Consider the following 51,420-nt stretch of genomic DNA (forward strand, 5'->3'; position numbering starts at 1 on the left):
TATTATTTTGTCAGGGATACTGAGAGACCCACCATGCAGTGTGTAATAATTAACCAAGAATAAACATATGCCGGACCCAATGGCGTAACCAGAGCTACTGTCGCCCGAGGCAGAACAACATTTTGCTCCCTTCGTCCCCTCATGTACCACCCCCAGTCCCCATGCACCCTGTCCCTCTGGTTTAAGGCTAATTCAACACATGTGAAGACTATAGTATTTGTTGATAAAGTGCATTACATATTTTATGAATAAACACTTGTTAACGTATGTATGTATTTATTTATTTGTGTGTTGTGTTGGCATTTCAATGCAGTTGTATGTTTGTATGTACTGTTGCTATTTAAAAGCAACAGTGTACTTGTGTTTAGTGTTTGTGTTTGCATGTGTACATGTACAGCAGGTGCGTTCGCACATACACTCTGAACCACATGCAGATACACACACTGACACATGCACACACAGATACACACACATTCATGCTCAAGGTTTTTTTACATTATTTTCCCATGTGTTCCAATGGAATTTGTTACAGCAACTATACCTAAATAATGCAAATCACTGACTATTCCATCTATTAAGGAGGTTCTGTATCTGGTGTTAGATAATAAAAGATATGAAATGGCTCTGAAGTTATCCTCTATTTTGAACCAACTGTTGTATAATTCTATTGGTGCTCCCCTATACGTGACACACTCAGTGATGATTAAGGGTTGCACCATTAGGTTTCCAAGATAGATGTGCACAGAGAATTTTAATTTCAGTTCAGTTGAAAACATTCACTTTTTGGTTCATCCGAAATTCGTTAAAATATTTTCGGTCAACCTGAAATTTGTAAAAATGTTGACGTATACCAGAATAACCGTCTCTATGGAAATATAAGGTGGCAATCACAACAACAACCCGCTAAAGTGAGGGTATTCCAGTTTTGTCAGTTATTCTTTATGTCTTTGTGCTTGAAGCACAGGTTCTTTGTCAACACTTTCACTGGCTTCCTTTGTATAATTTTAAATTGAATTCCTTCTTAGTGCTCTTATAAACAGCTCTCTATGATACATTTTCTCAATAGTAATACATATCTTCATTGAAGATGATACTGTAGATTGGGAGAGGCAATCATAGTGTGCTCGGAACTTAGGAAATACTAAATGGAATTCAAATTAAATCACGTATAACCATGGCCGGCCTGTCCATTGGCAGCAGTGGGGCCACGGCTCCAGGCGGCACTTTTACAGGGGCGGCATATTATCAATAATTTGTGTGTCTGAAAGTGTATGTGTGAGTGTGTGTTTGTCTGTGAGTGTGTGTCTGTGTATGTGTTTGTCTGTGAGTGTCTCTGTATGTGTTTGTCTGTGTATGTGTTTGTCTGTAAGTGTGTGTGTCTGTGTATGTGTTTGTCTGTGAGTGTGTGTGTCTGTGTATGTGTTTGTCTGTGAGTGTGTGTGTGTATGTGTGAGTGTGTGTCTGTGTATGTGTCTGTGTGTGTATGTGTTTGTCTGTGAGTGTGTTTGTCTGTGAGTATGTGTCTGTGTATGTGTCTGTGAGTGTGTGTCTGTGTATGTGTTTGTCTGTGACTGTGTGTGCCTGTGTATGTGTTTGTCTGTGTATGTGTATGTGTCTGTGTGTATGTGTTTGTCTGTGAGTGTGTGCCTGTGTATGTGTTTGTCTGTGACTGTGTGTGTCTGTGTATGTGTTTGTCTGTGTATGTGTATGTGTCTGTGTGTGTATGTGTTTGTCTGTGAGTGTGTGTGTCTGTATGTGTTTGTCTGTGAGTGTGTTTGTCTGTGAGTATGTGTCTGTGTATGTGTCTGTGAGTGTGTGTCTGTGTATGTGTTTGTCTGTGACTGTGTGTGCCTGTGTATGTGTTTGTCTGTGTATGTGTATGTGTCTGTGTGTATGTGTTTGTCTGTGAGTGTGTGCCTGTGTATGTGTTTGTCTGTGACTGTGTGTGTCTGTGTATGTGTTTGTCTGTGTATGTGTATGTGTCTGTGTGTATGTATGTGTTTGTCTGTGAGTGTGTGTGTCTGTATGTGTTTGTCTGTGAGTGTGTTTGTCTGTGAGTATGTGTCTGTGTATGTGTCTGTGAGTGTGTGTCTGTGTATGTGTTTGTCTGTGACTGTGTGTGCCTGTGTATGTGTTTGTTTGTGTATGTGTATGTGTCTGTGTGTATGTGTTTGTCTGTGAGTGTGTGCCTGTGTATGTGTTTGTCTGTGACTGTGTGTGTCTGTGTATGTGTTTGTCTGTGTATGTGTATGTGTCTGTGTGTGTATGTGTTTGTCTGTGAGTGTGTGTGTCTGTATGTGTTTGTCTGTGAGTGTGTTTGTCTGTGAGTATGTGTCTGTGTATGTGTCTGTGAGTGTGTGTCTGTGTATGTGTTTGTCTGTGACTGTGTGTCTGTGTATGTGTTTGTCTGTGTATGTGTATGTGTCTGTGTGTGTATGTGTTTGTCTGTGAGTGTGTGTGTCTGTATGTGTTTGTCTGTGAGTGTGTTTGTCTGTGAGTATGTGTCTGTGTATGTGTCTGTGAGTGTGTGTCTGTGTATGTGTTTGTCTGTGACTGTGTGTCTGTGTATGTGTTTGTCTGTGTATGTGTATGTGTCTGTGTGTGTATGTGTTTGTCTGTGAGTGTGTCGGTATGTGTGTGTCTGTGACTGTGTGTGTCTGTGTATGTGTTTGTCTGTGTATGTGCATGTGTCTGTGTGTGTATGTGTTTGTATGTGAGTGTGTTTGTCTGTATGTGTTTGTCTGTGAGTGTGTTTGTCTGTGAGTGTGTGTGTGTATGTGTCTGTGTATGTGTCTGTGAGTGTGTGTATGTGTTTGTCTGTGAGTGTGTGTGTGTGTCTGAATGATTGTATGAATGTGTGTCTGTCAGTGTATGAGTGTGTTTTGTCAGTGTGAGTGTCTATCAGTGTGTGTTTGTGAGTGTCTGTCTAATCAGTGAGAGTATGTTTGTGATTGAGTGTGTGTCTGTCAATGAATGAGTGTGTGTCAGATCAGTGAGTCTGTGTCTGTCAGTGACGTCTGTGTGTTTGTCATTGAGTGTGTGTGGCTGTTAGTGTGTATACACCACTGAGTGTAGCGTGGCGGAGCGGAGCGCAGTACAGGAGCTTCTGTTTCCTGTACCCAGCCAGACTGACAGGAAGTGCTCACTGAGAGAGGACTTCCTGTCAGTCCAGCCAGGTACAGAAAACTGAAGCTCCTGTAGAGGATCTGCTCCGCAACACTACAAGACAGGTAGGAGGCACACCAGGAAGGGGAGTGTGACCGCTAAGAGGGTGGGGGGTGCACCAAGGGACAGAGAGGGGAGGGGAGAGAAACACCAAGGGACAGGGAAAAGAAGGGAGAGGGGAGAGGAACACTAAGGGACGGGGAATAGGGAGGGGCTAGTTAAGAGGCCCATAGGTGAAGATGTTAATTTTAGAGGGAGGGGGGGCGGAAAAATGCATCTTCGCCTATGTACCCAAAAATCCTTGCACCGGCCCTGAATATGACGTCATGTACATGTACAGAAATATATACACGCAGAGCATTTCCGTCTTTACCTGCGCAAGTACACCTTTTGCATGCTTGGAGAGTACCCCGAGGTTGATAATGTTGACATTTATCATTTCATTAAAGTACATTACTCAAATAAGCACCTTCCCAGTGTAAGTAGTCACACCATTTAAGAATGGTTTAAAAACTTACCTGGATCATGCTAGGCACACTCTAAGTTGGTGACAGGACACTTCTGACACCATACCCACTACAGTGTGATGTAGTGGTTATGGTATTTGGAGTGTTCCTTTAAGAGGAAGTTACAATAGTCAAACTAGACAAATTAGTTGGAACATGATGATGTTCTACAAGTGAAAGCCAGATAATGTGGATAATAAGGGCTAGCTTACCTTAAATACTTAAATTGGACAAATGAAATACTGACACAGAGTAAGCTAATACTTTTAAGCTTGGAGGTAGGAATACCTGAAGTCATAGCTATTAAGTTCTTGTAAGCTTTTGTCTGTTCTTAGAGATCTCAGATTTTTTTTAGTTCTTTTACAATAAAGTTCACAACAAAACAGATTTTCGTTTCCAAAAAGGCTGCTTTTATTTCAAATAACAATAACATACATTGTGCAATAACAAATTAATTATTGTATATTTTGAAATATTCCTCGGATGCCATGTCTGGTTTCATTATCAGAATATAACATTTAGGAAAAAAATAACCCAAAATAATGGCAAAGGAGCTAACCAAGGCGACGACCATTTGCAACAAAGGCTGGTTCCCATCTGTAAGTTTTGCGTAGGCAGGGACGAAGACAATCCAAATGAGCAGATACCCCAACATTGAGAACGTAATATCTCTGGCCAGATTATACTGACCTGGAGGTGCTTGGGCTACACAGTTTAACATGAATGACATGAGGACAAGAATTCCATTGTATCCGAACATTAAAGCAAAGCTTGGAACGTTGGAAATCTCACACTTTAGATATTTACGAAGGTAGGTGACTTTTTCATCTGGAGACAGAAATTGATTGCTCTTAATGTACCAGACACAAAATAAGCACTGAATCAGAATGCTAAGGAGCAATGAGGCCCATGTCCCTTTGGTTTTAAGCCATTGGATATACTTGGAGTCCACACCTTTAAAATCTGTTACCAATATCACTTGAAGGGCCTTGATTGAGAATGTAGAAAGACAGCAAGTGAAACCTATGGCTTGCAATGGCTGTTGAATCTTACATATATTCATAGTGGGCTGGCCAATAAAAAGAACTATGCTGGCGGTAATTGCTAGTAAAGAGGAGAGAGCCAAGAAACTCATGTAGCCCCCAGAGGCCCGGACAAGGGCAGTTTGTCTGTTCTTCACAAAGATAATGAATGTTCCAATGATAGTGCAGAAGAGGACAGATGTAAGCAGCAGAAGAAATATGACTGAGGTGTCACTCCACTGCAAGAAGAGGTAGGTGGGGTCAGAGCACACGGTACTTCTTACATTGGACCACTGACCGGCTGGGCAAATGTGACACTCAAAGTCATCTGCGAGAAACAATATTGAGAAATTCTTCAATCAAGAACTTTTAACAAACTCCTCAAATTCCAAAGACATAAAATATGAAAGGTTCCATGTAAATGAAAACCAAAATAAATCATTCAATTCATTTATCTAAATAAATAAAACATTTTAAGCAGGGGCATAGCTTATAATAAACGATGTGGAAATGTGCGTAGAATGTGAGTAAAAGTGGATGCTTGTCTACTGGCTCAGTGCCCAGCAGTCTTTATGGGGGGACAAATTATTTGCAATAGTTTAGAAACACTATTTATCTTTTTCTTTCACCCATTGCCTATGCATGAGTCAAAAATTTAAATAAAAAGCTGTCACCTTATTTTTTAAATAGGTTTCAGTTCGCCCATCCTTCCTAATTGGTGGCCGTGTAGAAAATCAACAAGACAGATTTGAAATATGTCCTGTTTCAGCAGATTTTGCACATGCCTAGTCTCCTTTACGTAGGAATTTTAGGAGCCCCCATTGAGTTGCCATTCGGGCAGCAGAGCCAGCTGCCATGAGTGGATGCATGGTATTGACCTCTCTTTTCAAGAACTATTATTGGCTCATAGTACCAGATGGTAGGGTTACAGCACCCACAGCAGAAAGAAGTAGGAAGCCATCTTGAAAACAGCAGAGAGTGAGATGTATTGAATCAATGCATCTTTATGGGGGAAGTTCAGCGGCGCCATGCAGAGCGCCTGAGCATTGGCTAATAGAGGTGTCCCAAGGGAGCAATGTAAACACTGCCTTTTCTCTGAAAAAGCCTGCAGGGACTGACTATACTTACCAGAGCAACTACATTAAGCTGTAGTTGTTCTGGTGTCTATAGTGTCCCTTTTCTTTTCTTTGTGGTAAATAAGTAAATAAACACTAGTTCAAATAGAGGTTTACATTTTGGAAATAAAATAAATTTCAATTTGGACAAAATAAAATTGCAAGTTTGACTTTGAAACATTTAAAAAAAACATCTTGTCACAGCTTACCATCAGCAGACTGAAACAATCCTTCTTGGCAGTCAATGCAGTCAAAGCAGCAAGAATGGGTTCCCTTCACTCGTTTAATCTGCCCTGGTAAGCAATCACCAGAACACTGGGACTCAGGAACCTAGTAAATAAACTAAATAAATGCTAGTACTGGTCTTTGAGAAGAATATGCCTACATATGGATATACATGTTTATTTAACCGTGTTGATAAATAGTAACAGTGGAGATATCTGACTTACGCTGGGGTAGGAAATCTTTGGCACTCCAGATGTTGTTGACTACATCTCCCATGATGCTTTGCCAGCACTATGGTTGTAAGAGCATTATGGGGAATGTGGTCCATAACATCTGTTAGTCTCCAACATCTGGAGTGTTAAAGGTTGCCTACCCTTGGTATAGAGCAGTGCTCCTCAACCCTCTCCTCAAAGCACACCTAACACCAGTCCAGGGTTTAGGAATTACCCAGGTGTGTCTAAGGTGTTAAAACAAAACAAAATAAAACTAAACCAGGCATAGGCAACCTTCGGCACTCCAGATGTTTTGGACTACACCTCTCATGATGCTTTGCCAGCATTATAGGTGTAAGAGCATTATGGGGAATGTGGTCCATAACATCTGGAGTGCCGAAGGTTGCCTATCCCTGAACTAGACTCTAAGGTGTGTTTTTTTCCTTTTCCAAACACCTTAGACACACCCAGGTAATCCCTAAATCCTGGACTGTTAGGTGTGCCTTGAGGAGAGGGCTGAGGAGCACTAGTATAGAGCATTTTAAAGGATAAAGTAATAAAAATATATTTTATAGCTACATATCCACACTCTTATCTTCTACTCACCTTATTGTTGGGTGTCCCCCAGTAAATAAGTGTACTATTTAAATCCATGACATTGTTGTATGATCCAATCTTAATAAACTCAGTATCAGTATCACTGAGATTGTAGATGACAATGTCAAATCCGGTTTTGGGGTTACCATTTACATCAAAGCCGAATGTGGTGTTAAAAACACTAAAATTTACTTTTCTCACTTCATTCAGTAACTGTCATAAAGAGAAAGGATTGTTTTAATTTTGTTGATTAGAAATGTATTTGTAAATTTAGCAATTTGCTGTATATGTGGTTATAGCAAATGTTCTGTCATGCTTCCTTAAAGGGAAACTATAGTGCCAGGAAAAAAACTCATTTTTATGACATTATAGCGTCCCCCTTTGTCAACCCCCCCTCCCCCTCTGTGGTGCAGAAGGGATTAATAACCCCTTCTGTCACTTACCTGGATCCAGCGCCAATGTCCCTTGGTGCTGGCTTAGCTCACATTAGGATCTCCTCATAGGAAAGCACTATTTAATTCTTTCCTATGGGCATTTTGGTGACGCTGGAAGTCTTAATGCATAGCGTGAGGACGTCCAGAGTCAAAAGTCGTCTAAGCACCCGGAAGTCCCTCTAGTGGCTGTCTGGTAGACAGGCACTAGACAAGGAGTAAACCTTAACAGGTAATTATAGCAGTTTATAAAAACTGCAATAATTACATGCTCAGGGTTAAGGGTGATGGGAGTTTGCACCCAGAACACTTCAGTGTCATACAGTGTCCCTTTAACAACATTACACCATATGACTACTCTTCTCACTTTAAAAAAAAATGTGGTATTGTTTTTGTTTTTATTGAGATTACTATGCTAAATGTATGATGGCGTGTCATGTCCTATGCAAGCTTAGCAATTTAGTAACTGCATAACACTTACAGGACCACTATAGTGCCAGGAAAACAAACTAGTTTTCCTGGCACTATACAGTCCTTAGGTCCCCCCCACCCTCGGGGACCCCCGCCCGCTGGGCTGAATGGGTTAAAAACCCTGCAGCCACTTACCTTAATCCAGCGCCAGGCTCCCTCTGCGTTGGTGACCTCTCCTCCCGAGTGGAGCGGAATACGCATGCACGGCTAGAGCCAAGCGCGCATTCAAACCACCCATAGGAAAGCATTACTCAATGCTTTCCTATGGAAATTCTGCGTGCTCAATGGGATTTTCCCATTGAGAGTCGCAGAAGCGCCTCTAGCGGCTGTCAGGGAGACAGCCACTGGAGGCTGGATTAACCCTGCAATGTAAACATAGCAGTTTCTCTAAAACTGTTATGTGTACAGCTGCAGGGTTAAAACCTGGGGGACCTGGCACCCAGACCACTTCATTGAGCTTAAGTGGTCTGGGTGACTATAGTGGTCCTTTAATAATGAAAGATTTGCAAAAATGAAATGTCGGGTATATTCTTAGTGCAGTATTCTATTCCCCAGCTCTGTATTCTATTCCCCAGTTATGTGTTCCGTTATCAAGTTCTGCATTCTATTCCCCAGCTCTTTATAATATTTCCCAGCTCTCATTTCTAATGTCTCATTGTCGCTAAGTGAGAGCGATTGTCAAGCCACTTCATCATATTGCAAAGAAAGAGTCAATGAAGTGGTCTGTGTGCAGTGTCCCTGTCCTCCTTAGCAATGCAATGTAAATCATCGCAGATTTTGAGAAACTGCAATTATTACATTGTAGGACTAAGACTGCCTCTAGTGGCTGTCAATCAAACGGACTTTAGGTCACCTGCTGCTGGACGTCTTCATGCTCTGCATGGTGACATCCAGCATCAGTAAAATCTCCATAGAAAAGCATTGAAGCAATAAGGCAAATAGCCCTCCCCGTTGGATGATGTTTGAGAAAGCAGAGCACTGACCCAGTAGCAAGGGTGATAGGCGCAGAAATCAGGCAAATGACTAAATAATTTTTTAACCCTTTATGAGCAAGGGGTGGCGAAAGGTAGAGGAGACCAGAAAGCACTATAGAGTCAGAAATACAGATTTTTATTCCTAACACTATAGAAACCCTTTAACATTTAAAGTGAATTGGCTGCAGGAGGGTAGATATTTGTATACTTGGTGATATTCAATGTTAGTCAGATTTGTTTTTTGTTTTTATTGTTAAAAAAGTTAAAGGCATCATATAGTGCCAGGAAAACAAACCCATTTTCCTGACACTATAGGTCCCTACAGTACCCCCTCCCTCGCGAACCTCTCCCGCGGGGCTGAAGAGGGTATTATTATAATTATTATATTTGTAAAGCGCCGACAAATTTCATAGCGCTTTACAATAGGTGGACTAACAAACATGTAATTGTAACCAGACAGGTTTGGCGCACAGAAACAGAGGGGTTGAGGGCCCTGCTCAATGAGCTTACATGCTAGAGGTGTGGGTTAAATTGGCACAAAAGGTAAGGGAAGTATTAGGGAAATAGATTGGTAGAATATTATTCAATGAAGACTTAGTGTGGTTTTTTTTTGGAGCCATTAACAGTTTAAGTGATATGCTTTTGTGAAAAGTGAGTTTTTAATGATTTCTTGAAGGAGTGGAGACGGGGTGAGCATCTGTAACGGATCACCTGGCACCCCGACTGGGTACCTCCGTTAAAGGATGCTCCTAGCGCTTCCTGAGGACTCCAAGCACTCTGGCAGACACCACAATCACCGAACCGATTCAGCATATGAATCTTCTCAAGCATAGGAATACTATTGACCGTTGAATCGGAACCATACGAATAGGCTTACACTCCTAGCAGTCAACTGGAACAGCATGCAATAAATCCTTCCCCCAATAATGAGACGACACTTCACTTTGAGGGTAAAACAGGAACTCTGGACTGGCTCATCCAGCCTGGCTTTTATTTCCATCTCACACATACAGGCCACACCCAGGGGGAGGCATAAAATAACCAATAGTAACACAGGTGCAACCCACACATCCCCTCCCCTTAGTGTGACACATAATCCCATTATGCATACAGTTTAAAATATACTTTTACACAACTTTCATAACTTTAAAACCATACATCACATTCCCCAAAAAAATTTCAGACTCAGCATACTTTAAACATAAACACTTCCAAAAATCAGGCAAATCCCTCCAGTGGATCAAAAGTTACACAGAAGTCCTTTTATGACCGACCGCCAGCACATTTTCTTGCCCAAAACAGTTCCATGGATTTGGGCTGTGCGGTCGGTCAATTTCTGGCATAAAAACGGCTAAGTCCCATTCGAAGTGTGCCTGTACTTCGACTTTAGTCGAAGTGTCGAAGTGGAGTTGATGTTAAGGGTCGGCAGTGTTCGAAGTTAAAATGGCCGCCGCCACGTGGTCCGATACCGGCCACTTCGACGACTTCGACAACTTCGGTAACTTCGACAGCTTCGACTGTGTCCGAAGTGCCATATACAAAAGTACCAATCTGTCCCCAAAGTATTTAAAGGGCTAGGGACAGTATTATACAATCCACATGCCCACAAGTAGTTCTTAAAGGGTCAGTACATTATGGTAGCAGTCCATAAGCCCCAATTCAGTCCCTTAAAGGGCAATACCTCCCAGGGACCATAATCACTGGGCAGGAGGCTAGCAACCAGGCTTCTCCAGTTCTCAGTGGCGAGGTTGGTTCCGCCACAGCATCTAACGGAGAAGGGAAGGGAGTTCCACAGGAACGGTGCAGCCTTAGAGAAATCTTGAAGGCGAGCATCATAAGTGGGAGTACGAACAGTGAATAGACGTAGGTCTTTGGCAGAGCGTAGGGGCCTAGATGGAACATATTTGTGTATAAGGGAGGATAGCTAGGTGGGAGCAGCATTATGCAGAGATTTGAAAGCAAGAACCAGAATTTTATATTGAGCCCTATATATTACAGGAAGCCAATGCAGGGACTGACAGAGGGGTGAAGCATGGGAGGTGCGGGCAGACAGGAAGATGAGCCTCGACGCTGCATTCATTATAGACTGCAGTGGGGCAAGTTGGGAGCACGTAAGACCACTGAGAAGCGGATTGCAGTAGTCAAGGCAAGAAAAGACATGTAACTGCATGTCCTTTCCAAGGCGAGAAAGGACATGTAACTGCATGTCCTGCATCTGGCGTTAAGTAGGGACCGATGCGCGCAATGTTTTTGAGATGGAAGCGGCAGGATTTGGTGATCAACTGGACACGAGGGGTGAAGGAGAGGTAGAAGTCAAAGAGAACACCTAGGAAATGAGCCTGCATGGTGGAGCTGATGGTAGCACCATTAACAGGGAGACAGAGAAGGGAGTAGCAACACTTGAGGGAGGAAAGACCAGAAGTTCTGTTTTGGACAAGTTAAGTTTAAGTAAGTGGGCAGCCATCCAGTTAGAAATAGCAGAGAGGCAGTCAGAGGCGCTAGTCAAGAGGGGCGGGGAGAGATCAGGGGAGGACAGATAGATTTGTGTGTCATCCGCATATAAGTGATATTGGAAGCCAAAGGAGCTGATGAGTTTACCAAGGGAGGCAGTATAGATGGAGAACAGTAGAGGACCAAGCACTGAGCCTTGAGGACAACAACAGAGAGAGGTTGGGAGGAAGAGGCAGAGGCAGAGCCAGAGAAAGAAACACTAAAAGAGAGGAGGAGCACCAGAAGAGAGCAATATCTCGTAGACCAAGGTTACGGCGGATGAGAAGAAGCTGTTGATGATCAACAGTATCAAAAGCAGCGTAAAGGTCAAGGACAATTAGGATTCAGCCACTTACCTAAATCTGACGCCGATGTCCCTCAGTGCTGGGACAGGCTCTGGCCATGCTTCTTGGCTGACGTTGGTGGGGGAGACCTAATGCACATGCCCGGCAACGGCCGTGTGCGCATTAGACCTCCCGATAGGAATGCATTATTCAATGCTTGCCTATGGGGAAAATCTGATGCTGGATCAGCGTCAGATAATGGACCAAAAGTCTGTTTGGATTCCGGAAGTGCCCCCAGTGGCCACTGAGGGCTGACTTAGAGCTGCAATGTAACATTGTAGTTCTCTGAACCTGCAATGTTTTACATTGCAGCACTAAGTGCAATAGGGACAGCACCCAGACTACTTCAATGAGCTGACGTGGTCTGGGTACCTACAGTGTCTCTTTAAGGCAATTTGGCTTAAATGGGTTAGGTCCAACTAAAGCACCATGAAATTGCACTGTTTATGGCATATATAGGATAGATATTTTATATAACACAAAGCTGATTATGCTGTTTATGGTTAAATAATTATATCACAGTAAAGAAAAGGATATAACTTACACTCCATGGGTAGATGGTAGCATTTTCCTTGTTGCATTTTACAGAATTACAGTTCAGAAGATTGTGAAGGGCATATGCAACGGCATATACTGCTGTGTATACACTCTGTGCATTCAATTCTGTCAGTGGATTTAGAATGATAGGGATCTGATCAACTTGAAAATGAAGGCCTTGGTAGTCGGCATTACTTCCCACGGTGTTTGTAGATGTGGATTGAGAAGATAATTGGTTTGCATATATTTTTGAGATTGTGTTCTTAACAAATATGTCAAATCCTGGAATAGTTTGCACCCTTGGAAAGAAGCCAATTACTGTTCCAATACGCTCAATGCCAGGCATAGATAGAATACTCTGTGAAAGGACCCAAGATGCACTTGCTATCCAAACTTGAGTCATGTTTCTCATGATGACCTCTTTGAAAAATGCTATAGATTGGGTTAAACTTGCAAAGACCAAGACTACATTGACATCAGCCTTCTCAATTTCATCCAGGATATTTTCAATCGCAGTAGTTGTGTCGGAGGTCGAGAGGTACATGGGGATGCGACCATCGTAGGAGATGCAGATTCCACTGGACATGGCCGAGGAAGAAAATTGCTGTAAAGCACTTTTACCATAGTCATCGTCACTGCCGACAACTGCAATCCAGTTCCATTTAAAATAGGAGATCAATGCTATCATGCCATCCACTTGCTTACTGTCGCTTGGCACTGTTCGATAAAAGGATGGATAGATATTTTTGTCACTAAATACATCCGAAGTTACAGCATAACTAACCTGAAAAAAAGTTTCAAAGAAAAAATCCAAATAAATAAATTAAAAAACACGCATTCCTTGATTTTATTGATATAGTAAAATTAAAAAATATAGGCAATGTTTTCCAACCTCCATGTCTCAAGATGCCGAATTATGCCATCAGCACAGATTGTTAAATAACTGTTTAAAATGAGTAAATCTATCGTTCAAATTAACCCCTTAAGGACCAAACTTCTGGAATAAAATGGAATTATGACGTGTCAGACATGTCATGTGTCCTTAAGGGGTTAAAGTAGATGGTTCAACTTTGAGATTTCCATAACAATGGTAGAAGCCTACCACACTTGGGTCACTGAGTATTTCTAGGCTAAACAAATGTTTCTGGAGATATTGCGTTATTTAATTAGTGCACATTTTCAAAATTTCATTGAGTGCCTTCTCTTCGCTTTTATTGCAAAAACATTAATTATCACTGGTCGACATGTCCAAAAATCATCTTAAACTATGTCATTCCTCTTTCAGAAGTGGTCAGTTTTAAATCATGGAATAAATTAATTGGGGAGAATAATCAAGCAACATAAACTCACTAGTAAGGTAAATATTTGGGAAGAAAACAGGGTAACTCTTACAGACCTGTAATAACCATTTCAACAAACCATGAATTACAAAAGTTCCATACTGGTTTGTTAAACTTTATTTACTGTTGTGCACATAACCCACTGGCTGTTGAAGCATGTTGGGATACGATGTCTAGACCAGCTAGAGTGCCAAAAGTTTGACCTGTAACATGAATCTTTTACTCTGGTGGAGAATACACAAGCGGCCTCTATATCTGTGAACACCTAGTTATGGTTTCATGAAGGCATGTTAGCCAGAAACCTACCTGCGGAATTAGCACAGTGCTTAGCATCTTCATGGAGGACGTTGCAACCTCAGTACTTGAAGGTCCAATCACAGCCATGACTCTGGTTTTATACTCTGTAAGATTGCATTGCATTTCTACATGATTTGTACCATTTTGAGCGAGAAACATGAGTACGGAATGGATAACTGCAATAGAACTCAGACAGGTGTCGTACATTTCATACCCAACACTTTCTCCAGGAAGGATGATGGTGCTGTTATTAATTTCCTCTATAGTGAACTGCATGGCCAAAGCCTGTAGAAAACCTGTAGGGTTAAAACTGAAATATTTTGTGTTAATAGAAAATATGAAATGATAAAGACTGTTACGAATTTCTTAAAAACTATTAATTATTTATAAAATGCGAACATATCTGACAAAACATTATGGACCATCTGATCCTTATGAAAGTTCTACAAGTCGTCATATACTTGAATTTGAAATGAAGCTTCCAATTAAGAGTATTATAAGAAGATTTATAAATTTTCATGTATTTGCCATAGAAAAACGTGTTATTTTGAGAATCAACTTAAAAAGGAAGTTAGCTGAATCCACCTTGTTATCTCTACATATTCAATATATACAAGAGCGTCAGGATTTGCCATTGCGTGAACACATTTTTTTCTGTGCTCATCACAAAAATGGGCTTAAACGCTGCTATAAGTATAAGTTTCCTAACTCAAACCATTGATCTTACAGCTTTCCTTCGTTGGGTCTCCAAATTACTGTCTGTGATTATCCAGCTCAGTTGCTGACTCCTGATTTGTCTTCTACTCCTAGAGTGTGATTCATAATACCTACATTCAACTTAGGACCACCTTCCCCTCTTGTTATCAAGCTTGATTTTACCCTAAATATATTTCCCCCTTCTGGTTCGTTTTGTTCCAACTCCATATCTTCATGAGATGCTGGCATATTGCAAGTAAGTGTGGCCCAGAACCAACAAGCTTCAGCAAATGCAACGTTACACTCACAGTGTTTTTTTCAAGTGATTGCGTTACTGTATTTTTGTAATAATTGCTGTTCGATATTTAGAGGGATTTTCATGATTTTAGTTTTCCTGCCTTGCAAACTACTCAAGATACACTCCCGCAATGCAATATTTAGTGCATATTGCCTTGGGTATACCTTATTCAATGAAAACATTTTAGATAAATTCAGAAACCGTTGAAGGTTAAGGTATTACTCACATCAATTATTTGTTCTCCATTTGTTTAATCTAATTTTTCTAATAAGGCTACTTCTCCATTAAAATTAGTTAAAATTATTTGCTTGGTTTTTCAGATTTTTCATTAAAATAATATTCTTTTTTATTTAGGTTTAAATTGTTTGTATTCTAAATAAATAGTTGCATCAAATTAACTTAATGTGTCCTTAATAATATTATGAGATAAAGACGGTCCACACATTGCTTAATGAATGGGACCACCAAGGTGTACTACGTTATCCCAGATTCATTACGCAGTCTAAAGACCACCAGGGAGCATAATAGAGAGGACTATGCTAAAGAGGAACAAACCTTGCCTAGCTTCCTCGCAAATAGGCACTAATATGCTATAAGACATTCAAATTCCAGGTAAAGTTAAGTCAAGTGAACCCACTGTTCACTTCTACAGGTTTTCATATGTACATTGAGCAAAATGTAAAAAGTTATCCCAAACAAAATAGTTGAAATAAAGTTTAGAAAAGTGTCACTAAAAATAGCAGTTGTCATTTTTTAGATGTCTTATCCAATGTAATTCCCCTAATGGCCCCAAGCATTTGACCAATATTATCACAAAACCCAAAACATCTATAGAGAGTGACCCAGTAATATAGACTTATTCAAACATTACCTTTCACATGTTATTGGCTCTGGTTTCCAGTAGTTGCCATAATTGTCCACTGTAGAATGATAGGGGAACAAGCCACCAATCATGAATTCTCCGGGTTTTCTAAAAATTTGGTAAGCTATGGGTTCCTGATCGTCAGCCTTCACGAGAATGAGTCCAAAAATGAATTCCCAAAATAAAATCCAACTGAATATCATTTCTCTGATAGGGAGACTGCCCAGAAGAAAACAAACAAACAAACACAAAAAAAACAAAAACAAAATACAAAACCAAAAATAAAATCAAACTGTGTTTTCGGTGTGATACCATACAGTATATAGAGATACTGAAAGGTTTTAGGAAGTAGAAAGAATTGTCTGTGTCATAACAGGATAAATCAGAAATTATTCAAAAATGCCCATCTGGCACTGTCCATAACATTTGATTAGATTAAATTCTTAGTATTTTAAACCTTCAGGATGTCTAGTCAAATAGTGAGGTTTCCGGGACTTTTACTTGCTGTATATCTTAAAAGAAAACATATATTATATAGGATACAAATTGCAATATATACACAGACACACAACATAAATAAAATCATAAAAAATAAAGAAAGAAAATAAAGAAAAATAAATATTTCAGAAACTTTCCAAATGATTTAATAATGTTAAAAAAAATGATTTATATAAAAAAGTCACCATTAAACACTAAGGGAATTTTTGTACAAAGATACGTTTTTCTAACAGTATTGATTTATTTAGAAAGCTTATTAAATCAAGGCCATGGTGTCAAACTGAGATTGTCTAAATGTTTGTATCTATATGATTTTGTATATATTACTATTCTGTTTTGCTATGAACCCTCTACCTATCTATCTAGAATAGAGTAAGTGAAAAATTGTCAAACTCGTTTAATTTTTCAATACTGCACTATTAGATGTCTTTCCTCTTTACATATTTCACTGTGACCCACTGGAGAGATCCTATCCACTAGTGGGGATTGTACCACTACAAGCCATCACTACCGGAGCTTGTATGATAACTCTAGTAAATGTGAGTCGACATTTCCGTAATTTATATTGTATGTTTTTCACTTTTTGTGTTACATACTACACTTTTGGGTTTTGTTTTTTCTACATATGTACCTTATGAGAATGGATTCCACCGCATATGATTTAAAATCTTCAGAAGAACATTTGTACTATTTATTTTGAGATTTTATCCTGGCATGTCTCTTCTTATTACATTTTATTCTGGTTGATCTGTAACTTTTTTGTTGATCTGTTCCTTATACTTTGTTGTTCTTCTGTATCGTTATATGCTATTTAATTTTGTTGGGACATAGAATGGTCCTTATACACAATGTGTGCTGCCTTTGGTTAATCGGTTTAAGTCCTTTTCATATTTGTATATCTTGCACCTATGAAGCCTATAATTTATTGTACACGGCACAGTCAGCCTTGCTAACTCCATCCTTGCTGCATCATATATTTTTTTTTGTACTTTTGTTGGGGTGTCCTTATCTGGTATAAGGCTTATGCTAGTTACTGCTACAATCATGTCAAGCCTGAGGTGCATTGAAGCAGTAAATGTTTTCAAATAGCATGGTCCACTAAGTACCAGCCATGTGGATCATTTCAAAGAACTATAATTACCCATCCATTTGTAAGCATTTGGCACCATCTAGTAATTTTTCAATTTCACTGCAAAAGCCATTCATTTCCTTCAGATGTGTGTATAACTGTTACTGAATGAGTACTTCTCAAAAATGTTGTATCAGAAAGCTGTCTATATAGCATTTAGAGCAAATCTGTTCTGCAAATTACATTTCCTTTTTGAAAACAGTAATTTAGAAACAAATATTAGAAATTTATCACAGGCGGGTATTTAGACGTGCAAGTGTGTGATATAGGATTAACAAAAAGGTAAGTATATATCACTTATCAATAAGAGTAACTACTAAAAGCAAGGGAAATTCTACAGTTGATAAAGTGTTACATTCGGAGTGAATGCTTACTGATGGCCAATTGAATTCCATTTCAGGATAAATCATCCGATTTAGGCAAAAACACTGGAAAAAAATGTTTACCTCCTTCATGACTTCTTTTTCTGCATATTTGTCATATTTGTATACTGAATGGTTTCGGATTTTCAGACAAAATTTAATATAAGACAAATCAAACACACAATTAAATTTTTAAATTTAATAAAAAAAAAAAAAAAACACAGTTGGGGGGGCAGATCCTAGCCATCAAGCATAGCAGACTTGTGTGTGTCCTGAACTCCTGCAAAGTGGGCTGAATTTAGGACTTTAACCCCGGTAAACCAGCTATTCTAACACACCGATGAGAACCACAATACTAAGGGGGTCCAGCAAAGCGACCTGAAGCCTAAGCAAAGTCTAATACCCGCTGGGGACCGGCAATCCAATACTTCGACCTGCTGTAACAGAGCGGAGGAGACGCAGCCAATCTCCCTGCTCACAAGCAACACAAACGTCTGGAATTACTCCTACCCCACCCCCTTGGACCGGCGGGGGTTATCCCGGTCCCCACTGGACTATCACGATGGGCCACCACGGCACTTACCTTATAATCCACACCGGGGCCCAGAAGCAACAGGCCTCACTGCTAACTCACTCGGAGCACAGCAACCTGAATCAAGATGGCGGCGGCGACTTACCCTCGAGATGATACCAGCGTGCAATCAGGACTGTCCCCTTGTTGCCCCGTGGAGCGACTCCTACAGCGAATTGATGAGCACTTTCGGCACTTCTGGAGAGCTCTGGGCACCGGGTAGCACAGCGGCAGCCCCAACCACGTGCGAAGGCACGGAGGGGTGCAAACCGGGGAGCGCAGGAGACCCCCTTGGGCCTAGTTGCTCCGGCCACTGGCCTACCTGGGCTGAGGGCCACCAAGGGCTCGACCCTAAGACATCGCCCACATCGACGGAGGGTCCACCGCCATAGACGTCGACACACCATCGGAACCCACCGCCCCTCCCCACCCGGGAGGGACCCGGCCCATCCGGACTGTGTTAACTTGGATTCTCTTTGTATAATATTACATTTTGAAATAAAACCATTCAATGTTACAGATAGGCATTTTTTATTTTATTTTAAGAATACTTAATCCCATTTACACCAGGAGCTCTACAGATTACTGCCTCTTTTTTCCTACATTTATCAATTTTAAGGAAATATTCCTTTTTTTAGTATTAGACATTTTCACAATCATAGGAAGGAGGCACAATTTTCATTGTTTGCTGACGAGTCACATCACCTTGATGATTAAATCATGATATTGCAAAGAGGAGTGGAAGGAATTTTTCCTGCTAGGTTCAGAATAAGTGGAGTATGAATACGATGTGGGTGGAGCCACTGAACTCCCAAGATATCAAGCATTTGGCTATGAAGTCATTTTCTAGGTGAAAAATTGACATACAATCTGAAATTCAGTTTAAAATTTGAGGCCAGAAAAGCTGAACTGAAAGCATAGCTAACTTAGATCATTTTTCCAGTCTGGCTAATTTGTCCTTAACCCCTTAAGGGCACATGACATGTGTGACATGTCATGATTCCCTTTTATTCCAGAAGTTTGGTCCTTAAGGGGTTAAAAGAACACTATAGGGTCAGGAGCACAAACGTTTATTCCTGACCCTATAGTGTTAAAACAACCATCTAACCCCCCTGCTCCACCCCCCATGCTTCACTAAATAGAGTAAAATCTTACTTGTATTCAAGTCTGTTGCTGCTGCCGCTTATCTAATCTGCCTGCTTTGCTGACATCATCAGAAGTGATTCTCTGAGCTAATCACAATGCTTTCCCATGGACAGTAGACAGTATTCTCTGCAAAAAACCTAAAGGGAATGTTTCTACTCACCAGAACAAATACAATAAGCTGTAGTTGTTCTGGTGACTATAGTGTCCCTTTAAGTGTGAAATGGAATTCTCAGATTACTAAATAACCATGTTAATGAATAACCCTGTAAATCTGTAAATACGTGTTCTGTATCTACAACAATATATTTGTTGTTTTCAATTTTACACCCACTAAGCTGAATATCTTGTTACATCCCTGATATGCAAATGACACTGGAAAACCTTATAAAAAACAAGACACATACCTGTTAATTTGGGTTTTAATGAAAATCAGCTTGCTGACTACGAGACATCCACGATAGCCGAAGGATTTCAATGCAAACATAAAATAATAAAAAAGCAGATACAGTTTCCTTAACTTATTTTGTGTACAATTGAATTTAACAAGCTTTGCAAAGTCAACATACATTTTAATAATGCAAAATTTTTACTTGAGCTTCCATCCAACTTTACATATTCCAGGCGTACACTACATGTTTGCATCTTGAATTTCCATATTCATTGCAAACCAGAAAACTGAGACGTTATTAATGATCCTTCTTTTACTAAGGGAATATTAATTGGAGGGTAGATAGGTGGCAACTGTCTCATTTATTATTCCCATTTGTTATCTAAAAAAAAAAAAATCCCAATTTGTTTTCTTAAATTTAATATAATTCTATTGCATGATTTATTATAGATTTTTGCATAGTCTCTTTTGATGAACACAATACCATAGAAAATATATATTTCTATTTTTTTCACAATTGAAAGGCCACAAACTGGTTACTTTTACAGAATTACGCTTTTCTCATATATCAGTTAGAATTAAATCATACGATCAGATAATCATATGTATGTAAGTAGTATAAATTCTACAAGCCATCTCCAAAGATTGAATGCCAAGCCATCATCCAATACTGCTTTTTCCAGATATCAATGAAATTACCCTAAGATTAGGTCATTTAGGAACGTTAAGAGGAGGTAGTAACGTCTGAAAAAGGTCTTAAGACAAAGAAAGAAAGAGGCTAAAAGAAAATATGGGGAGTGTGATGAATGGGTACCATGGTTATTGCTGGATGTTTTGAAACACACACAAATCCATTAAAATCTAAACCAGTGATGGTGATTTTTATTTTTTTTAACCAAGTGCCATATCTTCTGCAGAAATCAAGAAACAGAACTGTCCATAAAACTTTCCTTTGTTACTTTAGTGCCATGGTGTTTTCTTTCCCTAATTTCCTAAATGTTCTGTCTCCTTCTTGCCTGCCATTCCACATGGGTTATGTGTCTGTCGTATCACCCCCATGCTCCTACCCTAGACCCCCCCTCCTCCCCACCCCTACTCCAGGGAATTTAAGCATGATCCTGTGCAATGAGCAGTAGACACATATGGAATCATATGATAGAGACACATACTAACAGACAATGTTTGTCTCAAAGTGGATCCACTGTTTAATTTGTTCCATCTCAGAACTTTTGTTGGCTTCTGTGATTGACTGCTTAACATGAGACAGAATCGGTCGTGTACAATTTGTTTGTAACAGGGTTCTTCTACAGCAAATAACTCACTCATCACACTTTACAGAAACTGTAATCAAAACCTCAATTTTATTACATTGTACTACCAGTGGGGTTTTATATACAAGCTAGAAATGCATCTTTATGTGTAACCCACTGTATAGTTCGAGACATCAGAACTTTGTGCTCCCTGTACCCCTTTTTGTGTATGACTGGATGGTTGATTGGAAGTACTTGGTTGTGTTACGCTGGGGTCTTAGGAAAATGATATAGCATTTTGGCATGAAATACCCTCCTGTGATGCCCAGAAGACTGGCCAGAGCCAGACCTGCATTTATTGGATTGACATATTCCCCAACATCAATAAGTTGGGCAGTAAAGAAAAAAATGCATATTACAAAGTAAATCAGCATGGTAAATGTAATGCACTTGGCTTCATTGTAATTTTTGGGCACTTCCTTACCCATGTAAGCAAACGTAAAACACATGAGGCTGAGAAATGCATTGTAGCTGTACTGGAGGATATTGTATGTGGAGGTAAACTGGCTGCAAGACACTAAAACCGTATCAGAGGTCAAGTCCTTGGTGGATTCCGTAGGAGGGTTGACGCTTACCCAGACACAAGAGATAAGAACCTGGGTACTGCAAAGTATGATGAAGAAAACATATTGTCCATTTCGTTTCACCCAATAATCGTAGGTGGCTGGTAGTTTGGAAGACATCTTAAATATACAAACGATCTGAAAAGACCGGATTGAAATGTAGGAAAAGCAAATGGTGAGGGCAAGGCTGTAAAACGGTAATCTTAAAATGCACTTCATTGTGTCTGGCTCACCAAGGTAGGCCAAAATGCTGAGATAGGCTGTTGCCAGGGCAGGAAGCATAAGAAAACACCTTTTACCTCCAGCAGCTTTAACCACTGGGCTCTTTAAATGGACAATAAAAGTCACAATCACCACCACCGTAAGCAACATTCCTAGGATCGTTATCGTAAATATTGCGATGGTTAAAGTATCATGCCATGTCAGGAACACTCTTATTTTGGCATAACAGAAGGTACTTCCCTCTGTTGACCATTGGTGTTGGCTGCACTCCATACAAATACCTAAAAGAAAATAAACAATTTTATATATTTATACTGTTTTGCAATACAAAGGTCAAAATAAGAAAGCAGGTTTTCGGTGCCAAAATTAGCACAATGTCTCCTTTTACACAAAGACTTTCTCAAGCATTCACGTGACACCATTTATAATAAATGTACATAGTTCCAGCAGCCTTCTTACAGCGGCCGGTTATTAGTAGAACTGGTTTCTCGAAGTGGTGGCAACACTCATATAGCAGGCAGTTAAAGCTGGGGAAATAAATTATATTGGGCACATTACAAACCATTTTCATTGAGGTATTGCCCAGCAGAACAGTTGACACAGATAAAGCAGCAATTGTAGTTTCCTGTTTGCCTTTTCTCCTGTCCTGATCGACATTCAGGAGAACACACAGACGAAGGTACCTATAGTAAAATGTAGGCAAAATGTACATTACTTAACACATGTGAAATTTAACAATGCAGATGAAGTTACTTTTTCAAAAGAAGATAGATAGATAGATAGACAGACAGACTACTGACGGACCCATGTAAGTCAGACAAACAAACAGACAAAACATAAAGGCAGACCAACAGAGAGAATAGAGGCAGAGAGAAACTATTTTTTTACATTTAGAAAAACTTTGGGGATACATCTGTTAATCTAGAAAGCAAGAGAGCAAAAACACAGTGTAATACAGCAAAAATAAATAGGGACACTTTGCAGATAGGATGAAGACAATTTCGCCTTTAGGTGCCTCCCCTTTGATTCCTGGAGGGCTATCTAGTATTCCTTCCTGCTCTGGATCGTAAACATGTTTCCCAGGTTATTTACCAGGACTCAGGATGGTGTGCACAAGGCTGAATTGACAAGGCTGTCTACTTTTGCAAATCATCTCCGAGCATCAATAAACAGATTATAGAACCATTGGATGCAAGAAACACTTTGGACATCGAAGTAGCGCGTCCATATGTAACAAAGTCATTCCTTTGCCTATTCACAATCTTGAGAATTTACCTGGTTATTTGCTGTTTGCCACTTGATTTTGTCTGGATTGATAACAAGGTTTCCTAGTTCAGGGTAGGACCCACCATTTTCAAAATTAGTTTTTCCCAACCAATTCCAGGTGACGATGTCATATCCAGTAGGAGAGTCACCATACTGGTCAAAATTTATAAGGTTACCTAGCAGAGAAAAATTCACTTGTCCAAAAGCATCTGTGATCTGGATTAAAATATAAAAGGGATGTTAATGGGACCAGGTATATTTTGATGTGAATGTTATGTAATTTGCTCTTATGTTTTAGAGTATATAGTTCTTTTACAGTGTATATGTCATTGTACACAAAACATTACATAAAACAAAGTACAATAAAAAATTATCTCTCCATTGGTCTGGAAGATTGGCTGACAAGTATATAGATTTTTAGATAAAGCTATTCAACATGTTGGTCCCTCTCTGCACCTGCCAATCAATTGTTGGTGTAGACCTCTATAGCATAAAGGACTATGCTGATAGTTGAGTGACAGGGAAGATCATAAGAACCCTTCTAAAGCTGGATCTCCTGCTCTACATAGCTGAAAATCCCCCAACAAGTGCATCTCAAGTTGTCAATCCATTTTTGCCGTCATTAGCTGGTAATGAGGGTGTCTGTGTCATTAAGGAGAATGGCCTTGCTTGGGACCAAATAGATTAGTGGGAGGACAGGCAGCAGGAATGACTAGGGCTGTAACACCCACAAATTCGAGGAGATGGTTGAATTGACACACTGAAGAGGAGCCAAGTAAGCATGTTGTAGTGGATATAGTACAAGGAGTGCTCAGTTACCCCCATTGTAAATAGGTTGTTTTAGAATTTTTGACTTCTTACCAAGGTTTTACCAGGTACCATTTTGCACCTTCTCTCAGCAGCCAGGAGAGATAAAAGTCCCACTTGGGAGTTTCTCCAAAGCTATGCACCAGCTCGTTGACTAGAGTCATTAGTTGATCGCTCCCAGCCAATGAGTTAAGCCCTGCATTGCTAGGCTTTGAAAACGTCTGGCTGCAGCTGGTGGACCACAGGTAATGAGTCAAATCATTCTAAAATGGTTTGACTACTTACATTGGTGAAGGGGACACCAGGGCACTACTGGCACTATAACATTTCCAGCACGCTGTAGTGCTTATGGTGCTTGGAGTGTTTAAATTGAAATTGCTTAAATATATCTTTTAGCTTTCTGATATTATACAGCTGTTGCTTTCAGAGCTGTTATATCATGACAGGTTCACTTTAAGCACCACGCAGTTTTGCAGTTCAATACCTACTTGCCATGGATAAACATCAATTTTGTTGCAGTATGTGTCATTACATCCAAGAACTATATGCAGAGCATGTGCCACAGCATACACTGCTGCGTAGATACTGAAGCTCACTCTGTCTTCTGAGAAGCTGAAGGAAGAGCTCTCTGTAGAATTCAGACAAGTCTGGCAGTCCTGGTTGCAGTCTTTCATATCTGGATTTAATGAATTTCCCTTTGTTTGATTGTACGCATCTGAAAGATATTCCTCAATTCCTGGAATATCAACATATTTGGCGGCAATGCCAAGTACCACCCCTAATCTCTGGATGTTTGGTAAATTGTAAATTACTGTAGACAAAGACCAGGTCTCAGTAGCAATCCAGACCTTCCCTTGGAGATTAGTATCGAGCACCTGTCTAAAGAAATCAAGGACTACGATGTCCACCGATAACACTACAATTACGTTGACATTAACCGCTGTGACGTTATGGACAATCTGCAAAATGCTGTTGTTCCATTCCTTTTCCTTGCCAGGAATTTTGATAGGTATAGTCCCCTGGTAGGCCACACAGATGTCTTCATCTGATGCAAGTTTTATTAAAGACTGTATCCCATGGTGACCATATTCATCGGAACTTCCCAGAACAGCGATCCAGGTCCAATTAAAAAAAGTGAGAATATCTATAATGGCTCCTTGTTGTGTCTTGCTGCTGGCAATGGTCTGGAAACAGGAAGGCAGACTGAGGTCACTTAGTCGTTTGCTTGTTGCAAAAATATTAATCTTTAAAAAAGAAGAAAAGACAAGACTTGGTAACTGAAATGGCCATGCCTGTTTGTGGCTCTTACGTGGAACATAAGTATAACACCTGCTCAACTGATGTCTGATGTCAGACTCGAGTCCACCAAGATCAACCTTTTGCACATAGGTATATGTTTAAAGAGACCCCATCACAGTCCAGTATTTTAATATTACGTTTGCCTATTCAGTATATTTAGCAAATATGTTTTAGTGAAAAATTAAATTAAATTCATAAATCAACACAGCTCTATCTAGGTCTTTCCTGGAACTGAATGCCCCCATTTGTGTTCCCTTTCGAGCTCTAACTCTGACCTTTATACCTATCAATCACCGCTTCTGTTTCTCTTTTTCCAATGGCAATGTGTACCTTGGCTGTACCTGCACAAAACTGCATTCTTATGTTAATTGCTAAGTCTTTAAAGGGTTACTGCTAAGCATCATAACATTTACAGACCACTGTAGAGGTTTTGATGCCAGAAGTACTCTGGCCCTGTTGTTTCCCAGTAATGTAACAAACTGTTTTGCAACGGTTTGCACCCTGATATTGGTCCCCTCCGTGTGCTCCTAGATTTTAAGCTTGTTTGAGCAGGGCCTTATTCACCTCTTGTGTCTGTCAACACTCGGTTCTTTTTTCTGGCAATTACTTATTGTTTAAAATCCCCATTGTATAACTGGAAAGCACTGCACAAAATGTTTGCACTATATAAGGGCTAATAATAATAATAATAATATCTAATTGTCTATCCAATAGAACTAGTCCGGTCCCCAGATTACATTGTTTCTAACTGCCATCAAAGGAACAGGCCACAGGACATGACACACATATTACATAGTTGTGCAACACATGTAATGTATGTAAGAATTAGGATTAACCCTAACTTTCAGCTAGGCTCCTACTTCCAGCAAAAACACTGCTTATTCAAAACTAGCAATGCAGGCAGGAAGAATTGTCATAAGGCTACCAAGGCCATGATCTTAGGGCAGCACGGGGGGCAGATGTGGTCTACACTCCTGAGTTTCTCTCCATGTTCCCCATTGCCTCTCTCAATCCCCTCCACAGTATATGTCTCCAACTATCTTCCACAATATCTCACTTAGTCTTCCCCTGAACAGTGCCTCTTTCCAGGACAAGAAGCACCCCCAGAACCATACAGGGCTGATGTCTTCACTAGACAATATGGGATCATACCCCTCTCTGCAAAGAAGTAATCAGGATGGATGTTTTAAAAAAAACAAAAACAAAAAACACTTTTTTGTGTGTGTTTGTTTTTTGTATCTATTTAATAATAAGTTTAAATAATAAAATGTGTGTAAAGGCTGAAATCACAAGCCTGCCCACACCTATCACAATACACCAGAGCAGGATTAACCATAAGGCAACAATAGACAGGCAGTTAGGGGTCAGGGGTTAGAGAGAGGCCCTGGCACCACAAATTTACTTGGGCTCCATTAACCATCTCTATGTGAAAAATAGAGGAGGGAGCACGCTAGAAACCTGCATATGTCCCATGGGATCTTAATCCTTCTCTGCAACACACATGTATCACACTTAGCCTCCCCATACGCAGGATACATACACAGTCACTCTCAGCTTAGCCCAGACACACCACATTCAGCCAACCACCAGTACACCCATATGTATCACACTCAGCGAAACTTCCCACGCGATCACAACTCTCTTACACAATACACACACACTACAAACATCTCACTGAGCCATACACAGTTGATCTTTGTGATACATTCATACTCTATATATGACTGTGAGTTTTATTGCTGAGAATCTCTGAGATACATCGATACACTATCCACATAATTACACTGTGTCAGTAGCACCTCATCAATAACATATATATGTGAAGGGGGAGCATGTTAAGGAAACTGGCCTTTGGGCACCGGAGAAGGTAAATCTAACCTTGAATGCAGACCAGGGCTTGAATAACCAAAGGCGTTTAGTGCATACTTAGCTCAGTTACAAGGTAGTCTGTGAAAACAAAGCAAGATTGAAAAGATTTTGCTATTTAACAGGGAAGTTTTGCCTTCTGAAGTAACCGTATTACTTGCCTGTGGAATCAGCAGAAGGTTAAAAAGGTCAGCTGTGGTCTCAGCCGAATCACTGTTATCAGGACCAATCACGGATATAACTTTCGGAATGTAGTTAGTGTAATTGGCCTCTGTATCAAAAACATAATCTCTCGACATGAAAGCCAGAGCTGGTTGAATGTTGTTGTAAATGTAGCAAGTGTCCAAAATCTCATACCCCAGCGTTATATTCGGTAGAAGTCTGCTGCTATTGTTTATCTCTTCGACTGCAAATCTCATGACCTGAAGGTTAAGGTAGCCAGCAGGATTGACATGCAAACTGGAGAGACAAAGAAATATGTGGAAATTAATTTGTATTGGCATATTTTACATTTGGTAACTTAACTGGCAGCATAGGGAAAAATGTCCATTTCTAATAAGACACGTTTTCCTCCCTACTCCATCTACCCAATTATATAATTATCAAAGAGAGTTGAGATGTACATGATTTGTTCTTTGATGGAACTCCTGACAACTGCTTTATTCCTCGGATTTAGTAATCTCCCTGGCATGGAATGGAATAGGTAGGCAAGTGGTCTTTGTTGAGGAATATTCTTGGTCCAGCATTCTTTTTGCCCACCTCTATCCCCCCAGGACATCTCACGTGATCTATTCTCCATCTCCCCTCTAACTTGACTATTTTTACTTTTCTCTTGCGGACAGATGACAATGCTCAGATTACCAGCTGGACAGACCACCCACGGCTACAATTGAGGTATATAACCATTTTAGCCCACAGAGGGTCAACTATTGTATAACCAATAATACTTCATTGTGTCACATGACACCTCACTCAAATACTGTCTAATGCTTTCTCCTAGAGTGTTCTGAAGAAAGACTCAACTTTTGATTAACACAATATTTGGTCAAGAATCTATAACATGAACATTTTGATTCCTATAATACTAGCTTCTGTACTTCTTTATTTTGTCTTATTACTTTTCATAAATAGTTACCTACCTCTTTTAATTTGACTCCTTACATTTGCCCCACTAATGGACTTCATTTTGGATTTTCCTACCTTTTAGTGATAGTATAGGTTTGCTGACAATCAACCCAGAAGTCTCATAATGGTCATACAACAATAAGCACATCCGCTATACACTTGAACATTAGCTTCCTTTTTGGGATTTAATTGGTTGGCTCCATGATACATTGCAAGAGATTTGAAGGAGCACAATGACGCATTCCATATGTTCTATCACTACATTATTACCCACTTGTATTTAACATACATGTGGTTAATAGTGTGGTGATATAATCTACACAATATAACTATAACTGATATGATTTAAGTCAGGAATCTGTTGACAGGGTTGTTGCTAAAACCTCCTAAGCATTTAGTCCATGTTATAATGCAATAACTCCTTTCCCAAGGCTGAATCCAAGATCATTTCCCAATGCCATCATTTTACACCCACAGTCCTATATCTCACACTACAATACTGTCATTTTAGTGCTCTTTCTCCCTTCACCCACTATTGTTTCTATCTCTATCTCATATAAAATCCCTTGTGTACCTCTCCTCATTTCTGTAAGCCCCCATTTGTCTCACTCCCTATCTCCCCTAAGCCCTACTACTCATTACTCCAGTTATGTGTCCAGAAGGAATGTTATGAAGACATGTAGTGCTTTTTAATTAGCTACTATCTAGTATAAAATGATAAAAGTACTAGTATACTATCAACATCTGTGTCTTTAGCCCCTAAACCCACCCCATAACGAAGCCTTTGAGTCATTGCACTACATTTTGAGTTCTTGCATTATATTTTCTCACGTTATCAATATTTAGCCAATTTGTATCTCACCTGGAACAGCTCTCTATCACACTTGTATCTTCCAAAGTCAAGACGGCCCCAGAGGCATGTAGACTGAACAATCCTCCAACTGTGTAATCACCTCGAAGAACAAATTCAGATGATGCATTTTGACTTCCAAAACTCATCACAACACTGGCTGAGCTTTGCATTAAAAGAAGGGGAATTATGAAAAGACTTTTCATCTGTGTCATACTTAAACGCTCATCCATTATCAACATTTAAACACAACGACATAGATCCCTATTCCTTTTTTCTTACTTAGCACAATGTTTAATCCTGGCTTATGTGAATGTAAATTTACACAATTTATTGGCTATTCAAATTATCTCGGGTACTAAACATTCGTTTTGCATACACCCAAGCAAAAAGAAAACACTGTGTAAACGAACATTTCAATTCTACTATCGTTTCTATACGAGGCATTACACATCATGTACACTACATTTCCCATGATGCTCATTCACCACCAGAAACTAGGCCATGTTCCACTTGGCAATCAGTTATGACATGTAAATTTATGGTTGGATAGGAGGCCGAAATAAGCTGCAGATCCTGCTATGAGTTTGGTTATAATAACCCAAATATTCAATTGTCTACTCATACCTCCCAACTGTTTCCCTTTAGCTGGACAGCCCCTGGTTTAGATGTGCCCACCCTGTGCAGTGGACACTAGGACTAAGTAGAGGGCTCTTCAGCATCACTCTCTGGATGGTCCTGTATGTTGGGGGCTGACCAGGAGGCCAGCTTGGCATTTTTGACTCCAGGCTGACATGCCCGTTCAGGTAACTGCCCTATTACTTTGCAAGTACGCTATGGATGCCCAGAGCAATGTAAGTTTCATCACTGGCATTGCCCCCTGGGAGGTCCGCCCACTGGTCCAGATTCCATAACTCCCAATACTGGGATATATTTCCCGGCAGTGTCAGTCACCGTGTGAGGGAATAAAAGGAGCTGATTGAAGGATCCCACTTGGATATTTCTTTTTTTTAAATAATCACTTATTACATTTTGTAGAGGAAGCAGGAATGATTAGTAATTATTAATTCAGTGAATATTTTAATAATACGTATTATATACCTATTATCTAATATATGTATCCAGAGCTGGGTAAGAGAGGGATCAAGTCCCGATCTTTGCAATGAGCGTAAAAGCTAGCCACCAGTACCGCAGGCTCAGCACACAGCAGAAGGGATGAATTGTGTTGAAGCTGCTCAAACAATTCTCAGCCCAGGGAGAGATGACAGGTGGCATCAGTGAACACACTGAAGGCCTTCTAGTGATCTTGAGACAGATGAAGGAGGATTTCAAACCAAGATCACTTAGTATGGTGATGCAGGCAGTGGTAAGGGGAGGTCACAGAGCACAATATTAATATATAATGTAAAAAATATATATTTCTTTAAAGAAAAAGCGTAAAAAATAAACAAGTACCACAAACTATTTTTTTTTTGTTTTTTAAAGTCATGACAGTTTTTCGTTAACAGGTTTAGCAATGTGCTTCCCTTGCTGACGTACTGTTCCCAATATGCCAATCAATTCCTGGGTAATTCATATCTCCCATGATTAGAAATTGACTGATGTGTCAACCTTTTTCAATTTGCAGTAAAAATAAATCCACCTCACCAATAAAGCTGATGGGAGGTTGTAGAGTACTTCTGCAATTGATGCATTGCTCATCTCATCACTAACTCAAATGTAAAAAGCATAAGGCTTCCTTGTCATCATAAAGCACTTCCTTAATACTAGACTTTAAAGGGTTACTATAATCCCTTTTCCGTATATGGTTATTTTACTTTATTACCCTTGTTCATCCCATTCCTTAAGAAAAAAAAATACAAAATACAAAAAATGTTTTACATTGTATCCATTGCTGGGCGAACATCTCCTAACTTGTTTCCAAGCTCTGTCTGTCAGCACCTGCGCCACTCCGAGTTTCAATCAAATGCCTATTATAGAGAAGCATGGGATTTGACCCTTCTTTCAGGCTCAAATCACATGCTCTGGGACAGGAAGGGTGTAGGGGAGTGCACAAAGGCAAGGTTTTAAATCTGAAAAAAATTGCCTAATGTAGACTACGCAGGGAGGAGGGGAAGGCGGGGAAGGCTGGGAAGAAGCACACGAAGGGACAATAAATTAGTGCGTGCTAAGAAAATATCATGTTTTTGCGCAGAATTTACATTAGTCAGCCGAGTTTTGGGCTGCCTAAGTCATGTGTGCTGGGGTTGTAACTAGCCCCGGCACAAAAGTCCACAATACTCAGTATGTGCAGAATTTAAAGGGACACTATAGTCACCAGAACAACTACACCTTATTGCATTTGTTCTGGTGAGTATAGTCAGTCCATTCAGGCCTTTTGTTGTAAACACTGTCTGTTATGGATGTTATGTTTGGTTTACATGCAACCAACGCTATGGTTCATTTTCTATTGCGTGTGTTTCCTGTTGGGGGCAGGGGCGCTTCTGACCACTGACAAAACCGCAAATCCTCAATGTCTATAATGATGTGTTTATTGGCCCAGTAGTATCTGTTCTACGAGTGGTTTATTTTGAACTGGATACTACCATTCCACCAGTACAATGTGCCCCATGCAATGTGCGAGTAGCCATGAAGCCACAAGTAAAAGCGCAACTGGATAAGTATAAAGCTGATGGACAACTTACATCAGTATCAGAGCCAACTGATTGGAGAGGCAACATGTTAGTAAATAGGAAGCCTGAAAAGGTTAGAATTTGCACTTATCTGAAATTTCTTAGCATGACCATGAGAAGATCACACTACATAATGCCAACACTTGAGGATATTTTGCACAAACTGCCCAAAGCACAGGTTTTTAGACTTGTTAATGCAAGAGATGCCTTTCTAAAGTGCGAACAGGATGAAAAGAGTAGCTACATGACCACCTTCTGTACTCCCTGTGGCCGGAAGAGTTGGCTCAAGCTGCCATTTGCAGTCTCTGTAGCCCCAGAATTATATCAGTGAAAGAAGCATGAACTGTTAAGTGAATCAAAAGCAGATGACATTCTTATAATTGGCTGTGGTGATACAGATGAGGAAGCTGAGCATGACCACGTTGAGAAGCTAGTAGCATTATTGGATCGCTGCAGGCAGGTAATGCTAAGACTCAGCGTAAAGAAATTTCAATTCAAGGTACAAGAAGTCCGCTTCCATGGACATATCCTGTCTCAACAAGACTTGAAAGCTGACCCAGATAAGATTAGAGCCATTGTGGACATGCCACAGCCTGGTGACACTAAAGCAAAGTTTTATTGGCTTTGTCACATACCTAGCAAAATTCAGCCTCTGATGAGCAGATTTGCGAAACGCGCATCAGGGTGCTTCGGGGTGCTTTAGGGCTATCCAAAGGATATTTATTAGGTATCAGAATCTAAGTATTAAGAAACTGTGAGGAGAGATGTCTTTTCGTTAGCATAGAACCTTAAACAAAGCGTTATCAGGCAGATTAAGTTCTATCTGGATAAGGGGCACTTTGCTGTAAAAGTTACGACTTAGTAGGCAAGTGTTCAAGGCAGATATGACTCATCTGCTATGGATTTACCTGAACTGAATATTGGGGAACAATCCGTATGAAACTGCTTCCTGGAGATCGAACAGGTCGCTGGAGCATGGGAACCTGTCTGCAAAAGGTTGCACCACTCTCTTATCTTGTGGATATTGAAGGAACTCTCAACCAACGCAATTGTGTGGTTCTGCAAGTGGCCGAGAAGCCAGATTCACAATATCCAGTTGACAAGCCAGACACCTGGTATTACAAGGACACACTCACATGTCGGCAGTAAAGAGTGTACAGAAGTGATACCAAGGACTAGTACTAATGACAGCCCTAAGCAAGAAGGACCTGACAGCAGTCAAGTTCAAAGCATGTTAGTAAGTTGCGGGTAGAGTTCAGTAACCTCAGAGAGGGCTAAAAGACTATTTGAACCACCTGGACCAGTCTTCATTCATAGTGGCAGACATTCACAACCACCTGAGAGACTTAACCTTTAGAATGCTATTACAAGGACACGGATTTGGGTTAACTGACAGACATACACCCACTCACTGACAGACACACAGACACTCACTGACAGACAGACACAGACACTCACTCACTGACAGTCAAACACTCACCTCAATGGGGTCCAGTGTGAGTCAGCTACTCATGCCTCTCGCCCGCTGTTTAGTATGTCTGGGACGGAATTATGTCACATTCCGGTTCCCGGCATCACAGAGGGCGAGCGAGGGAGGAGTGAGAGACTGCAAGAACAGCCTCCCTTGCCGCCTGCATTCTCCTGGCTCTTCCGGTCACCAGCATTTGATGACAGAGTAGGCACCAGTCATCAAGGTAAGAAGGTGCCTGCTCTGCCATACTGAAGGACAACTTAGGGGGCACCCTGAGGGGGCCAGATGGCCACCTCCTGGGCCCCCTGTGACATGTCTCCTCTGAGCGCCCCCACCTGCGGTCGCCTGGAGGAGCGGCCTGGTGTTGAGGGAGGATGGCTCAAAGGCCGCTCGCCCAGCACTGCGGCCCAAGACAGGGAGCCCATCAGGAAATATCCCAGTGGGCACCCCCAGCAGGCTGGTGCCCTAGGTGAAAGCCTAGTTTTCTTAAAGGTGACGCCGACCCTGCCTATGGGGAAGCATTGTGATTGGCTCTGATGATGTCAGCAGATAGTCGGCAGGTCAGAGGCAGACAGGGGTAGAGCCAGCAGCAGCAGACTGGAATAAAATTAAGATTTTACTATATTTAGGAGGTGCAGAGGGGGCTAGATGGTGGTTTTAACACTATAGTGTCCGGAATACAGTTTTTTTTTTGTCCCTGACCCTATAGTGTTCCTATAACCCCTTAAGGACCAAACTTCTGGAATAAAAGGGAATCATGACATGTCATGTGTCCTTAAGGGGTTAAAGTAGAAACATTGCAAATACAGGTTCCTAAAAGTTCAAAAAGCTGAAGTGTTCATTTTGGTTTGAGTAACCCTTTAACATAACATACAAACATATCCCCTCTTCCATTTCCCCCGCCTCCCCTCACCCCCTGATTTTTCTGCTTACATTGCACATCTTTAATAAAATGTATAAATACTTAAATTGACTGTCCAGTTGTGAGTAACATCCCACCTAATCATAGTGAAGCCTTGTAAAATCCACTTACCCCATTCTTCACGCCCATGGCTTTGGCATGTCCTGGTGGCTCCTTTACCATCTTCTACATCCACCTTATGCATGTATCATGCTGCCCTCTGCTGGCCAGGTTGTTATTTATTTTTAGTATTAACACCTACCGTATATACTCGAGTATAAGACGAGTTTTTCAGCACATTTTTTGTGCTGAAAAACACTAACTCGTCTTATACTCGAGTCAGTTGTCTGTATTATGGCAATTTTCATTGCCATAATACAGACATGGACCGGGGGCTGTCAGGAAGCTGTTACTTACCTTCACCGCAGCTCCTGTCAGCTCCCTTCTCTCTTCTCCGGTGCGTGCAGCTCCCAGGTCAGCTCCCTCTGCAACTCTCGCGAGAGCCGCGGGGTCAGAGCGTTGCCACGGGTTACCGTGGCAACGCTCCGCGCGGCCGCGAGAGTTGCAGAGGGAGCTGACCTGGGAGCTGCACGCACCGGAGAAGAGAGAAGGGAGCTGACAGGAGCTGCGGTGAAGGTAAGTAACAGCTTCCTGACAGCCCCCTCCTACAGCCCATCCACTGGACCACCAGGGAGTGAGAGCCCCCCTCCCTGGCCAGCTAACAAGCAGGGAGGGGGGACGAAAAAATACAAATATTAATAATAAAACAAAAAATAATTAAAATAATAACATAAAAATAATAATACAAATAATAATAAAATAAAAAAAAATAGTTACCTAAAAAAAAATAACATTTAAAAAAAATATTAAAATAATAATTAAATAATAATTAATAAAATGCCCACCCCCCACCAATGCTCTGCACTCATACACACACACACTGCACATACACACACTGCACTGCATTCATTATAAACACACTGCATTCATACACACTGCACTCACACACACTGCACTCATATACACACACTGCACTGCATTCATTATACACACACTGCATACACACTGCACTCATACACACACACTGCACTCATACACACACTGCACTGCATTCATTATATACACACTGCATTCATACACACACACACTGCACTCATATACACACTGCACTCATATACACACACTGCACTGCATTCATTATACACACACTGCATACACACTGCACTCATACATACACACTGCACTCATATACACACTGCACTGCATTCATTATACACACACTGCACTCATACACACACTGCACTCATACACACACACACTGCATTCATACACACACACACTGCATTCATACACACACACACTGCATTCATACACACTGCACTCATACACACACACACTGCACTCATGCACACACACTGCACTCATGCACACACACTGCACTCATGCACACACACTGCACTCATGCATACACACTGCACTGCATTCATTATACACACACTGCACTCATACACACACACACTGCACTCCATTCATTATATACACACTGCACTCATACACACTGCATACACACACACTGCATACACACACACTGCATACACACACACAGCACTCACACACACACACTGCATTAATTATATACACACACTGTAAATAAATATTCAGTTAATATAATTTTTTTAGGATCTAATTTTATTTAGAAATTTACCAGTAGCTGCTGCATTTCCCACCCTAGTCTTATACTCGAGTCAATAAGTTTTCCCAGTTTTTTGGGGTAAAATTAGGGGCCTCGGCTTATATTCGGGTCGGCTTATACTCGAGTATATACGGTAATTGATATATTATTTCAGCCTAAAAAAATGCCTAGTACAACTGGTGTCACTTTTTGGGTTTCAAAATAACTTTAGCTAATTTCTTGCTATTGTGTATCTGATACCATGTTGCATGTATCTTACAATTCTGATTTCTCCAACATCTTTACTCATTTTGTGATATTCTCATATCTTGAACATCTGCATTTAATTACCTTTCTTGCCTTTTGTGTTGTCTGTTTCCTTGGAGTTAGTTCTGTTAACATGTACAACATAACATTCTGAATTTGCCTACTATAATTTTCCTTTTTGTATTTTTCTTAGTTAGGTTTGTCCTATATTTTCATTTTGGGCTGTACAATCATTCCAATCACTCTACTACCTAGCTCCCTCAATTCGTCTGTGAAACATCTTTAATGTATGTTTTTTTTTATCTCTTTGTGGCATTTTTGGATAGGGGTCAAAGAAAAATACCACTTTCGGTTTCATTAGAGATTTGGCCTTTTACCTCAAAGAAGCAAGGTGAGTTGCTAGTATAGGACTCACCTAAGAGGTTTGCCTTGACTTGGCAGATGAGTTTGCACTTTTATGGCCATTGGAGTGATACTAAAAACATCCAGTTATTTAAATCCAAATCATCTGTATCAACCTTACTAATTTATCTACACAACACATCTTGTCTGGATTTCAAACACCCTCATTTAAAATCTCCTCTCCATTGTCATTTAAAATCAGCACCCATTGTCAAAATCATCTAAAGCACTTGGTGATTCTGTGCCCTTTAATTTCTTCTTTTTTTTTACTTTTCCTAAATAAATTAATCAAAAAAATGTCACATACTAGTTAAATTCTTACAGCTCAGGCCATCAATAAATTGCTGATCTCAATGCATTTTCATTGAGTTAACCAAGATGGAGTCAGCATTTTGTCTAAAAGACCTGCTACAAATCACTGTGACTGCTCTTACGCCCTGTCCTTGTAGTTCTAGTGAAGGTGGATACCCTGTCTAGTTGAATTTCCAGTATTATTGCAAGCCTGTCAAAGTGTACTTCTGGCCAAAAGAATATTAATGTACTACTTTGGCTTGGATCAAAGCCCAGTGATATTGTTTTGCTTGTCCTGACACATTTGTGATCCCTTTAAAAATAATGGGGTATATAGTTAAAGAGACAGACAATACATAGGAGCAGAAGTTTGTTTTCATATAAAACAAGCTATAAAACAATCAAAAATACATAATAATAATAATAACGATGGCATAATAATATCACCAACGATTTTAAATAGGGATGTGACAAACTGCCATTTGCCACTGGGCATTGGAGAAGACTTATTGCTAGCCTCCTGCCCTGCGACTATGGCCCTGCAGGGCCCTAACAGAACCTTACAATTACCTGCCAATATTTGTTGCCAAGTCAGCCCTTTTTCAGAGACTATAACCACCCTGGAATGGATTACCTGGTTCATGTGGAATAATCAGGAGAATTCGTTTATTTTATGCCATCTGTACGGTAGAAATTCAACCTGTAAAAGAACGAACCAAACTACCGAACACCGGACCACCCAGCTGTTAATTAAGTGATATTTTACCTCCCAGCTCTATTTCAGCCCTTCGCATGGCTCAGCACGAATCCTTTGTGTTAAGCACAGGTGGCCGCCATTTCGGGACTTTGCACATGTTCGCGGCCATCTTACGCACGAACAGCGGTGTTTGCCAGCAATCGCCTGGAACTAAAAACGGATACGCAAACAGGCTGAGACCTCCAGGATAACGTAGCTTCGTGCTGGAACTACCGAACGACCAGCCGTTCGGTAGAAAGACTACACCTTACATGGGGATTCCAGCGAACACCGAGATAACTATGGATGGCAAGGATTTCGTGGTTTTTTTTAATGCACGAACGGAGACCGACCGCAAGGCCAAAACTTGTGGAACTATTTTCGCCCAGAAAGTCTGTGCAGTCGGTCAAAACTTCAAAGATCCATAACTCCCGAACCCTTTAACCGAATGAGCTGGATTTTGGATATGTGGTTCCCCTGAACCAGGGCTATCTGGGCTACCCTGTTTTTGGGGTACATCCAGAAATTATTAAAATTATGTGTGTGTTAATTATGTTAAATGTTTATCTGAGGGGAGGAGACGTGGGGGTTGTACCATGTATGTGATTGGTTATTGTGATAATTATGTAGGTGTAGCCCTTCCCAGGGCAGTATTGCATAAAAGGAGACCCCTGTCAATAAATATCAGTTCTTCTTGACCCTTCAAAATGTAGCCTCGTCTCGTTCTTGAAAGGGGATTTTATTGGATTATTACCTTGCCTTTTTCTACAGCTGAACCTGACTCTCCCCCTGGATCTTGTGGATGGGATTATACCAGCTTTATTACTACACAGCGACTTGCCGGGGAAAAAGGACGTCTCCAACGGCTGATACCCTCTCTCTACCAGGGTAGCCGTTACAAGAGAATATACATTTAAATTTTAACTTGTTTGTAATTATGTTCTTGAATCTAGGTGTCATGACTGTCCACAAAAAGGCCATGGAATAGATCAACCATCTAGGGTCGAGAACTATATTTTGGAAAGGTCCATGTCGATGTTGATTTGGTTTTCCTGCATAGGAAGTAGTGAACATCCCCTCGTGTCTAGCCATGGATGCAGGGATGTGATGTTATTTTAATGAACCAATGGGCACGTTGATGTGTCACAACTGGAATATATACTAAGGACTCAGTAACACTAGAAAATAAAAAAACGATTTGCGAAATTTAAGCAAACATATCTGATTCTGAGAAATCTATCAACTTGGCTATAAAGACAGCTAGGCTATTTTAGCTTCAGTTTTGTAATTCAGATTTTAATTACCGTATATACTTGAGTATAAGCCGAGTTTTTCAGCACATTTTCTGTGCTGAAAAACCCCAACTCGGCTTATACTCGAGTCAATAGTCTGTATTATGGCAATTTGCATTGCCATAATACAGACAGGGGCTGTGGGGGCTGTCAGAGCTGTAACTTACCTCTCCTGCAGCTCCTGTCAGCTTCCTCCTCCTCCGCGCCGTCCGTTCAGCACCTTGGTCAGCTCCCAGTGTAAATCTCGCGAGAGCCGCGGGGTCATAGTGCGGCCGCGAGACTTACACTGGGAGCTGACAGAAGAGCTGACCGGACGGCGCGGAGGAGGAACTGACAGGAGCTGCAGGAGAGGTAAGTTACAGCTCTGACAGCCCCCCTCTCCCCACCACTGAACTGCCAATGCCACTGGACCACCAGGGAAGGAGAGCCCCCCTCCCTGGCCAGCTAGCAAGCAGGGAGGGGGGACGAAAAAAAAAATAATAATAATAATTAAAAAAAATTAATAATAATATTAAAAAATAAAATAATAATTAATCAAATAATTAATAATATAACAATCAAAATGCCCACCCCCACCAACACATACACAAACACACACTGCATCACACACACTCACACTGCACTCACACACACTGCATTCATACACACAGCACTCATACACACTGCACTCACACACTGCATTCATACACACACTGCATTCATACACACACTGCACTCATACACACTGCACTCATACACACACTGCACTCATACACACACACACACTGCACTCATACACACACACACTGCACTCATACACACACACTGCACTCATACACACACACTGCACTCACACACTGCATTCATACACACACTGCATTCATACACACACTGCACTCATACACACTGCACTCATACACACACTGCACTCATACACACTGCACTCATACACACACACACTGCACTCATACACACACTGCACTCACACTGCACACATACACACTGCACTCATACACTGCATTCATACACACACACACTGCACTCATACACACACTGCACACATACACTGCACTCATACACACACACACTGCACTCATACACACACACACTGCACTCATACACACACACTGCATTCATACGCACACACTGCATTCATTATATACACACACTGTAAATAAATATTCAATTAATATATACACACACACACACAATGCACTCATACACACACACTGCACTCATACACACACACTGCACTCACACTGCACTCATACACACTGCACTCATACACACACACTGCACTCATACACACTGCACTCATACGAACACACTGCATTCATTATATACACACACTGTAAATAAATATTCAATTAATATAATTTTTTTAGGATCTAATTTTATTTAGAAATTTACCAGTAGCTGCTGCATTTCCCACCCTAGTCTTATACTCGAGTCAATAAGTTTTCCCAGTTTTTTGGGGTAAAATTAGGGGCCTCGGCTTATATTCGGGTCGGCTTATACTCGAGTATATACGGTAGCTAAAGTTTGGTGAATAAACCTTTGTGACTCAACTTCATTTGGTTTTCAATTTTACTTTTAAAAGGGCAAGCTCTATTTTTTTTTCACAATCTTTAAAAAAAAAAAAAAAAATAAGAGAAAGGCAGGGCATAAATGCCCAAATTGTCAATTCCCCAACTAGCATGGCTTCCAAGCAGTATCCCACATGTACAGCATATACAGATAGTCCATAAAGTGCGGTAAACATCATGGAGGACCCAAAAAGGCTGCATATTTATATCTCACGTCCCGAATTGGTTGTGGCATCATATAGCTTCCAACAGGCTCAGGGTCTGTATTCAAAGCTAACCATGTGGTTGCTGTGTGTCAAGATGCCTTTGCCTGTGCCAGTCTCAAACTATCACTCCTAACTTAAAGGAACTCTATAGTGTCAGGAATATAAAAGTATATTACTTACACTATTGGTCTAAAAAGCTGTTTATACCCCCTTACGTCCAGTTAAAAAGATGATTTTCTCTTCTTTACTCCAGTGCTCTGCAGGTCCAGTAGTGGCTGGCCCCACCCACGTGCCATACCCTTGGCTGAGAACATCAAGCTTGATGATCTCAGCAAATCCTATGCTTTTCCACAGGAAAGCATTGGGATGCTATTGCTCATGCGCGGCAAACGGCGCTCTGGCCAATCAGTATATCCTCATAGAGATGCATTGACTCAATGCATGTCTATGGGGAAAGTTCAGCACCATTGTGCAGCACTGACCCAGGTAGCCTCTCTAGTGGCCAATTGAGTGTCTCTGAAAAGGCAGTGTTTACATTAAAAGGCCTGCAGGGACAGGCTATACCAACCAAAACAACTACATTAAACTGTAGATGTTCTGATGACTATAGTGTCCATTTGCACAGAGTGAAATGACAAGTAGGGGCCAGAAGGAGAGTAAAGGAAAATGAGTATGGGAAGGAGTGAAAGTTTATTGAAGACAGAGAAAAAAAGGGGGGGGGGGGAGAGAGAAAAAGAGGGGCCTCTTGGTTATGTATGTGACAGATTCTCTATCCCTGGCTTACCATACTGTTATTTTTTGCTTTTTTGATACACTGAATAGTTCGGGATATGAAACTCACCGAACACCTGAGACCCATCTAGTTCGTATACCGAACAGCCAGACCACCCAGGGGATGCGTGTGCGGCTCATTGACCCTTTTCACCATTGTTCGCACCTCAGTAACCGAATTATCTCAACATTATAAGCGGTTGGCTGGGCGGCCGCTGTTCGTATGGCCGAACACGTGGCGGCGGCCATCTTTAGCCGCTAACGCATACAGCGGTGTTTGGTCGTCAAGTGCATGGAACTCAAATCAGGCACTCGGCGGCACGTACACCACTAGAACTTCAACTTTCATCGAAGTTCGGCAAAACATTTGAGAATTGAATGGCGTTCGGTAGGAGCAAGCTCCCATACAAGGAATAAAGACTGAGCTTACTCACAAACCATTACGTTCTGTACTTTCTATTGTATTTGATACTCCCGAAAGAGATCGACCACACAGCCTGATTTCATGGAACTCTTTTGGGCAGGAGCCTCGTGTGCGGTCGGTCAAACTGAGACTTCCATGGAATTCCTGAACCCCTGAACCGATCAGGGTGATTTTTGGATATGTTGGTCCCCAGATCTGAGCTATGAGGAGATATGACTATATTGGGGTTTCCATGTGTTTTGGGGGTAATTTTTTTATATGTTTTTGTTTTCTGTGCCTGGAGATAATTGAGTTTAGTACAGTTCCTGACTCAATAATCTCCCAGGCACAGATGAGGGATTAACCTATTTTGTATGGGAGTGTCCTGGACCTGAGAGACAATGTAATTGTGTAGATGTTTTTACTGTAGTCTACTCTCAGGTCCTGGGGGGAGTGCCCCTTGCATGGGGAATTACATAAAAGGCCAGTTGTGGCTACCAATAAATCAGTTCCTGCTTACCCTCAACATAGAGTCTCATCTCATGTTTGTGGGAACCGCTATACCAGCTATAACCACCAGCTCTTGTAAGAGCTATACAGTTATACTGTGCTTGGATGATCGTGCTGAGGATTAGGACAGCATCACTATGAATAGGGGAAAAGAACACCTCTTGCGGCGAAACCCCTCTTCCTCTTGCGGTTGCCGCCACAATGTACAGCGATCGACAGATCACTATAAGACTACCTGCACCTACCTAACACTACTAAAACCTGCACCCTGTTAAACAAACAATAAAATAGTTGTCTGAACATTGTCACATAAAAAAACATACTCCAATATATGAATAGCAATATATCAACAAAAGTGACCTTTATTCTTAATTGGCTATCTTCAGATAGTTTCTTAAATCTAAATCAGGAGCATGGAGCACATTAGGAAATTATTAAATTATATATTTGAAAGAATAGATTAAATGTAAAACCATCAGAGGAAGCTATTCCATTAAGGTGCTCGCTTTAAGCATGTGTCTGTCACAAGTGCACAGACAACAAGATCTATATATAGCACAGAGTGCTATAAAATAGTGTGCATATTTATTGGAAATCCCACATTAAAAAAGTACCTCTCTTCCTGCCTGTCTCTCATATGGCTATTAACTAATTCCCAAAAATAAAATACAATGGTGATGTGGCACATATTATAAACTTTTTACTGTTTTTGCAGTCAACAATAAATAATATCAGCCACTTCAACACCAATATGCAACAATATTTTCCCAAATATTAAATCATTTAAAAGTTTATCCAAAAATTATTGTAAAATATTTTCCCAAATATTAAATAATTTTAAAAGTTTATCTTAAATCATTTGTAAAGAATATCCAAAAATATTAAATATTGGCCTACATGTGAATTTCAAAGTTTTCTGCTCAATTCCTGACAATTCCAAGTTTATTGAAAAACTCTGTTTGTATCAGTCCCCTATAGTTTCAAACTGTCTGTCTCTAACAGTCCTACGTAGGGCTATTCACTAAAGTGAGAATCAGGGCTTGGGGAAGAAAGACACAAAAAATAAATAAATGCATCTTCACGTGTGTCTCTTGCTTTCCCTATAACTCTGTTCTTCAGCACAGGAGTTTATGCCGAAGAGTCGACAGGTGAGAGAAAAACATTGTATTGTAGGGACACTATAGTTACCAGAACTACTACAGTTTAATGCAGTGGTTCTGGTGTCTATAGTCTGTCCCTGTATGCTGAGCACTGTAAATGCTGCCTTTTCAGAGAAAAGGCAGTGTTTACATTGCTGCCTAGGAACATCTCTAGTGACAGTCATTCAGACGGCCACTAGAGCTGCTTCTAAGTCCGGTGCTGCACAGTGTGTAGCACCTATGTTGAGCGTCTCCACGCTCTGTATGTAGGCACTAAATGCTCCCCATAGAGATGCATTGATTCAACGCATCTCTATGAGGAGATGCTGATTGGTGCAGCAAAGCGCAGCATTTTGCCACACATGCACAATAGCCTCCCAATGCTTTCCTATGGGAAAGCATGGATTGGCTGAGATCATCAAGTTTGATGATCTCAGCCAAAGTGAAGAGTACACTCTTATTACTTCAAAAGAAACAAGATAACATTTTTTTTTACTGCTGAGCAATAGCATACATTCACCATTTCAGTCCCATTACCAACTTTTCTTACTATGTCAAGGTTGTTGTACTCAGGGCCAGATTAAGAGCCCAGTGGGCCTGGTGCTGACAATTATTATTTGGCCCAATAACAGAATCTTATCTACCAAAAACACTAAAACAGTCATACCTCTCTAGCGTCATATATCTGATGGAGATGGTGTTGGAGGGAAACTCAAAGGATCTTTAATGTAAATCCATACACCCTAACAGCAGTGTCCAGTGAAGCAGGAAGTCAATGGGAAGGGGTAAAAGGGTGGGCCACTGACTCAAATCACGTGACCAGAACTGTCAAAAGGGGCGAACATGCCCAAAAAGGGAGCATGTCTTTCTAAAGAATTGGAAGGGCAGCCTTGCATCAGTGTACCCTATGTATCACAGTGTCAGTGTCCCCCATGTCACCCAGTCCCCTAGTCTCCCAGTGTCCCCATTTCTCCCAGTGTCTCCATGTCCCAGTGTGTCCTGTGTCACTAGTGTCCTGTGTCACTAGATACTAGGGGACACTGAGAGACATGGGGACACAGTGAGACATGGGGACACAGAGACCCGGGGACACTGAGACACTTGGGCACACTGGGAGACATGGGGGCACTGAGACACTTGGGAACACTGGGAGACATGGGGGCACTTGTGGATACATACATGGAGACACACAGTCCCCTAGTCTCCCAGTGTCCACATTTCTCCCTGTGTCTGCATGTCCCAGTGTGTCCTGTGTCACTAGTGTCCTGTGTCACTAGATACTAGGGGACACTGAGAGACATGGGGACACAGTGAGACATGGGGACACAGAGACCCGTGGACAATGAGACATTTGGGGACACTGGGAGAAATGGGAACACAGACACTAGGGACACAGAGACATGGGGACACAGACACTAGGAGACATGGGGTCACTGAGACATTTGGGGACACTAAGACACTAGGGATACTGAGAGACATGGAAACCAAGACACTGGGAGACTAGGGGACACTGGGAGACATGGGGGGACTGAGACACTAGGGACACTGGCTTGGAGGCATGGGGACACTGAGACACTTGGGGACACTGGGAGACATGGGGACACTGGGAGACATGGGGACTCTAGTGACAAAAGGGAGCATGTCTTTCCAAAGAATTGGAAGGGCAGCCTTGCATCAGTGTACCCTATGTATCACAGTGTCAGTGTCCCCCATGTCACCCAGTCCCCTAGTCTCCCAGTGTCCCCATTTCTCCCAGTGTCTCCATGTCCCAGTGTGGCCTGTGTCACTAGATACTAGGGGACACTGAGAGACATGGGGACACAGTGAGACATGGGGACACAGAGACCCGGGGACACTGAGACACTTGGGCACACTGGGAGACATCCCCCATGTCTCCCAGTGTGCCCAAGTGTCTCAGTGTTCCCGGGTCTCTGTGTCCCCATGTCTCTCAGTGTCCCCTAGTATCTAGTGACACAGGACACACTGGGACATGGAGACACTGGGAGAAATGGGGACACTGGGAGACTAGGGGACTGGGTGACATGGGGGACACTGACACTGTGATACATAGGGTACACTGAGACACTTGGGAACACTGGGAGACATGGGGGCACTTGTGGATACAGACATGGAGACACATGTGGACAATGAGACATTTGGGGACACTGGGATAAATGGGGACACAGACACTAGGGACACAGAGACATGGGGACACAGACACTAGGAGACATGGGGACACTGAGACATTTGGGGACACGAAGACACTAGGGATACTGAGAGATATGGGAACCAAGACACTGGGAGACTAGGGGACACTGGGAGACATGGGGGGACTGAGACACTAGGGACACTGGCTGGGAGGCATGGGGACACTAGGACACTTGGGGACACTGGGAGACATGGGGACACTGGGAGACATGGGGACACCAGGGACACTGAGAGACATGGGGACACTGAGACACTAGGGACACTGGCTGGGAGACATAGGGACACTGGGAGACATGGGGCAGGGGACACAGACACTAGGGACACTGTCTGGGAGGCATGGGGACACTGAGACACTTGGGGACACTGGGAGACATGGGGAAACAGACATTTGGGGACACTGGGAGACATAGGGACATGGAGACATTAGGGACACTGAGAGACATGGGGACACAGACACTGGGAAACTAGGGGACACTGGGAGACTAGGGGATACTGGTAGCCATTGGGACACATAGAGACACTGGCTGGGAGACATGGGGACACTGGGAGAGAGTGTCTCCGTGTCCCAATGTGTATCCCAATGTCCCCAGGTCTCACAGTGTCCCCATGTGTCCCTTAGTGTCTCAGTGTCCCCATGTTTCCCTGCTGCCTTTCCCCTCATCCCTCACTTCCCTGAGCTGTCTGTCTCTGCAGGCTGGGAGCTGCTGTCTGAACTCTCTGTGCTGTATAGCTGCTCCCCCGCGGATTTGTGAGTAGAGAGAGGCAGGGAGGGATATGCTGTAACTTCCTATCCCTGCCTTTCTCCACACACAGTGACCCCTACTGGCTGGTTATCTCCATTTATACTGAGAAAAATATCTGCATTTGTATTAACGGTATTGCTGCAGTACTGGCACGGCCAGGCAGCCTCAAATACCATCTGTTCCGGTAAAATACCAGTCAGGTGGCAAACCTAAGAGTAGTGTGTAAAAAAAAAAAGAAAGTACAAAAAAATAATAATTTTCTTTTTTTTTTTTTAAATGGGCCTATTCCATGGGCCTGGGCCCGGACCTGGAGCTGCAGCTCCATCAGTTATGCAGCTCCTATGTTAATCCAGCTCTGGTTGTACTGAAACATTGATTATGTGCAAATGCATGTCTGCTTCCAATAAATTTGTTCTTTTGTTTATTTTGAAGCCCTATGAGTGCTTTCTCTTATGTTTGAGTGATAGTTTTCAGTTTTATGTTTTTATTTCCCGCTTCCATATCTGCACACTATGCTAGCTCAATGCATTATGGGGCTGGTATAGATTTTTTTTCCAGGGCTGCTTTTCGTTCCCAGTCTGGCCCTGGTGAGAATTCAAAGTGAAATCAAATTTAAAGTCAAAATAGCTGAACTATATGCTTCCGGTTTGGCTACAGTGGCCTATCATTTAAAATTCACTTAGAATTTTCATTTTAGTAAATACCCCTTTGAGAGTTAATCACTAAAATGAAAATTGCTAGGAATTCAAAGTGAATTCTAGGGGAATTTCAAAATGTCAGCCAACATAGGACAATTGGAAAAATTCCCAGCTATTTTGCACTAAAATTTAAAGGGACTCTCCGGGCAGCCCCTGTTTACTCACCTGGTTCCAGCGCCGGGAGCCTCGTGAAGCCGCGCCCCCTATTTCGTCAAAATTACGAAATAGGCGGGCGCGAGCAGGGAGCAATCAGACGCTTCCATTTGGAAGCGTCATTGCTCCCTTGTGCGCATGCGCGGCTTCCGCCCTCTGAAGTCCTCAGCACACTACCGCGCATGCGCGCGGTGTGAGCGGTCGCGAGCTGAGCTGACTGACAGCTCAGCTCGCGGTCTTTGCCCGCCCCCCTCCTCTGCTGACAGGCTGGAGAGAGAAGGCGCGCACACAGTGCCTTCTCTCTCCTGCACACGTCAGACGTATTTTCAAACGTCTGACGTGTACAGGGCCTTTTTAGGGCCCTGCATGATAGGAAGTGCCTCTAGTGGCCGTCTGAGTGACGGCCACTGGAGGTATTCCTATCAATCAATGTAAACACTGTATTTTCTCTGAAAATACATTGTTTACATTAGATTGCCTGCAGGGAGCTATAGATCTCACCTGAACAAATACATTAAGCTGTAGTTGTTCAGGTGACTATAGTGTCCCTTTAATTTTATTTGGATTCCGAACAGGTCACATTTTAGTAAGTAAAATAGCTCTTGAAAAAGGCCTGAACTGAGAGACAAATGCGTTGGGTGAGAGGGATACTTGTGTTTTGTTTTGTTGTTTGTTTGTGTGTTTGTTTTTGTTGTTTATTGTTTCATACCTTATTTGCTTTACTTGAAATAACTTTTTAGAATATCAGTATTTTATCTGCACTATTTATGTGTACTAAATCTCTGAACAACATTATACAATGCACATTACTGGTTCCTATTTCACTTCAATTTCCATACTGGACCAAGAGATTCTAAGAATTCTCAATAACATTTTTAAATATCAAAAGTGTGAGTTAAGGTGCCGTCTGTCAAGAGTTAATTTACTGGGTAGAACTTACACTATGGGCGTGAGATATTTACATTCACAATGTCTTAAATATTTGTGCATTAGTCTCATGAAAAAATCATTGATTCTATTAACAAGAACAGTAAATTGTAACCTAATTAGAAATTAATCTCCTATTTAACTATAGTCACAGCATGGATACTTGATAAAAAATTTTGTTATTCGATTTTCTATTGACAACAATTTGCTGTTTAAAGAATAAAATTGTTTTCTACTGCCAAATTCCACACAAAAAAGCAGATTTTGCATATCATATTTTGTTAGTAAACTGTGTTGTCTGATAATATCTATTATTGCCTGCATGCTTATGAAGAAATTTGACAAGAGCTATTGCCCTCTAGTGGTGTGGAAAGGTTGTAAGAATACATTGGTAAGACTAACAATGAAATATAATTTTTTTAAACTAAATAAAACAAAATCAGCTGGATTGGAATAGAAACTGGAATAATAGAATGAGATTGTGGCACGATGGCCACCTAAAAGGGTTACTCCAACCATCAAGACCACTCACTGATTTGAAGTGGTCATTGGGGTAGGAGTCTTTTTTTTTTATTGCATTAATAGTGACCAATAGGGCATTTTAAAAGGAAATGTATCCCACAAAATGGGTTGATGTAGTCCTCCCAACTGTCCTAATTTGGTTGGGACATTTCCAATTTTAGGGACCTGTAGCACTAGGTCCCTTCCCACCTGCACCTGTGCCACCAACCCCAGCTGGAAGCTATGGCTAATGTGGAGTGTAACTCTGGATTAGCCATTACCAATTCATACCAGCGATGGGCAGCAGTGATAGTCTGAGGGAAATTAGCTGACACTCTCGGCCCCTCACTGCCGCCCATTACAAGTTAAGCTAAAGCTTCCACATTAGCAGCATCGAAAAAGATTTACCAATGAAAAGTGGGATGGCCCCAGGAGTATTTGGCACCGTAAACACTTCAAAGAGATGAAGAGGTTATGGAGACCTATAACTTGTGCTTTGTCTTATAGTCCATCGATAAGTATAAAGCTTTAAACTAAGAAATACCACCTCAATGTTGTAGATGTGTGATTTTTACTAAGATAAATTAGTGATCGTACCCGTCCAACCTTTTACCCTTCATGATGATATATTGGCACTGACAGAGTTAAGACATAAACTGTTTTCTGTGCTTGTCGCAGATGCATATTTTTAGTATTATGTGCTTTAGAGATTTTTAATATCAAATTACAATCTCCATGTACCCCTAATAGTATCTGTGTTCAGTTTATTACATGAGTAGATATCTCTAGTTAAAAAGAGCCTGGATTTCATAGTAGATTTAATTGCACCTATACCTGGCACTAGTTAAACGACTAACAAATGTATAGATGAGTAAATGTATTTTTAAAAAATGCATATTGCGGGGGGCAGAGCTTGACCACCAGCCTGAACACACGCCATGCTTGCAAGCTACTCCGAGCAAACAATAAAACACAAATATCCCGAACGGGAAAGTCCATCCAGCCCTCAAAAGCTAACAACCACACTCCATAACGCCCCCTGAGGCGATAGATGCCTTTCTTTCTAACACTGAACCAGCCTAGACGGAAGCGGAAAATCGGGGCCTACCCCACATTGACACTCCCGAGCCTGGAGGCGCTCCTTTCTCAACAAGTAAGAGGCGACATTCCCCAGACCTCACATTTCACCCCGGCCCAAATGCCAGCAATGGGTCGCCGCTCGCAGAAAACAACAGCGACGGACAGCAGGAACATTGAGGCAATGTTACAAAGGCCCACGCAGCCCAAACCCGCTCCCGCAAATGCCCTGTGACCCACCTTCCACACTTACTCAAATGAGCAAACAGGGCCCGAACACCCGCTGGCTTCACAACCGACGACACCTGCAACCCCCTTCCAACTCCACACCGACAACCAGACACGACCTGAAGGTCTTACTGGCAGATTTTCACAAAATACTGGCGACGGAACTCGCTCCCATCAAACAGGACATGAAAGCCATTACAGACCGAGTACAGGCCTTCGAAAGAGACATCTCAGACATACAGACTCACGGGGGGACATATCGCCTACCTGGACCAGCAAGCGCATCAACCACATTGCCATGAGACACCATACTCAGATGCCTCACAACACATGCCAAAATACGAATTATGTCGGCAATCAGAGGCAAAACACTGATAACCTTCGAAGAGGCCTCTCTAACGTTCTATCAGGACTTAACAAAAGAAACTCTCCTGTGGCGTAAAATATTCCATCCAGTGACAAGCCAGCTCCGCTCAGCAAATATAGGCTACAGGTGGGGAACAAACGGATCCATGACAGTGACCCGACACGGAAGCCTGCACACACTCACCTCGATAGAAGACGCAACACCATTCCTGACAGCGCTAGACCTGGCGCCCCTGTTGGTCAGCACACCTCAGAGAGCCTCCACTGCCACATCCACCTGGAACCCAGAGCGCACAGCATCATTCGTCCCGAGGTCCGAGAACACACAAGCAACGGAACCAGGAACAAGCTCAAGAAACGACCCAACATAGGGCGCATATGACCCTGCCGGGGACTACGTCATCCTGCACAACGTTCCCAAGTTTCCCAAGACACCACTTGATCGGGACTATATGTTCAGAACCATATGTTCAGCTCTATACTATTGACGCACACTTAAGTGCTTCCCCTCTCTCTCTCCTTTATTTTACTCACCAAGATTGATTAAGAGGACAAACGCTAGCAACATGGCGCACAGCCCAGGGTCGGGGACACTACCACAGCGCCAACTATATATTAAAATGAGAATTCAAATTGAATTCAAAGTGAATTTCAAATGTGAGGCCAGAGTAGCCGTGCTGAAAGCATAGATGACGTAAAGGGATACTCCAGACATCCAATGCACTTTAGCTTGCTGAAGTGCTTTATGTGTGAAGAGTATGTCCTCCTTTTTTCGTTATACAAAAAGTGCAGACTTTTATAATTTAACATGGTTACATCCCTTGGCTGTCAGTCAGACAACAAGTCCTGTTATTTCCTTATTTTGTGCAACTGAGTAGATCTAAACTCAAGATGCAGCAATAGTCCAGAACACCTGCCTTGCAAAGACTTCTCATTGAGCTGCATTGGGAAGTCTGTGATTGGACAGCCACAGAAAGTCTAGGCGAGGTCAAAAGGGCAGGGCTTGCAAAAGCTGCAGACAAGAGATAAGTAGGGTATGCAAGCTGGGTTTGGATATACTCCCCCCAAAAAATTAATAATTAAAGGAACACTTTAGTCACCTAAATTACTTTAGCTAAATAAAGCAGTTTTAGTGTATAGGTCATTCCCCTGCAATTTCACTGCTCAATTCACTGTCATTTAGGAGTTAAATCACTTTGTTTCTGTTTATGCAGCCCTAGCCACACCTCCCCTGGCT

General features: G+C 41.5%; 2 protein-coding genes across 2 annotated transcripts; both read right to left on the reverse strand.

Moving 5' to 3' along the window:
- Positions 1-762: 762 nt before the first annotated feature.
- LOC134576952 (taste receptor type 1 member 3-like) lies at positions 763-14,671 on the reverse strand. Its single transcript, XM_063435615.1, has 7 exons — positions 14,554-14,671; positions 13,736-14,022; positions 12,097-12,873; positions 6,852-7,055; positions 6,018-6,138; positions 4,231-5,021; positions 763-822 (listed from the first exon to the last, which is right to left on the reverse strand). The coding sequence occupies exons 1-7, from the start codon at positions 14,669-14,671 to the stop codon at positions 763-765; spliced, it is 2,358 nt and encodes a 785-aa protein (XP_063291685.1).
- A 6,113-nt stretch (positions 14,672-20,784) lies between these two features.
- On the reverse strand, positions 20,785-29,217 carry TAS1R2 (taste 1 receptor member 2). Its single transcript, XM_063435616.1, has 6 exons — positions 28,997-29,217; positions 27,171-27,468; positions 24,333-25,088; positions 23,047-23,253; positions 22,334-22,454; positions 20,785-22,052 (listed from the first exon to the last, which is right to left on the reverse strand). The coding sequence occupies exons 1-6, from the start codon at positions 29,215-29,217 to the stop codon at positions 21,121-21,123; spliced, it is 2,535 nt and encodes an 844-aa protein (XP_063291686.1). The 3' UTR covers positions 20,785-21,120.
- Between the last annotated feature and the right edge of the window lie 22,203 nt (positions 29,218-51,420).

The sequence above is a fragment of the Pelobates fuscus genome, chromosome 11 (genome assembly GCF_036172605.1).
Source record: "Pelobates fuscus isolate aPelFus1 chromosome 11, aPelFus1.pri, whole genome shotgun sequence".
Classification (NCBI taxonomy): domain Eukaryota; kingdom Metazoa; phylum Chordata; class Amphibia; order Anura; family Pelobatidae; genus Pelobates; species Pelobates fuscus.

Coding starts and splice junctions, on each gene's coding strand:
- LOC134576952 (XM_063435615.1), bottom strand. CDS start 14,671: ATGCCAGCATCTCATGAAGATATGGAGTTGGAACAAAACGAACCAGAA. Junction 7,056..12,096: donor CTACCATCTACCCATGGAGT/GTAAGTTATATC, acceptor TCTTTATGACAG/TTACTGAATGAAGTGAGAAA. Junction 6,139..6,851: donor GGGGGACACCCAACAATAAG/GTGAGTAGAAGA, acceptor TTTATTTACTAG/GTTCCTGAGTCCCAGTGTTC.
- TAS1R2 (XM_063435616.1), bottom strand. CDS start 29,217: ATGGATGAGCGTTTAAGTATGACACAGATGAAAAGTCTTTTCATAATT. Junction 27,469..28,996: donor GTGATAGAGAGCTGTTCCAG/GTGAGATACAAA, acceptor TTGTCTCTCCAG/TTTGCATGTCAATCCTGCTG. Junction 22,455..23,046: donor GGCAAACAGCAAATAACCAG/GTAAATTCTCAA, acceptor ATTTTACTATAG/GTACCTTCGTCTGTGTGTTC.